The sequence below is a fragment of the Zeugodacus cucurbitae genome, chromosome 4, assembly GCF_028554725.1.
Source record: "Zeugodacus cucurbitae isolate PBARC_wt_2022May chromosome 4, idZeuCucr1.2, whole genome shotgun sequence".
Lineage (NCBI taxonomy): Eukaryota > Metazoa > Arthropoda > Insecta > Diptera > Tephritidae > Zeugodacus > Zeugodacus cucurbitae.
Genome location: NC_071669.1, coordinates 50,726,029 through 50,798,117, shown reverse-complemented (window position 1 = coordinate 50,798,117; position 72,089 = coordinate 50,726,029). Strand labels below are relative to the sequence as shown.

General features: G+C 35.9%; 2 protein-coding genes across 2 annotated transcripts; one reads left to right on the top strand and one right to left on the bottom strand.

The window, feature by feature from the left end:
* Window positions 1–28,813: 28,813 nt before the first annotated feature.
* Window positions 28,814–31,183, bottom strand: LOC128921787 (uncharacterized). Its single transcript, XM_054230104.1, has 2 exons — window positions 30,625–31,183; window positions 28,814–30,511 (listed from the first exon to the last, which is right to left on the bottom strand). Exon 2 carries the CDS (start codon window positions 29,968–29,970, stop codon window positions 29,218–29,220), a length of 753 nt encoding a protein of 250 aa, XP_054086079.1. The 5' UTR covers window positions 29,971–30,511; window positions 30,625–31,183; the 3' UTR covers window positions 28,814–29,217.
* Window positions 31,184–32,296: 1,113 nt separating this feature from the next.
* Window positions 32,297–33,691, top strand: LOC105210467 (succinate--CoA ligase [ADP/GDP-forming] subunit alpha, mitochondrial). The gene is made up of 2 exons (XM_054230103.1): window positions 32,297–33,506; window positions 33,564–33,691. Exon 1 carries the CDS (start codon window positions 32,421–32,423, stop codon window positions 33,420–33,422), a length of 1,002 nt encoding a protein of 333 aa, XP_054086078.1. The 5' UTR covers window positions 32,297–32,420; the 3' UTR covers window positions 33,423–33,506; window positions 33,564–33,691.
* Window positions 33,692–72,089: the final 38,398 nt, after the last annotated feature.

The window sequence follows — 72,089 nt, the reverse complement described above, 5'->3', positions numbered from 1 at the left end:
GGACATTTAAGGGTTAAAATATTCTACGAAAATTATTTTGCGGAAAATTTCAGTGGGGTTCACCAAAGACACCATTGTTGTAAATAAAACTCTTTACGATTGATAAAAAAATTATAATTTTGTTTTAATAGTGGTTTATTATAGTATGTACATATTTATTTTATTGCTTCAGCAGTAGTAGGACAATGGATTAAAGATTAAACTTAATATGCTTTCCTGTATTTAGCTTGACGTGAATGTTCCGATGTGTCAAGGTTTCTGTATGAGAGTGCAGAAATGCAGCTTTAGTGACATCTTAACGCCAATATTGTTAAAACCGATTAGCATGCAATCTTTTCTGCATTCAATATTTTCTGCATAGTTTTGTGCTTTTGAGTTTCCAAGGAATTCTGATATAACCAGCTGCATAAAGTCAAATGCTGTCTTTTGCATATCCGACAGATGACCATAAAATTCTTCATCTTGTAATAATTTTCTTTTATCGGGTTCAACGATCATTCCTAGAAAAGGTAGTTTACATTAAATGAAATAAATTATTTCTTAAAACCGTATTTAACCTTCTTTTAATTTTGCTGCAGATAATCTGGGGAATGTTTGAATGCGTTTGAAAGCATATCCTTGTGTATTTAAGCTTTTAATAAAATTTTTCACCACGCCCAACTTAATATGCAGCGGTGGAAGCATGACCTTATCTTTTGGGACAAGAGATTCATGGATTACATTTAAGTCACCAATAATATTTTCTTTACGTTCTTCGAAATATTTAATATGATAATGGTTGCTGGTAGCACGTGAATCCCATTTACAAAGAAAGCACATATATTTTGTGTATCCTGTTTGCATTCCAGTCAATATTGCAATCATTTTGAAGTCTGCGCATACTTCCCATTTATATTTACAGTAAAACTGCTTTTAAGCTGTGTTTTGAACTATTTATAAATAGTCGCCAAGCGGAAGAGTCCAGTGGAAGCTTTAGATATTTTAGAACCTCTTCAATACTGCAACAGTACACAAGTTCTTCCGATTTTTTAAAATAACTTTCCAAATCGGCGTCTCTTTTTCGTGACGATGTAACTCTTACATCGGCCTTTATCAAATTCCTGTTTTTCAATCTGGAACATAATATTTCATCTTTCTCTTTTGTTAATCCTAAATCTCTTACAAGATCTTCAAAATAAGCTTGGTCTATCAAATTAGGACATATGTTTAAACCACCAGGAGGCAAGTAACTTATATCTGATATGTTTTCAACCGCCGCTGTTATTTCTGTATTGGCGTATGTCATATTGGCCGAAAATGTATGTGTAGGCGGTTGAGGCACCGGAACACCTTCACAGCGCACTTCTGATAAAATGACATTATTTGTTGCTTCGTATGTCATTATCGCGTAGTGCCTTTGACGCAGAAAATGGCAGCGCCTTAGTACCGCCTTTGTACCAGGTCAAAATACCACTTTCGCAAGTAGTACATACAGTTTTTGGTATCCAAGCTTCACATAAAAATCGTATTCCAATGAAAAGAAAATATGGTTCTTCAATTGTAGGGAATATCTTTCTTCTGCTTTGAAGGTGCGTAAAATGTCCACAAATAAAATAAAACCAATCTCTTAATTTGCAAACAGAATCCGCCATGCTTATTTAAGCTTTAATTGTTCCTTTTTTATATTAATTTTAGTAAAAATCACACCCGATATGTACTGCTTAGTAAGTCAATTATGCTTAATTTTATCACACCCGATTTGTAAGTCACAGCTGACTAGACGCGAGAACTCAGTGTTTGGCCCGGCCGAACTTGACGACGTTTTCACCTACTTTGTATATGTTGGCGTGTAATTTTGCTAATTAATCGTAAAAAGTTTTATTTACAACAATGGTCTTTGGTGACCCCCACGGAAATTTTCCGCCAAACATTTTCGTAGAATATTTTAATCCTTAAATGTCCTTTTTTAAAGGATATTTTTTAATTTTCTCGAAAAAAGGGTCAAATTGACCCATAAAAAAACCAGTTAAAGGGTTAAGATCTTCCACAAAAATAATCCTCATACAATTTCACAATACAACTCTGACTATAAGAATTCTCTCAGACATTAACTTACAACATTTTTTTCATATAGTATAATGCTCCCTTCGACCAAAAAATGAAAACTTTGACCCACTGTAAAAAAAAACTCAGACGTGCTGGACCATAAGTCGGTTCTACAAAAATGATCTACTCAACATACCCTTTTAGAATTATAGGGTCGTTATTCTGTTCCATTCAAAAAGTCTTCATTTGTTGGACAGTGTTATTGATCAGTTGAGAAGGTTCGAACTGGTTCACCTTATCGTTTAATTTGATGTTTTCCAAAAATTTAGTTCATCTTGATGACTAAGAAAATTTTCATATAAAGTGTGTAGAAGGTAAATAATCAACATGACAATCCATTTTCTGTGTAACTGTAAATAACTAATATTGGAGAGAAAGTTGTTCAAAATAATACAAGATTTTTTCTTAAAAAAAAAAAATCAATAAAACACAAGATCTCTTCAACTGGCCAACCAACCCTTACAGAGTAACGAATCGTACAAGCAACTGATATACATCTGTAAATAAAAATACAGGCTAAATTAAAAAATATTATCAAGCGATCACTTTAATGATGGATCCACATACCCTCTTATATTTAATTCAATTAAGTAACTCTGTTGTTGTTTTCACATACATATGTACATATAAACTTTCTGATAAGAAAGCAGAACTCAAAAAGTACAGTGAGCAGGGAAGTTGCGAATTGAAGACGGCTATTGTCAAGTATATGTACGTTCATGATACAAAAAAGGCTACGCTTTTACAAAAATTTTGAATATTTTTTGGTTAAATGTAATGTATTGCACATATGTACATATGTATGTATGTATGTATACACCACAATTTTATTACTAAAAGTTGCTTATTAAATTGCTTGGGTGCGTCTGTTTATTATAAGGTCGTCGATAATTAAAAAATAATAATTACATTTTGTAATTGTTTCTGTGACTATTGTTGTGGTAATGCAAAAACTAAATTTTCTTGCACACATAGTACCTAAGTAGTATGTATGTATGTACAATATGTATAATTGCATTATAAATTTTATTTACACACACAGAAGATTGCGCCACTCAACATTTACGCGCCTATAATTCTTACTACACGAGCAGACAGCAACCACTACACGATGTCCTCAAATTTAATTGCAGCAAAATGCGTTACACCCACACACACACGTATATGCTTGTATATGTGAGTGTACTTGGACTGCCAATCCTTTTTACGCTGCCTACCCATTCCCATTCATCAATTGCTACGACAGCGCCATCGTGTGCGATTGCAGCTCCTTCGCGTGCGCCTGGTTGTTTGGCGCCTCCAACGGCGCGTAAATGCAAAACTACGCGCGAGTATATATTATGTATGTATGTATGTATGTATGTATGTACGTGTGTGTTTGTAAATAAATAATTTTATCGCTCGCATTCGTCTATGCGTTTTTTTAGCGCCCACTGCCACAATGCCAGAACAATTGTTGGCATCTTGCGCTCATCTTAATACCCAACTGGCTACTAAATATATACATAGATACATAGATACATACAAACATATACGTGTGTATGTTTGCCTGTGTGTGTTTAGTAGTTTTCCTTGTTTTCATTACATTTGCTTTGCTCTTTTTCTTCAACGTCTTCGCTGCAGTTTCCATCGACCCATTCTTCTGTGTTTCTGCTTTGCTATGGTGTTTCGCATTGTTGGCGCAGTGTCGCTGCTAGCATTTCAGTTTATATATATATACATACATACACACACAAGCGATTACAAAACAGCGCCAATAGCTAACAATTGCTGCTTGTTGTGAAATCGAAATTCCATTTTCCTAAAGTTTTGTGGCTTTTCCACCGCACCTCGTCAAGCAATCTGCTCTTTTCGTTATATTTTTTTGTTCAACCAACGCACACACACATTTTCTCGTCCACATATATATTACGCTGCCTTTCAAATTATTATTGTTTGTTATTCTTTTGTCTCGCTCGCACTAACTATAACTCACTGTATCACGCGCTCTTGCTCTCCCCTACATCCATTTTTTATTGTATATCAACAAAGTTTCGCACCGGATTTCATCATACCAAGCGCGCACTCACTAAATCAATTTTAGGCACACCATGGAGAGAGAAAGAGAGAGGGAGAGATAGCGCGCGCGCTCAATAGCATAAAATCGATTAAATGAGGGGAAATGCGCTGATGAATTGTGGATGCTAAGAGAGAGAGAGAGCGCGCGCTTGTTTCATTTTCATGCGTTTCGTGCCCTTTGTGTTGTTGTTGCTACCTTTCTTATTGTAGACTGCACGACCCATTCTCTTGCATTCTCCTGTTGGCAGCAGCAGCAACTTCTCTGCGCTTGGCTTTCCCACGTTATTTCAGTTTCTCTGTTTTTATGCCGCTTTGCCTTCCCACACTGCTTCATAACAAAGCCAAATAATAATAATAATGCCAAGGCGCATTGATGTTTGTTATGAACTGTTGTTGTTATTGTTGTTCTTGTTTGTGGCAGAAGCTGTCGCGCGCTGTTGTGTGCGCTTCGTTTACAACACTTTCCTATTGCGCAAGGCAACAAACTCGCAAACAAATTTTATAGCTTTTAACTGCAATGAAGTGGACCACTTGGAGAAGGTGGGGGACCAAAAGGGAAGCAGACCTGCAGACCTAAACTAACTTTTCAATAAAGCGCTCAACAAAGCGCGCTCTGCAGCTTGGCTCCCTCAAGTAAAAATGTTTAAATGTATAAAAAATACGACTCCAACTTCGCTGCCGACATCAGCAGCGACTGCATTCTGCTTCTCTCGACTTCGTGCTCAACTTCGTTTGCTGTTGCATACTTGTTTTTGTTTTGTTGCTGCCACGCCACGAAGGTTGTTGCTACAGTTGTGTGCTAATGCAACTAAATACTGTTGTTTTTGTTGCCTTTTAAACATCGCTTGGAATGCAATTTGCTTTGCGGAATGGGAGCGAACGAAGCGGCAACAAACACAACAAAATGCATGCACAGACACTCGTACATTTGTATGTATGTATGTAAAAATATATTTACCTGATATTTAGCGCGCTGGCGTAGACCAAGCGAACCAAGCCAGCAAAACAAAATAAAAGCAGCAAGTGACAGGGTTGCCAGTCAGCAGCTGTGAAAGGTGGCTTTTTGCGTTGCCGATATTGCTGGTTGTGACTGTTGTAATTGAAAGGTATGCAACACTGAAGTAATTAGTCACTACTAGGGTGCCAAAAATTAAGCGAATGACGTTGGAAATCTTTTGCTATTGAAGTTAATTATGAAATCATCACCAAAAAACTACTAGTAAATATAATATTTTGTTATATAGTCCCAAAAAAAATTAAAATTAAAAAAAAATACAGTTGGACTTCCATAACTCAAACTTCTATAACTCGAAGAACTCTATAACTCGAACTCTTGAATTGGCAATAGAAGTCAAATTGCATAGAAATTTTCTATCATAAATCGAATTTTTCGGCCAGGGCATAATACAAAAAATAAAATTTTACTATCGACGCCGAATTTTAAAAGAGTCCCTATATTCGTATGGAGGCGAACAAAAAATATGATGTTATACTTATGGATTTCATAAATCATGTAACAAAGGAATGGGATACAGACGTCAAGAGCCAAACAAAGCAAAGTACAACCAACAAAATTACGAATACATGATTTAACGTATTTGAATAATACTTTATGCGAAGTAAATAACTAAAACTGTGTATAAATCTATATTTAAAATCTTTTTATTTTTTTTTAATGAAAAATTCTATAACTCGAAGTTTTTTTGTGGATTATGGTGATTCGAGTTAGAGAAGTTCCACTGTATTATAATAGGGTCTATGAATATTGTTCAATTACACAGAAAAACATTATTTTTAACAGGACTCGAAAAACATTTGCCATCAAATTTTCGTAATCTCGTAATTGGAAAATCTGGTTAGAAAAACATTGAGTGTTTAGAGAGTAGAGAGTTTAATTCCTTTCAAATTTCTTAAGTGTAAGCTATTTAATAATAAAAAAAAACAATATTCATTTCAAAAACAGAGTGTTAATGAGCATTTCATAACCTATTAGCTATAAAATAAATGATAATGTTGTCTTAATGGATTATTTTTCTTATGTCTTTCTTTAAGGCAGTAGTCTGCTTTATAGGCTTCAAAAAATCGATTTTTTTGTTTTGTTTTAAATCTCTTCCAAAACTATCCAAGAATATGTCTTTAAAATTCCAGAGGCCAATTCGACATATTTTCGAAGCTAGAGCAGTTTTAGTGGCCTAGCGTCGAGCAGGTGCGAATGCTCAGGCAGACTTTAAAGCGTGTTTTCTCGAGTTTTCACAAAAGTGTTAGAAAACGGTGCCGGCGATAGCAAAAAGAATATATGTCCGATCGAAAAAAACCAAAGTGATCTAGCTTCAGTATTAAATTATCTTCTATTTTAACTAAAGTTGGACAAAAGTATTATTTAAACTACTTGTTTTGCAACTTAAAGTCAATTTTTTTTTTCTTAAAAAAGTTAATTTTTTTCAAACTTCGAAAAAATTTGGAATTTTGTAACTTCTTCGGTATTTTTTTAGTTCATAAAGAAAATAAACTATAAAAATTGAAAAAAAAATGTGGTTCGACTGCATCGCACGACCTCCATCACCGGCACCGATTTATAAGTGCAGACTCAGGTGCTCCAGAAAAATACTTACAACTTCGAAAAAATTTCAATAAGTTTTAATAATAAATATTGTTTTTAAGCCTTAAATATAGTACACTATCGTCTTAAAATTCCGTTTACCGCAATTATTTCCTTCCCTTTCAAATAAAATTGCTAAAAAACGCTCTTTTTCGGCTTCTAAAGCAGGCTACTGCCTTAACATACATAGTATATTTGAATCCGATTTTATTACATATTTGATAACAAAATATATCGATTTAATATTTTTAGCACCTTAAATTGCAATTTTTAATTAGGCAAGTAAAATTGTTTACATAATTTTTAAAAATATATTAATTTTTTTAGTTCTTTGTTATGTAATTTTTAAATAGTGTTGAACTAGTTTTCTAAAATCAAAGTCGCTATAAAACTATTATAACTGATAAAGATGTTTGGCGTATTTGCCCTCACCTTATCAGTCATGAATCTCCTATTCAACTAAAATATTTTTGCCGACTCGATTTGATATATTTTATGGAGCTTACGTTTTATTAATTTTAAATATTTTTTGAAAAAATTAAAAATTATTTAAAAAAAAAAACCTGTTTCGAAAAATAGTTAACTGCCAAATAAATTAAAATTATGTTTTCACATAAATTACTTTGGAAAAACCATAAAATAGTTCAAACTTTAGTACAGTTAATATATAAATTAGTTAAATTTTTATTAGTAATTAATTAATTTGTAGATATTACAATTACACGATGATAATTTATCAAATTTCATTTTATTAATTTGTGTGCTCTTCTTTTAAATATTATATATTTATTGTATATTATTGTAATAAAAAATAAAATTTATAAAAAAATATATAAATTTATGTAAAAATTAAATATTTTATGTTACTTTATAACATTTTATTGAAAATAATTAATGTGAAAGTAAACATACCAAATTTTTTTTTTAAATTCATATTATTAAAATTAAAAAAAAGCGGAATAAAACTCACCTTATTATTGAACCCGAAAAAATGCACTATGTGTTCCAATGTTCTCCTTTTATAATGTTCATACATATGTATATGATTAGAAATTTTACCATATTAACATCATTTGATTAAACCCTTGCTATAACATTTTCAAAAATATGATTTTTATAAACGCTTTACTAAATTAACAGACTATGAAAACTAACAACACTATCTAACTTTCTTCCAGCACCTTACATACATATGTATGTATGTAGCTTTACATTACTTTTACAGAACTTCCACTGCTTTACATCACTAGCGCACACACTTCCTACATCACTGATATTTAAGCCATTGGCTTTCTCACACGATTGCCGCTGCCCACACAGAGCAAGCACTTACTTGCATTTTTGCATTTTTCACACAACTTTTTCAACTTTTCACTTATTAAACATTTAGCTTGGACACAAAAGCCACTCAGACATAATATTTCACTAAATTTATTGCAAAATAACTGTTTTAAACAATTTAATTTAATATTTTACGAGGATCACTTAAGTTTTCTGCACAACACGACGGAACTCAAACCACGAACTGAAGTGACGAATTCGTGTGGGCGATGAACCGAAAGGGGCAATTGGCAAATTAACTGCTAATTAGATGCAAATGGCGGAAGTGGACGGTCTTTTTGTTGTGGCGATTAATATGCAAAAAAGGGGCGATCAGGTGATGATGCGAGTGGAGAGTATTTATTGACAGTTATAAATCTTAGTGGAAGTAATGGGAATGCTGATAGTGGTACATGGAGTGGATGCGTGCAACAGTGTGAATTGTATTAATGCAGTTCGAAAGTTTTCTTTGATTTTCGTTTTTTCAATATCATGGGAATATGGAATTAGTGGAATGAATGTATTTAGAATTGAATTTTTTCTATGGCACAAACATACGAATTTGGATTTATTGCTTTGATTGATAATTGATAAATCAAGACGAAGAGCACACTGAAAGCGAAGTTGGTGTGGGTGATGTTGTGAAAAGGGGTGCTATTTGTGATTCACCGACGGAAGTCATTGTTGTTGTTGTATATATTATTTGTTGTTTTAACAACTACTAAACTATAAAAAAAATTAATAAATTTTAAACGGTTGCCATAATTAGGAAATATTATTTTCTGATAACTCATTGCCACTGACTGCTTACGATACCTTCCTATAATCCATGTAATCAATAAAGCAATTAAAAATAACATTACATAAATTCTTTATATGAATAAACCATTTAATTTGCCAACTTTACGACAGTTTTCCTCACACTCTCGACAATGGTTTATTTGCTGTTGGGCGCACAGTAGACACACACTTATCTTCTTCCTGTCTGCGCTAAATTTAGGTCAAATCCAATGGCAACAACTAAACGCCACGGCAGACGATGCTAAAGGCCTACTATGTGGTGTAGAGAAGTTTCATTGTTTACTTCGGCTATGTACGAAGGTATGAAAGTATGAACCAAGTGGCTTGCGTGCGGGCGAACATGAAGGCAGGCAGCAGACAGCGAGTCATTCAGCCAGCCGGGGTGGACGTTGCGACGTTTCTAGTGGAGTCATTGAAGCGCAATTCGTGCGTGCCGCATTGCGTGTGCCACTCGCGGTAGTTTGTCGTGTGGTGGGTGTGCTGCTATCTTTGTTTATATGTATCTATAACTGTAATCAAACAACCGCACATCAAATTTGCTGACTGAGGAACAACGGCACGTTTTATTGTGAGGGAGAAAAATATTTGCAAAATTTTATATTTCTTCTATGCTGAAGTAATAATTTTCTTATTTAAATATAATATATTTACCTTTATACTTTATTTTAGGCTAGTCCTTGGTTGAATTCTCAATTAAAAATTAAAAAAAAAATCATAAAAAATTTTACCTTTAGGTAACATAAGGCTACCGATTGCACACGTACAAATCGCTACATAATATATATAACTATGTATATTCTAATGTGCCTGGCTACCAAAAAATAGTTTGTCAAATACACTGACAACTTTTACCAAGTACATATTCTTTCTGCTTTATAAATGCATACAATCAATCTCTCTTACTGCATAAATAGAATTCACACTGTTGCACGTATCCCCTCCATGTACCACTATCAGCATTCCTATTACTTCAACTAAGATTTATAACTGTCAATAAATACACTCCACATGCATCATCACCTGATCGCCCCTTTTTGCATATTAATCGCCACAACAAAAAGACTGTCCACTTCCGCCATTTGCATCTAATTAGCAGTTAATTTGCCAATTGCCCCTTTCGGTTCATCGCCCACACCAATTCGTCACTTCAGTTCGTCGTTTGAGTTCCGTCGTGTTGTGCAGAAAACTTAAGTGATCCTCGTAAAATATTAATTTAAATTGTTTAAAACAGTTATTTTGCAATAAATTTAGTGAAATATTATGTCTGAGTGGCTTTTGTGTCCAAGCTAAGTGTTTAATAAGTGAAAAGTTGTAAAAGTTATGAGAAAAGTGCATGCAAATGCCTGCTATGTGTGGGCAGCGACAATCGTGTGAGAAAGTGAACGGTTTAATATCAGTGATGTAGGAAGTGTGTGTGTTAGTGATGTAATGTAATGGATGTGCGCTAGTGAGGTGAAACAATGTAAGGTAAGGGAAGTAGTGATGTAAGAGTTTCGATAGTGATATATGATAGTATGTAGGCTAAGTTTTTAGGCACATTAACTATTCATGCTGTATACCTATGTATATATTAAAAGCAGTCCATAACTAAAATATTAAACCCTTATTTAAATTCATACAAAATTCCTATGTCGATATACCTAGATTTTACATTAAAGTTATTGTTTGCAATATTTTTACTAGACAAATCAATTAAATGATAAAAATAAAAAAAATTACATATAAAAAAATATCGTGGGCTTGAGCGTAACTAAAAACTATATGAAAATATTTATATTTTGTTGATATTAAGTATGAATATAAGTTTTTTTAGACATGTAGAGGAAATATAATGCATATAATTTTATGATATTGTAATATAAAGGATGTTTTTGTAGACATGTGGTTTTCAAAAATTGGACCTTATTATAAAGATAGGGGGTTGCCATCGAAGGTGATGTATTTCTTCACTTTGCTTGGATATTAAATTGTAAAATAGTATTCAATAAAAATTTCTTACATATACATATTTTTTGCTTTTTTTCAGTGCTGTGGTAAGTTTTTCTATTATATAATACTAAAATATATTTTTAAAGCAATTTATTTTTAATACTTTGAGCATTATTTTTGAAATATGGAACTTTAACACTTTTAATGGATATAATTCTGCCAATTTTTAAATTTCACAAATTTATTTTGTTTCTTCATTTTTATATTGAATATTTTATTTCTTTTTAAATTTTCTTTTTAATATTTTGTTTGGTTGTTCAGCAATTTTAAATCTTTTAAGGGGGTCATCTCATGTGTCTGACTGTTTTTTAGTGGTTTTTTAGAATTTTTTTCTACGACCAGTAAATAGATAGAGCTTTAAGTTTATTATAATTTATTAACAAATATATCGACAGTATAAATATAAATTTTAAGCTAAAAATATTATGTAGAATATGAATTACAACTTTCTGAACACCCCGTCTCGAAAAAAATGGACTCGCACTTCCTCCATGATTCGGGCTGATTGGCTTATCGGAAACAAAAAAATATGGACGTTTAAATCTGTAAGCTTAAATGCAGGAAACGCACTATGATCAAGTGAATATACCAAAAATTTGACTTTTGGTAGATATTTAAAAAATTACGAATTTTGCGTTTTTTTAGTTTTTTGCTATACAAAAATTGAGGTTTTTAGAATTTTTAATCAGCAATTATTAATTCCATGCGTTTACATATGCTTAGTGCATCTAACAAATTTCAAGTCATTTGGTCAAGCCATTTTGGAGATACGACGGAGGCAAGTTTGAAAAACACAGTTTTAAGAAAAACGCTTCAAAGTTTCCAGCTGCCTACTGAGCTCTTCGGACAGCTTCTTCTTACAAATTTTGTATCTTTAAAACGACTTCGAATTTCTAAACATCACTTTACCACCGTATTCTAGACATTTTAGAAAGCTATTTATGAAAAAAATATTATAATAATAATAATTTTTGAACCCATCACATGGGATGACCCCCTTAATATATTTTATAATTTTATTAAAACCCCCCAAAGTAATTGAATTTTTAAATAATAGAATTTAATTCTACATAGTCATTTGAAAAATTGTAATTTGTTGTTTTCAAAGCAATCTTTCTGCCGACGATGTATAAATATGTGAAATAAATGAATACATTAGTCACTAACAGCGTTGCCGTTTTGATACATTTGTATCTTTTTTGATACTTTTTTTTAAATTTTGTGATTTGATACTTTTTTGTTCACAAACGGCCTATTTTGATACTTTTCTGCTGATAGAATTTAATTTTTTTAAACTATGAGAATGTTAAACTAAAAACAAACCTATTGTATCTGGATAGTATTAAAAAGTTGTGGGAATGTAGGCCAATTAAAAAACCCACCCCAAAAACCAAACCCTTATAACTCTGTGGCTGCTGAACTGAATTTTTTTAGATTTAAGGGGAATTGTGAGTCGAAAATGAACTTCTTTTGAAAATTAGTTCTGAACTGAAAAGTCACCAATAAGGTTTCTATTATTTTTTTTTACAGTTTATTGTTAATCATAATACCGGAAAAATAAAAACTCATTTATTATGACTTTCAGTTTTCGTTCCATGAGCAAACTGTTGTGAAATAAATTTAAGCTATTTGCAAAAAAATACTTGAGTGTCTTAACTAAAATGTCTATATTTTTAATAAAAACAACCAGAAAAAACTGGTCTGAATTAGATACACAACTTTACTTATTATTTGTTTTTCAAAATTGAACAATCGTTTAAACTATTTTTGAATCAGTTAAAACAATAGCCGCAGAATTAGATTTAGAAATCAAAATTCCGCGTTTGGCGAAACGGCAAACTAATCGCGACAATTATGAAGGCGAACCGGAAGAATATTACCGCAGATCAATTTATATACCGTTTTTAGATAATTTTTTGGTCCAAATCAATGAACGATTTTTAAAACATCGAGAGCTGCTTTGAAAAATTGAAAACATTTTGCCAAATAAATACATAAATCTTGATGTTATTGAGATGCAGGAGACTGTTCGTGTTTTAGAAAAGCAATTGTCCGCTGATGTAGAAGATCCCGATGATTTCGTTGCTGAATTTAGAATGTGGAAAAGGTTAAAAATCTTTTCTTCAGATTATATTTTCTAACTAAAGTTTTGAATATATTTTCAGGAACTGGTTAAATCAAACAAAGAGATCCAAAACTTTTTTAGACGCGTTGAATTGTTGCGATGCAAAAATTTTCAAAACAGTGCATCGTTTTTTAAAGATTGGAGCAACAATTCCTACATCTGTCGCTTCAAGTGAACGCTCGTTTTCCTCACTTCGCAGGCTTAAAACATATTTAAGAAATAAAACTGGAGAAGCACGCCTGAACGGAATGGCTCTCTTGAATATCCATAGAGATATAGACGTACGGAGGAAGAGATTTTAAATGTTATGACCCAAAATAAAAGAAGATTAGACTTCAATTTGTGAATAAAATAATGAAACATTGTCTTTTTACCTAAAACCCCCCCAAATTTTTTTCCTGCGTTCGCCACTGATCACCTGTTTTGATTATTTCAAATAATATCATAAATTTAGTGAAATTTTACAATAGAACCATGAAACTAAATATGGTTAAAAAGCTTTCTACTAGACATAATTCTGAAATGAGTAATTAAAGTTTAATCAAATAAATTCATTACTACAATATATCCAGCAAATGAGATTGTATATAACTTCTTTTAAATAAAACAAAATCGTTTCAATTTATCACTTATTTTCAAACCTTTCTCCCTATCGCAAGGCATTTGAACCCTTTTTGGCAATACAATTTTTGTTTTGGTTACGTTTTTGTTTTAAATTTCTTACTTTTTCATTTTGTGTTGTTAAAAAAAATCAACGTAATAACTGTATCGCGTACGAAGGCTATGTGTATAACGGTGATTCAAAGTAAGCAAATCATGGTAATAGCGGTAAACACAAATGATGCATACATACATATATTTACACAAGTTTATTTATAATAAAACTTGTAAAAGCGAAACAACAATCACCACAAATCCATATAACAACAAAGTCAAATTATGACTTACACAGCTGACATTTGTGACGCACTGTTTTGTTTGTTGGTGCAACCAAGAGATTCTGCCAACTTTCCACATTTTACTTAACCGCATACTTACGCACCGACTTACATACAGACAGACATATTTACATATAGTGAAATAAATCTCTGCGCGCAAATTTACCTTTGTATGCAGATAACGCACTCTCCTATGTCTGTCTGCCATATTATAAATATGTAAATACAAACACACTGCCGCGGTGATCGTGGCACCCAGTCATCATAAATGTGAAATGTGAAAATATTTTCAAAGTTGTTTGTTTACAACACATTTACCATCGTTTATTTTGTGTAATTTTTCGTTTGTTTTGCTGCGCATTTCTCATTTGTCTCTGTTTATTTCTTTGGTTTATCATCAGTAACCATTACAGGTATTACTTATTATGTTCATAAATACATTTTTTGTACAGTGGCGGATCAGCGTACATGGAGGTTGATGTACATAGTTAGAAATGTATTTTTGGAGGTAAAAATGTTACTTGTTTGAAGTAAAAGCTCGGCATTCCCGATTCTTTTCAAGTCTTCTATTCTCATATGTACAAGTTAGGACAAACCGACTCGAATCGGTAGTCTCCTATAACGACCACTCTCAACTGAACCCAACTCCAAATTTGTTCGGGCCTCTACATACATATGTACATATATAATCAAGCCATAAGGCGCTCAGGCAGACATCATTTAATTCTCGAGTGTCTCCTCTATAATATGTAACAAATGTGTCTTCTTATTTGGTTATGAATAACCATTAACCTACAATATCAACTCCTTTACAGAATCCATCTAAACCCAAGTGAAGTCTACTTTCCTACTCCAAGGAATTATATCATACTTGTTTCTTTATAAAAGATTGGATGTAAAGGAAGGTATAGAGATTTATTATATAGTCTAAGAACTTTCTAAGATCCCTGTATACAAGGCCAGCTCAGGTCCAATATAGCTATCGTTGAATACTTTAATAAGAAAACCGTTCTCACTCTCATTAAAAGTATTATGTATGTAGTTAACCTTTTAACCCCAAGAAACACGTTTTGATAGAAGAGATAATTGTTGTTCGGTTCTTACTAGTTACTAGTGATAACATTGAATTAAATAGGTCTTAAGTTCAGAGTTTAAATCGCTTCATTTTAATTTATTAATCGTTGATCTTCATTCCCAAATTCTTTAGATTCAAATTCTCAGAGATCTCACCATTAAGAAGCAGTCCTTGTTCGCTCATTAACTGATACGATTTACAGTTAGATTAGATCTAAGTACATACTTTGAAAAGAAGGACTATAAATCGAAAAGAATTGTAAGAGGCATCGAGTAAGAAAGATCGAGAGAGTACCCTGAAAAAAAAACATTTATACTGAGTAAGCTTATTGGAAATCAGTTGGTATCTTCCAATTGTGCTTTAGGGCTGACTTTACAATTCTATGTATAGTGGATTAAAATATTTCACTCCGTCCTGTAAAAATTCGGGCCTCAAAGCTCATCTGACCGTTGTTGCCTCTTACTATTTCATCTAACACACCTATGCGAATTTTTTCTAATTCTACTGTTTATGCTGTCTGTGCGCCTGTCCAACAGCCAGACAGTTGTCTGTATGCCTGCTTTTTGGCACCGTTATATTTTCACAGGCATACCAGATATATTTGTATATGGAATTTGGTTACATGCAAACGACTACATATTTGGTGTTTTGCTTATTCGCTTGGCGGTTCAACTGAAAACTATATTGCACAGTTGTTTGTATCTTGCATTATCCACTGCTCCCCGTTACAGCAGTTTCAATCATACTAATGTGGAACCGCCCATTCAGTTGTGGTCCGGTTTCTTTTACACACTTTGCTTTCTTTGCAGCTTGTCAGCTTTGTTTTCGTACCAATTTTCTGCTTGAATTGTTTTGAGTGCAAAATTTTGCATTACATAAATATTATTACGCCATTTAAATGGTAATTAAATATTTTTCTATAAATGTATGACTATTTTTAGATCTATGAGAAATGAAGTGAAGTGTTTTAACTGTTGTATATGATATACAGCGCTAAAGCGAATTGTAGAGTGAGAGTGCAATTGACGGGTCAACGTGATTAATCACCAGTTTCTTCTCGGAAATCTATGAAACAAATTGTGGTTGGTCTCGTAAGATTATGGTTTGTTGATTGAATAAAGATAAAATGGATTATTTTCAATGCTTCAATATCCAGAAATATGGTTAATTTTAGAGATTTAATTCTCAACTTCCTGGAAGTCAAATATGAGATTGACTAAAGTCCGATTAAATATGAAAAATAGTTTTCCTGATATTGTTGGGAGCATATTTTTTGGAGTTCGACATCTCAGAGTAACAGCGACAAACTCTACCGAAAACCGGTTAATAAAGCTCCAAACTCATACACCAAGGTATAAAAATTCCCTCCACTTCCAATAACGCATTTCGTAGCATACATAACGGCCACATAACCTCCATATCTTTTCAAGCTTTAAGCTACAAGGAACGATTGTAAGCTTATAAAGCATATGTCAAGCATTTACAGCGCCATCTAGCGCTAGCTTCAGTGCCGCATATGCGCAAAACCCTGACCAACCTCAATTTACATTACGCCATCAGCGCAATTTATATGCATAAAGAAAAGTGAAAAACAACAACAAAGAAAGTGTAGATAACAGCTGTGCAATTATCCAAAGGCCGTTCGTTCGTTTGATAAAACGGAAAGTTGCGGTGGTTCGGTGAAGTGCAGTGCAGTGTATGAAGACAATTAAATGGAGTATCAGGTGGTTGGCCGATAAAAAGGCGGTTTTAAGGTCAAATAAAGTTGAAGTTCAAGGCTGCAAGTGATATTTTTGTGCAGAAAATATTTAGTGTGAGGGTGCGTCTCGTGTAACTGAGTAAAGTTAATGGAAAATGGGGAAAATATGTGTGTGTTCCTACAGAAAATTGCGATGAAATGCCATAAATTCAGTGTGTTTATTGAAGATTTAATGCAGATCAAAAGTAATCCAACATCTTCAAATAGTATCGATTTTAAAATATTTTTAATTTTTCATTGACTTGTTTGTGCCTTCGTGAGCGCTTCCATGGAATTCCCTGCCATTTTTAAATGCATACACTGAAAAAAATGTGGTCAAATTGGTGTTCATACGCTTCGATTTATTAAAAAATCATACACGTATATTTGTTGTTAAAAATTAAATTATAATTGGAAAAATTATAAAAAAAAAGTTGAAATAATAAATAAAAAAAATTTAAATCCAAAAATAAAAAGTAGTAGTTATATAAATTTAAATAATTTTAGTGCAAAAGCTCATAAAAAATAGTGAAAATTAATATAAGTATCTTACTCTATAGGCCAAATTTAGATGAACCGGTTACTTTTGTGTAACGGTTAATGTCTTTCGAGGTAAGTCACTTCCTCATTGCATGTTTTAAACTCTTCTTTAATATATCTCACAGCTCTTCACTTTACTTTCTTTACTTTCACTCACATAATATTCATAATTTATATACTCGCATATACCCTGTGTATATTCATACTGGTAGAGCTTTAAAAAATTGCATTACCTCTGCCTTCGTACTTAAACTTTTAATTATTCGCGACTCATAACACTTAAAGGGAAATTATTTTTAGTTAATATATATCTAATTAAATCAAATGTCTTAAGTTTCAAGTTTTCATTTTTATTTAGCTCTGGCAATGCCTCCCTATGACATGCGCAGTATCAAACCAGTGAGTGCCTACATTATATGAAGCGGTTTATTTCATTGTAAATTGTGCAAAATAAGTAAAGAGAAGCTTACACTCTTTCAAACCAAAGAGACAATTTCGAATATAGTTGGGAAAGTCTGGTTTGAACGTATCGGTCAGTTTCCGTACAGTTGAACTTCCATAACTCGAAGTTCTCCATAACTCGTACTCTTGAATTGTACTCTTGAATCGAAGACAAATTACAAATCTCTCTAATTCGAATTTTTTTGTGGACTATGGTGCTTCGAGTGAGGGAAGTTCAAGACGTTGTGTTTATATTCAATTAATATGCTCCCTAAAATAACATTAAAAATATTGCATTAAATTTATTGTTTTGCAGTCTATATTTCTCCCCAACGAATTTGTAGTAGACGCAAATTTCAATTTAATATGAATATTTTTTATAAGTGCAAATGTCACAATAAAATATTTACTTTAAATCGCCAGGTTCTTACATTCCAAAGTTTTCAAAGATCTGATTTACAAAATTCGGCTATATAAATTAATTTGTTATGCCGAAGTCTTGGCACAAGATGGTAATATTCTTACGAAGTGTTCAATTCTAGACAATATTAATATTACAACCAGTTTACAATCGATCATATTTTCAAATTAATGGCATTAGAAGAAAATGACTAATGTTGCAATGTCTCTTAAAATTATTTTTAAAGAAAAGTAATCATCTTTCTTGTCTCATTACACACAAAACTATGAACTGACAAACGTGGGCGACCCTAAAGAAATCCATTTCCGCATTAAAAGAATTTTTCGTCTTTTTGGGGTCTTTGGGGTGCTAATTGCTTAAAAACTTATAAGTTGTAAAAATGTGGCATGCTACATTTGAATAGGTTGCAACAGCTCTAAATATTGTGAGTGAAGAACAAGTATACCAGATTGTAGGTAGATATAAATATAGGGTGTTTTGTAGCAGTACAACTTTGATTACAAAAAAAATTACAAATTTGTCAATATTTCGGCTTTATTATTTCGTAATTTATATGAATTTTTGTTTTTGAACAGAATCTTGTGTAAATCGGACTCTATAAAGACCAACTTTTCGGTACAAATTTTCTAAAATTGGCCCTAATTTCAAATGGTCAGCCATATTAGATTTATCAACATTGAAAGGTAAAGGTAAGAGTGATAGTAATAAATTGCCATAAATGTAGTCTAACAGAATCGCCTAGATGGTCAATCAATAGACCTATTTTATCATATGATTTTGAGACCAGATGTTCATCACTTAATGATGGTTTAGACTTCTTCTGCTTTAGAATCCTTAACAATTGTAAACTAATCTTGTGGAACATCAAAACACTCTTCATTACAAATACAGATCGAGAGGCCCCGTTATAAAAACCCTGTATTTACATATACGAATAAGCCATATTAGCATGTTTTTCTAAACTATAGTAGATTACGTGTAGTGCGTTCTCTTCATCCATCATACATAATGTATGCAACGTCGGTTGCACGAAATTCTTTTGAAGAGGGAATTTTGAAATGACACTTCATATTTGTCAACATCATTTCATCTCTGCATACATATACTCGTATATACATACATATACATTTTTGTTATTTGTTTGTTTAAACTAAGCATTTCATTTAATTTTAGTCGAGCCACACAATGGCTTTCAAGTTTGCCGACAGACAAATGCGCAGTTTAAGTGAAATAGAATAAATTGAAAATCTTGGAACAACTAAATATATGTATATCCGTTTGTAGATTCATGTTTACTCTATGCTATATTTACAAATAATGTAAATATTAAAATATAAAAGATTTAAAATTAATTTTTCTTTTAATTGATTTCGTATCTTTAGATTTGAGTATTATTTCCTTCATAAATTAAGTGAAAATCCCGAAATTTCGAGATCTTCATACACAAATATATTTATATTATATGCTTGATATGAACAACTGTCTTTTATTCACCTTGATTAGTGGCGAATCGAACAAGTAACTGAATATAAACACAATGGACTAACTTATTCAAGTACAGATGTTTGTTTATATCTTAGTCCAAACAGACAGAAGAGGTAAGAAATTTGGAGTAGAGTTTAAAATTGGATCTGTATAATGGGTTCTTAATTGGCAATTTTCGTTTGTTAAAAACTCACACTTCCTTGCTTGTTCGTTAATTCAATACAATACTGTAACGATACCCCAGTCTCCATATAAGCCAGAATCGAGCTTGAGAAGTAGTTCCACGGTTGGAAGGATAATACAAAATAATAAGAATAGTACAAAGTATCGATTGGAGACTATTTTGAGACTAATGTAGACTAATGAATAACATTATTTTTCAAAACACGAAAATTACAGTCTTTGATATGAGTTTTATTCAACTACACAGTAGTTGATTCAAATATTAAGGTCGAATATGGTTGAGATTTCAAAAAATCTCAAACAATGTCCGACAAAGATCTTTCACTACGGTTGACATTCACTAATGGGCGATGTTTTTCTTAACATTTTTATAATTTTCAGATCTAAAGTTCAACTTTCTTTCGTTCTCTCTCTATATACATATAAAAGGTGATCTATTTCGAGGTTCCTTACCTCATTAAAGAAAAAACGCAGAAAATTCAAATTTAATGGGGAATATCGAAAGAACATTTTTTGCGTATATTTTTTAAAGATTGTATGTATGTATGTGATTGGCGTTCAACCGTTTAGCCGGTTATAGCCGAATCGATGAGAGCGCACCACTCCTCTCTTTCCTTCGCAGTTCGGCGCCAGTTGGAGATCCCAGGTGTAACCAAGTCGCTCTCCACCTGGTCCCTCCAACGGAGTGAAGGCCTTCCCCTTCCTCGGCTTCCTCCGGCGGGTACTGCATCGAACACTTACAGAGCTGGAGTGTTTTCGTCCATTCGGACAAAATGCCCTTGCCAGCGTAGCCGCTGTCTTTTTATTCGCTGAACTATGTCAATGAAGTCGTATAACTCGTACAGCTCATCGTTCCATCGTCTGCGGTATATGCCATTGCCAATGTTCTGAGGTCCATAAATCTTGCGCGAAATTTTCCTCTCGAAAACTCCTAGTGTCGTCTCATCTGATGTTGACATCGACCACGCTTCTGCACCATAAAGCAGGACGGGAATGATAAGCGACTTGTAGAGTTCGATTTTGGTTCGTCGAGAGAGGACTTTACTGTTCAATTACCTACTCAGTCCAAAGTAGCAACTGTTGGCAAGATTATTTCTTTCAAATATTGGCTGCGGCTCGTCTCACATGGTCCATTCGTTAAGTCCAATTTTCGTTAACGATGTTCGAGCATATCGACTGGTAACTGGTGTACGACATGCGTGATGTTTTGCTTCAAGACCTGAATCGAAGCGGGACTGTCCGGATAGACTTTAGACTCTACATATACTCATAAGAAAAAGTCTAACAGCGTGATATCACACGATCTTGAATTCATCAGCTCACCGAAGAATTATTTCAATAATTCCATTGATTGATGCGATGTGTAGGAAGTGGCGCCGTCTTGTTGAAACCAAATGTCGCCAAGATCACGAGTTTCAGAGAGAATGAGTACTATTAAGAGAGTTAGTGTTATGTTCTGTGGAAATATATATCTTTATTGACAATATTTGAGTTGTGCCCCTTTTGTATTTAGCGAGCAATATACTGTCGTATGAGGTATGAAAAATATTGTTTTCGATTTCAAAACCTCCATTGTTCAGTTAAATAGAAATAATTTAATAAAAAGCTAAATTTTAGGTAAACAAGTACAGTTTCAACGCGTAGCCTCTTTAACCCGAATGACATTTGGGAAAATTTGTGATTGGCTAATTAGTAATTTACATAGGAAAATATGCAGCTGATGACGCGTGTGTTGCATTGTGGCGTAACGGAATATTTGTACACGTGGAAAGCGCAAATTGTCTCAAGTTGTAAACAACTCTCGAACACTTACACGCACATACATATTTACAAACAGAGATTGGTTGTGCATATTACCGCATAGACGTTAATTTTTGCAAGCAATTGGAATGCATAAACAAAATAGAAAACACGTAATGAAAACAAAAACAACTATAGCAACAACACTAACAACTATCATAACATTCCAGCGTGCACGCGCACAAATATTGCGTATACGTTACGTCACACAGAACTTGACGGGTGGCCCGATCGCCTGAGCCTTTTGGTGTTACTACGCGTATATTCATACATATGCATGAGTACATTCGCACTCAACTGATGCGTGGCGGTCAATGTACATATGAATAATCGAATATTTCAGCGTTGCATCAGCAAGCAGCTTTTTGATTTATTCGGCATGTGCCGTGTGCGAAACTATAACATGTGTTCCATGCATACATACAAACATTTTTGCATGCGCATGTAATGTATGTATGTGCGCTTGAAATATTTTTGCAAAATATTTGCGAAATCGGAAGTTGCTAGAATCAATCATATGTTACTTGAAAAAAAAAAATGAATTTTCAGTACTCATTTTGTTCCTGCGTAAGCAGTTATAGTGAAGAATGAAGACTCTTCAAAACGTAATGATCCGATCAAATAAAATATACTCCTACAAATACCTTTTACTGTACTACTCTATATTAGTTAGTTAGTATACACTTTTGTGGGGTCTTGAGTTACGACTTAATTAGATGCTTCTTTAGTAGTGTCACTTTCGTTTTACTATCGGGTTAAGGGTAGTAAGCTTTAAATTATCAAGAAAGGTGGCTGCCATGTATCCTGTTATGATAAGGTTGAATTCACCTAGACAGACAACAACCAACAGCTATCCAAACGAAACTAATAACGGTAGCTGAGGAAGGCAGAGACGTTTTCTGTGTTGAGTATACTGAAAGGTCTTTTGTAAATGACAAGTGACTAATCTACTGTAGTTGGACATGATTGGATGGATATTGAGGGATTTAATACATAGTATCAGTCACAATGTTCAGAGAGACCGAAGTTGCTATTATCTGATTCATGATAACTGGTTTAAACCCCCAGGTTACATCAAATGCGGTCTACATTTGATCTTAGTGAATAACCCATTTGTTACTTTGTTTTTAATTAAAAGTTCATAACCTTTATATGTTGTCCAATACTTTACTTTTCAGCTAAGAAGAAATTTCGAAGCTCATTACCGTCTTATACAATTCTTAGCTAAATTACTGTGAGGTTGTGGATAATATCCAGTTTCATGGCTTCAAAGCATAGCCAATTTGTGATCTTGGCGTTGTTTACTATTGTATAACCGTTGTTATAGAATGTTGATATTTGGTAGGCTGTAGAAAAACCTACTTTGGACTGAGTAGGCAATTGAAAAGAAAAGTGCTCTCTGGACGAACAAAAACCAAACTCTACAATGGCCTCATCATTCCCGTCCTACTTTATGGTGCAGAAGCGTGGACGATGTCAACATCCGATGAGGCGACAGTGGGAGTTTTTGAGAGAAAGGTTTTGCGGAAGATTTTTGGTTCTCTAAACATTGGCAACGGCGAATACCGCAGACGATCGAACGACATAGTTCAGCGAATAAAAAGACAGCGGCTACGCTGGCTATGTCATGTTGTTCGAATGAACGAAAATGCTTCAGCTCTGGAAGTGTTCGATGCAGTACCTGCTGTTGGAAGTCGAGGAAGAGGAAGACTTGCACCTCGTTGGAAGTATGAAGTAGAGAAGGACCTGGCTTCACTTGCCATTACCAATTGGCGTCAAATTGCCTAGAATAAACGAATGACGCGCTGTTGTGGGCTCGGCTATAACCGCCTAAGCCTTGTCTACGCCAATCAAGAAGAATAAGAAAAATCTGCTTTATATATAAACCAACAGTGTGATATGGTCACGAAGTATGGAACCACTTAATATGTACGGATTTTAACGGTATGGACTTAAGTGATTTCTGGTTTCATTAGACTTGCATGCCATGACACACAACTTTTTATCAACCATTACGTCGGTTGGTCTTCTCGGAGCGGAGGTGCTTTGGCATCTAACAGTCCATTAACGATCCAGTGCCGTACAGATCAGCAAATCTGCTAACCTATGAGATAGCTCCGGAACCCTGAAAAGCTACATCGGATTTTGTGGGATTTCCCATGATTTTTGGTGAGCTTTGAGCTTATGATGAAGCTGAAGGCTTCCACTTTAAAATATTCATTAAACTGATTTTTTCAAATAAGAAGATCCTTCTTTTTAAACGTATTTAATTGACTCATACAACTTTGCCATACATTTGTCTGATCTTCTTCATCCATTTCTGTTTTTTTTTGGCTCCGAGATTATGATGGGTCTCTTGAGAAACGTTTTATGAAGGTTTAACAATACCGCAATATGTTTACCGAGGTACTATGGTAGACTTCAAAAAGACATACGTAAAAATATAAAATTTATCGCAGACTCTCTTCCGTACTATAATACGTCAGTCATGATACTAGGAAATTCGAAAGCTTTGTCAGCGTTTCTTGGCTAAAAGGATCAATGATTTACTTAAAAAAATATTTCAAAAATTCTATTATACTCTCATTAACAATAATATTACCTCAGTATACTTTAAATGCCGGTGTCATTGCCCACATAAAATAAATACTACGTCGACAGCAATAATCATATAAATTATTGTGTTTCTGTTATGAACGTCAAGAGCAGATAAACTACAAAATACAAAAACAAAAATAAATTGAACTTGAATTGTACGTAAATAAACAGGCAATAAAGCACATACAAACAACAAATACACACAAACAAATTCAAATAAACATTAGTAATGAGTAGGCCTATGCGCAGTGGACGCGAGCGAGCGACCGAATTGGAAATTACGTAGAAGAAAATCAGCAAATAAAAAGGTGAAAAACTGAAATTTCATAAGTTTACTAGAATTTTATGCGAAAAAAGAAAAAAATGAGAAATAGACACACAGTGTGCACTGTAATGTAATTGTCAAGAGACCAAGCCAGCAACCACTTAGCTGCCTAACCCCTAAACCCACACCTCCGCGACACCTTCGTCATAATTTGCGTGTATTCATCGGTGCGGTTGTTGTGATCGGGTTCGTTGGTACTTTGGTTAATATAAATATTTGTGTGTATGTATGTATGCGTGTAGTTTTTGTTGCCTTTAGTTGGCTAGTTGATGGTTACTTCGTTGTGTGGCCTTGGTTGGGTTTATTAACCTCATTACGTGTATGATAACAAAAACACAGCACCTTTTGTTTGGCCATAAAATGTTGTAGTGTTTTGACAACAACAGTCAAGTTGGTGGCGGCTTATTTAGTTGAGGCGGAAAAATTGACTTACCTATCTACGTAAATGTCGACAATTAAGCGTGTGTAATTGTTGGTTAAATTGTCAAGTTCATGAACTCATTGGCCACCCATGAGATTTGTTGTCTTGGGAAAATGGCAGGTGGGTGTGCTTTGATAATGATTGAATACGATTGCGTGCTATGTCTATATATAATATATATCTCCTAACCTACACTTTCAAGGTTACGTAATATAATTCGATACACCTTAACAGACGACAGGTTGTTCCAGGGTAGTACTTCTGTTTCTGGTGTCGGGAAGAAGTTTTCTTGTTTCCCAGTTTATACTTTGATTGATTTAGTTCGTATGAAACTAATTTAGATCCCCATGTCTATCGATGAAGTTAGTCATTCTGACATTTTTTAGCTTACCTACCTTAAATATAGACCTAATTATAGATTTAGATATGGACGGACCTTTCCGAGAGTTGTTGATAGTTTATTTGTCTTTAGAACCTAAATTTCGACAGGGAGATCCATTCTTCTACTGTTACAGTTACATTCCTTTATGAATGGGGTCGTCGATAATGATCTTGTCAATCTCCATCTTACTAATCTGAATGGTTAAAGTTACTGCCTTGGAGAGATGAAGAGATGTTTCACATGAACATGACCAAATTTTTTTGTATAAGGCCTTGGTGGACTCTATTGATTAATAGTTAAACATAAATGTTTTCGAATATTCCGTATAATATTTCACTCTTTCTGTTGAAAGAATGTGCTTCTTTCTACTAGCCAAGCTAGTTTGAGCTCTTATTTATGCTTCAACTTTCAATTAGCAAAATTTTTATTTGCGTCATTCATTATTGGTGCTTTGCGAATTGGAAGCGGTTTTTTCACCTTTTCTAGATCTGGTTGTAGTTTGCATAAAGTCATTTATCACGCGCCGTTGTCGAAGATTGTAAGCGTATATTCATTGAAGAATAGCCAGCCGGTTTGGCGCTAGCATTTGTTTTGCCCTTTTAGAAATACAATGTGAATATATTAAATCCTAAGCGAAGCCTTTTAAATAATTTCAAGTTTGTTTATGTCGCCATCAGGCAATCCATCAACCGCTGATCAGAAGTAATTAAACTAACTAATTGATCGTTAGATGTCTTACAGCATGGACATAAGTAGGCATAAATTACAGTGTTTAACCTCTTCTCAATCTTTTACGCGTCATCTTTAAGTCTATCGCAGGAGTTTTTGAAATAAGCAACCCTCTCGGCGACAGACATCCGGCCTTGAAGAAACACGGAGTACATATTATTAATGAATTTCAACACAGAGTTCATATTCACCCTAAATGGTTTTTTAGGAAAATAATTATTTTTAATGAAATATCCTGAAGCTATTTGTAGAAAAGCGTGTCTTAATGGTTTTTGAAAACATTACAAGAATGTCAAAATGTACTCGGATGTTCATTGGAATCTGAGTTTCAGTCAAATATATGGACGATACTTTGAGGGTATTTCTCTTGCTCACAGTTGAAAGTTGGGGTATTATTGTGAGTAAGCAGAAGGCTTTTTGAAGAAATCCGTCAAATTTTGTTTCGATATCTATAATTTATATTTGAATATAGTAGGCAAAAGTCCCTCTCGACGAACAGAAACATAACTCTACAAGTCGCTCATTGTCCTCGTCATGATTTATGTTGAAGAAGTTGAAGAAGGACGAAGAGAAGGCGCTTGGAGTAATTGAGAGAAAGATTTTGTGGAAGATTTATGGTCCTCAGAACATTGGCAACGGCGAATACCGCGTACTAGGAAACGATGAGCTGTATAAGCTATACGACGACATTGACATAGTTCAGCGAATAAAAAGACAGTGGTTACGCAGGGTAGGTCATGTTCTCCGAATGGAAGAGATCACTCCAGCTTTGAATGTGTTTAATGCAGTACCAGCCGGTGGAAGCACAGGAACAGGAAGATCTCCACTCCGTCGGAAACATAGCGACCTGGCTTCGCTTGATATTTCCAATTGGCAAAAATTGCTAGAGTAGTTTTAACGGTCAAACGGTTGAGAACTCAAAGGTTTCGTAATTAACAACCAGCAACTCTCGCTGGATTTTTTAAATTTTAAATAAAGTTCCCAAGTGTTATACTTACCGGATCTGAGTGCTTCGATGCTCCGAACGACATCGGTCGATTGTTGTAATTCTTTATGCCAGCACTATGGTTCGTAAGCTACGAGGAAGAAGAGTAAAAAACAATTATAAATGAGTAATACATGTTGACCATGTCATATGTGTGGTCAAGCACGTCTAAATGCGGTCGCACTTGCAAACACTTCAAGCGATTTCATCAGCCACGAATTGTGGCCGAAAGCAAATATTGGCCGTAGTAAGACAAGAATCGTAAAAACAGCTTCATTGTTAAATATTATATCTGTATACAACTCACACAAAAGAGACAACAAAGCGCAGAGCAAAAATAAAATATAAAATAATTTTCGCAAGGCTTCCAAGAGGCCAAAAACAGAAGAACAAGCAGCGCGCACAAAAAAAAGGGTTGAATGAAACTTTTCAAAATATTATCGTTTTTTGGTGGCACAAAAAGTAATTTTTTGTTGCTGTATTTTTTTATTTGCGCTTTTGTTATGTGATTTTTTAAATTTTTATTTAATTTTAATTTTATTTTTATTTTTTGTTTTCAACATTTTTGTGGTTTCTTTTCTCAGCATTTTATTATTCACCTTGCCTTGTTTGCAAATATTTCATACGAACGCTGAGATTGCTTCTTAACCGAAACTGGTTGCACAATTTTTTTCGGTTCAATATTATTGTTTTGCGCTTTTTACTTTGTTTTCATTCTAATCTCATTTTGTTGTTGGTGTTGCGCTCGTATTTCGGTTGTAGTACGTTAAGTGTGTTGCGGTTGGAGGCGCGGGTTGTTGTTAGCGAGTTTTGAGGTTATTGTCTCGCTGAAACGCGCATTCATGCTTAGCGCGCTTTTAAGACGACGTAGTAGCCTCGTTTACGACGCGCAACACGTGAACCTCAAGAGTGTTTTGTGTCAAAGTCCGTCAAGTCAGAAATTGGCGCGTTTTGTGCTGTACTCGTACGATATGTATCGTGAAGTTCTACGACTTGTGCGTAATCTTTTTTGTAAGCCTCCATTTAGCTGCAGGCTTGTAGTTGTGGTGTGTACGCAGGCCATCAAGTGTTTTAGAAAGGTATCGCTTTGTACGCTTTGTCCAGTACGAGTGCACGCGCACTTACTGTGAACTGCTTGAAGTCTATGCGCGCTTGGTCGCAAACGTCCATGTGCGAGTCTGCGTAGGTTCTTAGCCTCTAATATCGTGTTTAGTTTGTGTTTTTTTGTTCCACTGCGGGGTGATTGCTCGTGGTCTTTCTTACAAGTTCCTTGTATTCTAATTATTTATTGACGAAGCTTGAGCTTTGTTTTTGCGCTTTCATTTTCGCGTTGCAAATAAAACACGGCTTTAGTTGGAAAGGCAAGTCTATTTTTAGCTGATTTGTTTTGGTATTTTTAATCTATTAACTGTCTGTCACGAGTCAGCTAGTCAGCAAAGTTGGTTTAACTTAAGAAAAGTTTGTAACGTTGGCTCTTCCGTAGTCTAAGAGCTGCATACGCTATTCGCTTTTTCACACAAAAATGTATGTATTGCAACAAAATTACTAAACTTTTTTGGTTGCGCCCAATAGATTCTGGTTTTAAAGCGCCGATACAGCTTTTCGAGAATACCGGCATTTAATGAGTAAACTACTAATTGAAGTAGGTGCTGCAAGCAAGAATTAAAGCTAGAAATCTTCAAACAAAGTCTTAAAGTCCAAACCCAGTCTTAAAGTCCAAAGAAACTATGAAGGTGTAGTTGAGATCTACTCAAAAGAAGTTTATTGCCTATGGATTTCTCAGAAAGCAGAATAAATACAGTTTTATATAACATCCTGCCTGGAGATTTTATAAGCCCATATATTACTTAGTCATTATCGACGGATTTCTCTTAGTCCCAATTTTAGAGTTCTATATTTTTTTCCCGGCCTTTTTATTTAACCTGAATCGACAAACTTTTGACTAAAACAACTAGCAAACCACATTTATTACCACAGAACTAAAAAATGAAGAATTTATTACGATTTTGTCAAAGATCGAGGCCAGTTACTAGGCAATTGAATTCAAACAAACCTTTTTTGGTCTCGACCTTTTTGTTTGAAGTGTTGATCGAATAGATTTTTAAATATAGTATATTAGATTAGATTATATAGTGAGGATTGCACCGCGACCTTAAGTCTATTGGGCCCTCTGCAGTTATCACAGCACCCCCTCCAACCCCGTCACGTTAAGAAATCTTAACAGTGTTGCAGGGCTGATGCATGCGATACTTCCTCTTTGGGGATAAAGTGCCCCAATTGTCTGTCCCCTTTCCTTCGCGATCGCCGGGCAGTCAAGGAGTAAGTGCTCTGGTGTCTCCGCCTCCGAATCGGCAGACAGAATCGGCAAAGATCCGACGAGTGGATTCCCATTTTGTGCAGATGACACCGTAGTCTGCAGTGGCCGGTATATAATGCGATTCCTGCTTGCTGCCTCCTCCTCTTTCAGGCGGGTTATAAGAACGTGCCGACCAACCGCGATAAAGGGCTCTGGCCCAATTGGACTGGTGGCCGTGGTCTTCCTTGCTAGTTGGTCCGCGAGTTCGTTTCCCTGTATTTCTTTATGTCCTGAAACCCAAGTTAGGGTTATGCTGTTATTGCTGCAAATACTATTCAAAGTATCTACGCGATCCATGACCAGCCCCGAGTCCACCTCGAAGGATGATAATGCCTGGAGAGCTGCTTGGCTATCGCTGATAATGGCTATGCGCTCATTATGGTAGCCCCTGTCTAATATTACCTCTGCACACTTGGTAATGGCATAGACTTCAGCTTGGAAGATGCCCATGGATAAAGACAGCTTCAGTCGTGGCCCCGTTATCCCGGCGCCTATACCAACTGCTGTCTTTGTCCGTCTGTGTACCATTGTTGTGAGCTTCTGCGTATGAGTTCCTTGAGAGTTGAGTCCTCCCATTCCCTTTTATTGGACATAACCGTTTTAAATCGTCTCACAAGATGAACCCTTTTAATGATATCGTCCCTCGGGAGGAGAGTCGTTGGAAGCTTCCTTCCGATGATATCCAATTGCCGGGCGCTTAACATCCTGCTGTTTCTTTAACCTGCCCTTGTTAGGGCCAGTAAGGTCTTATTGGCCATAGTGCCAACCACCAAATGAAGTGGTGTGAGGTTCAGGATTGCCTGCAAAGCTGCAGCTGCACACGTGCGCATAGCACCAGTGATGTAAATGTGACTAGCTGTTTTTCAGCTGTGGCCAGAGAGAATATAGTATTTTACCTTGAAATACAAGAACTATTATATCCACTAATGAGACTAGCTACGAAGTCGTTTCATAAAAAAAACTGTAAATATGTACTTTCTTTACTGAGAAATTTATATTGTGTGAACCGAGGTCTTGAGGTTAGCGATACAAGTTTGATATCATCACAGGTTATCCGTGTCTTATGATATGGACCACCAGGGCTGAACCCGCTGTAAGGACTGAAGATTCGGAACCCCTAAATAAAAGAAAACACGGAAATATTGTCAGAACAAAATCTCATACAGCAGTCAGTCAAAGATTAGAGCCGTTGGAAGAACAGTATTATAAATATCTTCTCATTGAACGTACATTTGAACTTGCCTAACTCAGATGAGCATAATCCTAAAACACTTCGAGTCAGAAATACTTCCGAGGGGTTCTATCCGTACTCTTCAAAATAGGGATGAAGTCGCTCTTTGCTCTCCTCACTTAAAGCTCAACCAACTACTTATTAGTATACTAAACCATAACAAAGAATTCTAAAATACGATTCTTATAAGCGTACCGAAATAAGAAATCCAACCACTTGTTGCTGTTGGCGTCGCTGACTGTTTTCCGCCCTTACTCCTCACCTACACATGTAACCACGTCGTCTATAAGCATTCTCCAATTTCATTGACGTCTTTTTCTTGTATTTCACTTGTACGCCGAAGTGCGCCAAAACTGGTAAAAGACGCTGACGCTTCTCTAAGTAGCCGTCGCACCGCCGCACGGTCTAACACACCAACACCCGCTGCGGACTGTTCAACTCATTCGCGCTACGCTGCCTGCTTTTACTACGTTCGCGTGTGTTGTGCGACTCATGGTGTCAATAACCTGTGGAATTTTTCGAATTTTTTGCGGATTTTCGTTACTCTTCGCCGCTGATCGCATTTGTTTTTGCTGGGGTTTTGTTTTGATTGTCGGTTATTTGGTATATATGTCTGTGTGTGCGGCCTTTTCTTCCGCGCTTGCAGTTTTCTGGGAGCGCATAAATTTCTCTCGAGCGCTGTTCCCTTTACTCCCGACGGCGCTGTTCCTTTTTACAAACATTCATCATTTTTGGCTTTGCGCGGTTTGTTTTGATTTCGAGCGCTGCCGCGGCACTTCTGGGTAACTGTAAATATGTTATTGACTCAGTTCTCGATTCCCATATGTTTATGCGACGTGCGCCTACGTCCCACTTCTGCACTTGTAGCTTCGCAACGCCACATTCCCTGCACTTGTGGATCTAGAGGGGGAGCGCCGCAAATCGCGCTGTGCCGTTGCATGGCGTTCTTATGGCTAAGCGCACGCGAATCGCCCATCCAGCCGTTGAACCACTTATCCAGTCGCTAAATTTACTGCGCAATTCCGCAATAATCGCCAACTTTCATTGGCGTTCATCGTCGAAGGCGGGCGCCGCGGTGTCACTGAACCTGCGCGCCGTCAACTAAATCAGCGCGCGCCCAAAAATAATGTTTACAAGTTGTAATGCAATGACCGGCTAGTTGGACGGATCGGCCGACCATCGTTTCAATGGAATTGTACCGAAAAATGTCATTGCGCCTTCAGTTCTGTGCACTGACGGAACGTTGCGGTTGAGTTGACATCAGCGCTTTGGTGGGAGTGATGGAATTTATGCGAGCATTATGCTGAGTAGGCTTCTTGTGTGGGCAGAATTGTATGGGTCTTCCAATTTATGAACATCGTAACTTGATACGAAATAATAGTGTCGAGGTATCGGAATAATGTCATATCGTTAAAAAATTAAGCGAAAAAGCTAAATTTATTATAAGTAAGGTTAGGTCTGGTATATAGTTCTATAAGTAAGTCACTGTGGAATCAAAAAGTTCGGATTTACTGCTATCAGTACAAAAGACGGCTTTATCGGTTCTAAGATTATAAATATTTTTTGGATATCTTTGATCGAACCTAGTCAGGTTCTTCTTAAATAGTCGAAACTAGAGCCCTTGTGTACCGACTTTAATAAAAAAATACTTTTTTATAAACACTTGTTCCCCGAAACATCCCTCACATTCGATTTTGAAAAGTCAAAACATTTCTATTTTTATTTACAAAATATTTTTTTGCTTCAAACAAATAAGAAATCTTAAAAATTTCAATAACTTTTGAGTTTTCTCAAAATGTGCCTAGTTCCCTCAGTGCTCCGCAGTGCATTATTAACAAGTCGTAGAAGTATACTACTCAGTGCAATATGTAAGATGGCGGACTATACAAAGACGAGAGTGAATCTCAAGCTAACGGCCGAATCGACGCTGATATGTCAGGGTTTCACTGGCAAACAGGCGACATTTCACTGTCAGGAGGCGCTGAAATATGGCACGAAATTACTAGGTGGCGTTTCGCCGAAGAAGGGTGGCACCAAACATCTCGACAAACCCGTCTTTGCCACCGTCGAAGAGGCTAAAAAAGCCGTCAATCCGCACGCGACAGTGCTCTACGTGCCTGCACCAGGTGCCTTCAAGGCAGTTGAGGAGGCTCTTAAAGCAGAAATACCGCTCATCGTGATCATCACCGAGGGCATACCACAGCATGATATGGTGCGTGTGAAAGATGCGCTAATGCAGCAGGAGAAGAGTCGCATAGTTGGTCCTAACTGTCCGGGCATTATAGCGCCGGAGTGGTGCAAGATCGGCATTATGCCGGGTAATATACACAAACGCGGTTGTGTGGGTGTTGTTTCGCGTTCGGGCACACTCACATACGAAGCCGTCAATCAGACGACCAAACATGGGCTCGGTCAAACGCTGTGCGTTGGTATAGGTGGTGATCCATTTAATGGCACCAATTTCATAGATTGCATCGACATTTTTCTAAAGGATCCCGAAACAAAAGCTATTGTGATGATTGGCGAAATCGGCGGCAATGCCGAGGAAGATGCGGCCGAGTATTTGAAACAACACAACTCGGGTGATAAGGCCAAACCGGTTGCCGCCTTCATCGCTGGCAGAACCGCGCCACCCGGCAGGCGTATGGGTCATGCGGGCGCTATCATATCCGGTGGCAAGGGTATGGCCATCGACAAGGTGAAGGCGTTGGAGAAGGCAGATGTTCTGGTAACGTCTAATCCGACTTTGATGGGCAAGATGCTGGCGGATGAGATGAAGTGTCGTAAATTGATTTGAAGTCGCCGCTGAAGCTGTATTGTTTTGAGATAATTGCAACTGTTATTTGTGCTGTTGTAGAATTGAAGAAACCAGTAAATATATGTATATTTTTGTAATAAAGAAATTTTTTCCTTGTAATTGACTCCACGCTTATTGCAGATCTCCGTATGACATCTCCGTGACATAATATTTACATTTTTTTTAAAGGAAATTATTATAAAATTATCCCCTAATTTGTTAATGGGGGAAATTTTGATAGAAATTAAAATTTATTGAAAATTATAAAACCCCTATTGCGGAAATTTTTATAAATTAAAAGGGAAATATTCACAAAAAGGGACATTTTTATCGAAATTGAAAATTAATTTAAAATAAAAAAACCCTGTTAGGGAAATTTTTATAAATGAAAAGGGATATATTCATAAAAAGGGAAATTTTAGAAATATGTCATCAACATTCTTGGAAAATTTGTTATTGATAAATTAAATAGAAAAGGTACAAATTTTCAAAAGGGAAATTTTTCGAATTTGAAAAATTTTACGAAAGGAATAGTTTGAAATCACAAAATTTTTAACATATTGGCTCGGATAAACCAAGATAAGATATAAGTTTTGTTAAAAAAGAACATTCGGAAGGGAAATTATCGAAAGAATGGAGATTTAAATAATCGTGAAGGGGAATTTTTTATTAATATGGTTTAGGTGTGTTTACTTTAGGAAATTTTTGCTGTACGGGTATTTTCTTTAATTTTTTTCTATTTCTTTTCTTGACGATTTCTCCAAAATAAAGTTTCACGCCTTGTTTACAAAACTCAAGTGGGAACGCTTTGCTTGCGTCAATTGTTGTTTGGTCTTCCTATGTAACGCTACAAAAACAATTTTATTAATAACCAAGTGTGAATTACATAAATATGTAAAATATGTAGCAATCAATAGTTGAAAACAACAATATTGTTTACTTCAATCGCGGTTACTTAGCGCTCCAGTTGGGCGTGAAGGTGTTAATATGAAGTTGTTGCAAGTAGACAACAATATTCGATTACAACAGCAAAGTTAAAAGTACAGTTGTGCTGTTTATTATGTGTATGGTACAGTAAGAAATTGAATATGGATGCGGTTTTATGTCAACTGGTAGAGATCAGATCGGGCTTTCATATCTCCTAGGTTGAGGTCTTGTTTCGAAGTCCTTACTTCTATAGAGAAGATGACGGTTATGGTTTATCTCAAAAAAGTATTCCCGTTTGTTACCACTATTTTTACTCGAGGTATGTACATAAGCAAGCTGTTTCGAAGAGATATCCTTCATAAAATCAGTACAATATAAGAATTGCAAAACGGATCTTACATCAAAAACTCCATTAGTCTTGTATTGGACAATGTGCCGAAAACCATAGTTAAGAAGAGCGAAAGAGACTAGAATAGAATTTAAGACACAAAATAAATTAAGAATTCTTGGATTCCGAAAAAACATAAAAAAAAACATATTTTTTTTTTTTGAAAATTAAACAAAAATATTGCAACATATTGTCACATGACCAAAACTAAAATTTTGGGATCCCGAAAATTGAAATCCTTTATAAAGGCTATTTAAACACTTTTCTTTATCATTAAATTGCAAAATATTATCATAACGATGCTATATAAATGAGTCTAATAAAATATTGAAGATTATTTTTGCCAAGAACATGATATTCGGGATCCCGAAACTGTTTTCGAAATTTCACGTATTTTGAAAATCAAAAACTTTACTTGACTAGCACACTTTCTGCGATACATTTTACGCTTTTTTATATTTGACCCACTTTTTACTCTAGAATATGTGAGTGTTGCTGAGAATAACGGCAGGTGATGGAATGACAATTCTCTTTCTCGCCTACAAGCAATATTCTTTGACTACGCAGCCCTTAATAAACAGGTATATATATGTCGAGCGCAATCTCCCCTATTTGCATTGCAACACAACAATCAACAGGTGATGGCTCAAGCCCCTGTAAGCCAATAGCCGCGTCTGTGAGTATGCTTACCTGGTGCATGCATCTTTGCTGCGCGTAATTAATGCTCGGTTGCAACAGATGTTTCCCTCACAAATGCATTTACTCGCTGCAGTTTGTTTACAAACTTGTACGTCCGTCTTTGCTTACTTTGCAGTGAGGATTAAGTAACTGCGCAGTTTATACGCTCGCAGTAAATGCTTTGTCATATCAAGGTGTCCTTTGAAAGGGATACTCGGAGACAAAAGGTACGAAGGAGTCCTAAGTCGTTGCAGAAACGAAGCAGGTGGCATGATTAGCAGCAGCAACAGCACGCGTGCAACAAGTAATTTGAAATTACCTTCAAGGCGTCACACAAACGTCCTGGCAGATGTTTAACCGTTTGTTGTTGTTTTTACGCTTCTTTGACATTAAGGCAATAGCGGCAGCGGCAGTAGAGAATGCCAAACTCCAGCTGCATTTGTACCATTTGTGTACCTCCAACTCGTGGCAAGTAGACGGAGTTTAAATGGATTGCAGCTGCTTTGCTTTGTTTTTGTATTGGTTGTTTTAGCGATTGAGATGATAATGTGTTGACTGTACTTAAAGGATCATTGACTGCAAGAAGAATATCTTGACAGCAAAATAACATTGGAAAACTTTGCAAATATCTCACGAAATCTAATTGGAACTAAGATTTAAGCTAGTGCTTCGAACTTTGTATTTTGATTTGAGATAGATCATGCGATCAAATTGAATGAAATAAGTAAATAAGTTCTTATTATTTAAAATGCCTCCGAATAGCTAAAGAATTTCTATGTATTACTCAGTCCACAAATTGTACTGGGTTCTTGCAGTGCTTACTGAGGTATTAGTAGTATTGATTGGAGCATTAGTAGGTCTCCAAAGAGAAGAAACCCTTATGGCTTCAAATTTAACAATTATTCTTAACAAGGGAACACCTTGGGTTCAACATCTATGGTCCACAAGCATTTCTATCTGTACCATATGGGTTTCTTAAATGTAAACAACGATTGTTATGAACCTTTTTTGCCGTTAATATCTCGAATTTACGTCACATACTCTCATGACTCAATCGAGTTCTGATTTCTAATCTCTAATCGTTGGTTCGTCAGATACCTACTTTTGGACCTTTGAGGGGTTCGTGGTTGACTGGTATCTTTACTTACTTGAGAACAAAATCATTTTGACAGTAGTTAAGTTAGGTTAGGTTAGGTAAGGTTACCCCTTTCTTTCCGAAACACTTTGTGACACCCAAATACTCTTGATACTCGACAAAGCACTTGGACTCAATTAGAACTTTATAATAATTAATTAAGTCGGCTAATGTCGATTATAGTCACTTCCATGTGCACTCGAAGTTAGTGTATCCAGAGCTCTAGCGCACCTCTACCGGAAAGACGCTGCAATGGCCTGGCAGCCGAAAACTGGAGTTAATTGAAAGCTTCCGAAAAGAAGACTTCCCCTTTCACCTTCCACCTAAGCTTCGAGCCACCCGTGAAAAAGCTCAATGCGTCACTTCTCTATAGGCTTCTCCCCTTCCACATAGCTCTTGTGAATGCTGGTAGATGATTCTGCGGTGCAGTGGTCTAGATCAGGGACGCACGCTAATTGCCGGAGGATTTCAGTGTGCTCCTGTTTCGCACCCTTCATGTACCCATCTTCTCTGAGTCTAATGGCGCGATGCACAGGCCTGTCACATCCACGGGTGCCTTTGTTTAAAATGGCATTTAGAGCTGTGTTTGGTATTGTCCTTAGCGGAGCACTAAGTTCAAATGAGAGCCGCTCTCTGGTCACGCCCCAGCTGCTTATCGATTGCGACCTTTCCGAGCGCCGTACATGTCAACATTATGGACAATAGTTAATCAGATGCTGACCTACATACATACATATGTCCGTGTCGGTCACTTATATCCGAATTTCTTGGAATCTGCTCTACACTGGTCGAATTCATTCTTCAAGATACTAACTAGTGAAGAGTTCCAAAACGTTTTATCCGATATACCGTACGATTTTCGAAGGAGGGAAAAGGACGATTTTATATATCAGACATTTTAGGGTTCCCACCTGTTCAGTGAGATTCATAATATAATTATTAATTTAGTACATATTTTTAGTATGGGGTCAAACTAAAGAAATTCTAAGGTTTCTTACAGTTGAAAATAATTTAGACAAGGGTTGCCACCTGTTTAAAATATTTTATTCGACAATTTTGATTATATAAATGAAAAGCCAATCTGAGTTCTTTATGTCTTTACAGTTATACTACAAAAATGAAAAAAAAAAAAACAAAAACAACAACAAAAAGTGAGGTATACCTTTCATACATATTTATTATATGTAGAAGTATGTTTGTATGCATACCTAGCTATAAAAATCCATGTTTGTGCGCAAACAGTATCTTCTTCCTTGCTGTCTCTTTAAAAGCATGAAATTGCCGTCCATCAAATACGTTGGCTTGCGAAACGGAATTAACCGTGTGTGTGTAGAAAGAAAGAAACTGAGAGAAAGCAAACAAAATATTTTCACAAACTCGTGACGCACATGCAGATAAATACATACATACATACATGCATATAACGGGTATTTAAGCATGTGGCAGAAGCTAACACAATACAATTCACAACAATAATATGATTAACAACAACAACGACAACAACAACTAAAATGTAAGAAACAAAAGTGACAAGACAACAAATTCCATATATATTCGCTTCCGCATTCCTAATTAATAACTCATGCCGCACCACAATGCCACAAGGCGCGTGCAACCAAGTGACGTGCACATGGAAATGTGTGTTTATGACTTACCGTGTGTGTATGAGTGTGTGTTTGTCTGCAAGTGGCACGAAACTAGCAAAATAACGTAAACAAACTAGCCAACTGGCTGTGGTGTGACTGTGCTGAAGGGGGAGGAGCACATGCTAGTTGGCGTTGCATAGTCAGCGTTTCGTTGATATGTTGCAAGTTGCAAATATTTCACAGCTTTGCGTCATAAATTACAACAGATGAATTATTTCGTACTGAGCCAGAAATATCTCTCGGAAACATTTTTCGCACTAAAATACATCTGCTTTAATTTTGGATTCGCTCTCTCTGAGAATGAATAAAGATTTAAGTTTTTTTCGGCAACTGTCCTACTTTTCAAGCTCCCGATGATCGAACTAGATAACAAAAAATGTTTAATCCATTCTATAAAATATCGGATAGGTGGCAACCCCTGTCATCTTGGATATGATTTTTGACCACTGAGATACATATTGTATTCGCTCAGTTGAGAAATATGTTGTAAAGTTTAACGGTAATGCTGCACAAATTGCGGTGTGAGTCCACATTTCTCCACAGTCTTTATAGTTTAATATTGTTGTTGTATTTGAGTTTTGGATATCTTTTGAACTCATTCTAAGTTTCAATTTATGAGCCAACGTCCTTGTCTCTACAAACACTGAAATGGATAATTGTTGGGGACCATTCCTGACGTCTTGGTCCAAGGTCTGAATCGATGCTCCCACTGCATTCCATGTTATAAATCCAACTCAACCATGAAAGCAGACAACAAATGGAATACGCTAGGCTTCAATAAAAAAAACATCAGTTAGAAGCATTAGGTATTTGGAGAGGTTGTTCTATGAATGATTGATATAATATAATAGATCTAGAACTCTACTCTGAGTGCTTCAAAATTTGTGCTCGACACATTGCTTTGGTTTACTCTGAATCCCTCGAATTTCAAACAGAAACTGGAATTAGACTTCGGATTATACTTTTCTCAGGCAAAACTCCAGCGAACTCTACTTAGCCGGTTCTGTTGATCTCCATCTTAGAACTTTTTGAATAAATAACTCAAATATCCAAAAAATACCGATCCAATAACTTAGAAGAAAGGGTTAGATGAAACGGTTTATATCCGCAAGTTCGAGAGATTAATTATTAATTATAAATTTAAGTATATTCCTGAAGAGGAAGGTATAGCTGTTTGACATAAAACTGAGACTAATTCATTCTAAGTCCAAAGAAATACACTTTCGCACTGCCAAACTCATTCTCTATTCTAGCTATGTTAAGATAATCAATTCTGAGATCTTCCAAGATCTTGATTTTGATTAGTAAAGGCATAATTTATCATAAAATTTTTAGAACTAGACCGAAGTCTTATAAGAAACAGTCAGAAGGAATATATAACCTCCTAGATTCTTTTAACTTAAAACTGGATCTAACGCAAGCTTTAAATTTCTCGACTAAACAAGTTGGAAACCATACACTGCGTCAATTCTGTTATTAAGCCACAGATTGAATCGAATACGAACGGTGAACTGGTTCAGAAATATTTTAGAAACCGACTAGTTCCCATTCAGGATCGTATCAGCATCCAGATGTTTCTTAAATATTCAGCAAAAATTATATTTCTCAGAAAAAATAAAATTCTAAAACTAAACTCATTGAAATTTTAATGCTTCCTCTCGTTCATTGATGGTCACGTTATCGTTTGGTCTAAATTTAACAATTCGAAATCATTAAAAATACCGGCATATTCTTGAAAGACATGTTGCTGAAGGCAACAAACGTACAACAAAATTCATAATAATGAAAGCAAAAGTTGAGTCAGCCGCCACAACAACAATGCCAACAATCACTGCGTGGGATTATACGCTTTCATAGATTAGAAAGAAATGCCGAAAAACAATTCCGGAAGATTTCTTCATTTTCATCATTCGCTTGCATGTCGATATGAGAATTCATTTGTCTTGTTTTTTAATTTCTTGGCTTTCTTTAATTTGTATAAATAAATGAATGAACTGTTGTTTATGACACCACAAATCAGCCAAAGTCGCGCACAAAAACAAAAATGATGTCAAATTGTTGGCGTTCGAACGAAAACAACTTTCCTTCGACAAAACGATTCACACATTATAACTGTATACATGTGTTGTGTGTGTGCACTTTGCTAATTGTTTTTCTTTCAACACCTAACCCAGCAGGTAAATACTCGTTGGAATTTGTGAAAATAAAATTTTTATTTAGATATCTTCAGAATTATTTTTACTTTTTTAAAAGAGGAAATATTTATATACATATTAAATATTTATTCAACAGATGGTGAGGGCTAAAAATATTTTTAAAACATTAAAAAAATACTATTATATTTTACATAATATACCTATATATTTTTTAAAACAAAAATGAAACTAAGTAAATTAAAGCAGTTTCAATGACAATAAATGTTTAATATGAAGGACTCTCCGACCTTCAAAAGCGTCCTACACAACTTCATCAGACGATGCTTGGCCATTAATCTGGGTAAGGCTAAACTGGTTCTATTCACAGGTTTCCCGGAGGTTTATCTCCTCTAGGAGGCATTCAACTCGAGCCTGGCCAAATATTTGACAGCTTTTACGAAGGTCAAAAATAGAAAGCAGAGTGAAGAATATATCGGTGCACAATGCTGTGGAGTTTAGTAAAAGATGGGGCGTTTTTTAACTTGCTAACCTATAGGCATTAATAGCCTTGAGCTCATTGATCTTACTTCTTTGAGATTGATTAAGGGATGATTCCTCATTATCAATTACTTCGAGCTACTCCATCCAGGTTCAAGAAAATGTTTGCCATTAGCTCTTTAGTTTCAGGGTTTCATGTGGTGAGGTTAAACACCTTTTCGGACGCTAACTGTAAAGGTTGATTAGAAGTTGTAGAAGTCCCTCATATTTTTGTTAGCACCCATACAAACTACCTGAAATCAAAACCAATCATCTAAGCGATTTCTTATAGATCTAAGATGTTCACTAAGTAGCTTTTAGTATCACAGCGAACTTGTCTCCAACTATTTAAGAGTTCACGCGAACCTTTGAATGTAAAACTAGAATACTTAGTGTTATGACTGCCCACAGGAAAGGCTTCCTGAAACTATTTTGGTTGCAAAAGTCCGAATGAAATACGAAATTTGATGATGTTGATGTCTTAACTTGTCCATCACTAGTCTCGAATGGTATATAAGAGCTCCAAAATGTGGTGGTTGGATATACTCCTAGCCTATAATTTGGACAGAGAGATCTTTGCGAGCTCAGCGTTGTAGTAGTAAGACTGGTTTCGATGGATCTCGTTAGACTTGAAGTACAGAAATTTAAAATCAATAAGAGAGGGCTCATTACTTGTGTATTGGTCTGAGTAAACTACGCCTGAGTTCATAAGAACCTATTACTGTTTTGAGGTAATATGGGACCTATTAAAATTGTATGACGGATCTTTTTAAGTAAATTTAATAACTGGTCAGTGAATGTGAGTTTGAAGTAGAGCGAGATAGAGCAGCATTGCAGCAAATTAATCTATCGCATGATAGTACTATTTCCCAAAATCTAAAGAAACGATTTGTGGATTCTTTACAAAGAAAACAATATCTTATCTACCAATTATACTGACTTATCCGTGCACCCTCATGTTTGGATAAATTTATTTACGAAATCTCCATGTATTTAATGCTTAGCTAATTTGTATTTCGTAATTATCGTTTATGATTATGACTTTTCGGTGAGCTCACCTAATCTATGTACATACTTATATGAATATAGTATGCTCTTTATTTATTTTCCGGTGCGGTGAGTGCTGATTGATTAGTGCATTGCGTAATTGTTGACCTAGTTATTGGTAGATACATATGTATGCTTATTTTTAGTGACAATTATTTCACGCTGCGCCAACATTGTGTTTTCTCCCTTTGTTGTGGGGCATGAGGAAAAATATCTCTCAATTCTTCAGGCAACAATCACGAGTGTTTTGTATTGCGTCGTCTCATTATTATTCTTTAGATTTTCAAAAATTTCATAAAATTGTCGAAATTCAGTCGCAAGTTTAGAAAACTGGCTACATCATCAGCGAATTCTGTTCGACCGTTAGAGGCAGGCCTATCCCTTTTTCTACAAATTATAATTGTAAGTCCTCCGACTACTCTGGCTACTTCTGAATGTAGTTCTAATATCGCACAATTTGGATTTTTTCCTGCTGAGGCGCTCTTTGAAACATTAGTTTCACTTTAAAATCTCAAACGAACTGTATTGAAGACTTCATTCAAGTGGATCTAAAATTTATTTGGATAATCTCGAACAGATATTGATAATTACTTATAGAATTTATAAATAGTTAGAAAATTATTTTTAATTCCCAGAAGAAGCCTTAAAAAGCTTTGGGATAGCCAAATAACCTTTTCGGGTTAAAAGCTTCAAGGCATAACTTGAAGAAATCATTATATTCTTAAATTGGCAGCAAAAGTACAAAAGTGGAGCTTTAACTAAGGGAAGACTCAAAGCTTTTTTGGTTCCATACCCGGCAGCCGGAAAATATATGACTTCAAAAAGTAAATTCTATGAGATTTATATGCGACACTTCGTGGCTCACTTGGCCCCTATACAAAATCCGAAATAAGTATTTAAACTTTCTGGCAGCTTTTCGTCTTTTGCGATTTGGATTTAGAGATAGAGAGAACGCACTAAATATGTAAATCTCCAGCAGCGCGCTTCCTCCGGTGATTTCGTTTCAAGAGAAAATTTGTCCAGCTGCTCGTACGTATTCATCAGGTTGTCAGCAATTAATTGTAAGTGAAAGCTACGACGCGGTGACTGGTGGGAGGGTGACAGCACACCACAGCATGCTATTCACCTAGCTATGTAGTAAGAGGGTATGGACGGATAAGACATATACTTAAGTTGCATTAGCACGCATTTGTCAAGCTGTGGGGGATTTCGGTAGACGCGTCATTTCTTTTTGCAGACACTTTGATATTTTAATAATGCATGCTGGTGTGGGTGTGAGGGTGCGGAAATGCGGAGGTGGCGTTGTTAAGCGGCAACAACAAAATAAGGTCACGCAACACTAAGGTGCTTAATATGATTTATTTCTGGTCACATGGCGGGAATAATTTATTGTAAGGGAATATACTTATTTATAGTTTTGTTATGTTGCAGTCAGGGAGTAGCGAGGCTACAAACAAAGCAAGAAATGGGGGAGTGATTGGCGTTTAACCTCATCAAAGAAGAAAATCACGTAGCGATTTTTGTCTGCCACCACCGTCTTACTTACTTATGCTGACACCACAGCTTTATACGATACAGTTAGTTACGACAGCTGACCGAATGCGACTCTGCGCTGTCCGGAATACGAAAGTTTAGTAGGAGGGGTGCGAAATCCGAACATTTAATGAAATCAAGTTGAACTTAAATATAATTTACTTGATGAAACTAAGCAATGCTGATACTTGATACCCCTCTGTGTTGTTCTTTAGGAGGAATGAGGGTAGATATCGCGGTTTTTGAAGTAAAACTTGTGTTCTAAATTTAGTTATGGGAGCTTAATAAAATAGTTTTACTTCAACAGCTGCATACGAAATAGCATAAGTATGGCGTTTCTTTAGAAAAATGGTTCATCCAAAAATAAGAAAGCTTTCAGTCTTCGGTAGATACTTGAGTTAATGCTTACTGAGGATTGGACCCTTAATTAGACTTATTTCTACAAAGGTCTTAGAAGTCATTCCGGACATTTGGCCAAGCAGCAATCTGCATTAGGTTAGGTTGTAAGGCTGTTTCCCAAAGGGAAAAACACGTAGACTTTAAAATATAGTCCTTTGTGAAGCCTGCACCCCCCCAGAATTAACAATTAGGAGCGCCCTGAACCTACTACAAATCTGCAGAGATTTTTAACTTATATATTTCTTATTTCGCGAGCCTGCTCTAAAAAGTGAGATCCAAGAAATCTCTATCTTGATCTCGCAAAGGCGGCACATTCCAGCTCCTCCATGCAGCTGGCGTCCGGTAAGTTTTTTAACCTTACAGTGTGGATCCCGATGGGGCAATGGCAGTAAGAACCCCTACGACTAAGGAGAGGTAAGGTTTACTGAGGGCGAAAAGTTCGGTAGACCTACCGCGGTTTACCTTAGGCCAAAAGGATCTAGCGACTACGCATTTGTTGGTAACTGACCAGCGCCTACCCAGCTCAGCCGAGGCCCATCTGTCCATTAGCAAACCGCAATAGGACAACGGTGCTCCTACATGCTTCCATGCTTCTAATAGTGAGTCCGTCATTTCTGACCTCGCAAGCTCATCAGCCTTACAATTCTACGCGATTCCGCAGTGGCCATGAACCCAGACTAGAATCTGCATTAAAAGTATGATGTTTTGAAATTCTAGACAACTAGGTTCGATCTCCAAATCACTTTACGATTTCGCGGACCGGAGAAGTAATCAACAAAAAAGACAATGACCAGCTATAAGACGATATCTTCGTCTTATTCATTCACAAGATTGAAGTCTACCCAGATTTTTGTATTTGGATATATATATTATATCAATAGCGCCGCAGAAGACTGGCTAGTTGTTAAAGATTGCCCACACAGTCTTCAAAACTTAAGGCGTTCTCAAAGCATTTTCAAATATCTTCTCGAGACTATTAGGATAGGTTAGGTCGAGGGGTAGCTTTTCACGACTACATGAGATTCCATTGAAGCTCACTTAGACAGCTTCATGTTTTCTTTCAATGAGTTGTTCTTTCGATGAGTTGTTTTTCAAGAAACTAAAATGTTTGGTAAGAGGACAATAGCTGTTCAAATGGAAAATCATTCAAAAACTATTAACCTACTTTTCAAGTTAAAAATTAACCACATCATATATAATTTTGGACCTTGGAGGGCTGATTGATAAGTCAGTGAAGGTTAGTTTATCTGTCTATAAGAAAAGAACAAAAGCTTAAGGAGACAATATGCGAAGAAGCAATTTCACTTCAGAGCGTTGGAACGCCTTTCTCTCTTCAAAACTTGAAAATGTTGCTCGGAACTCATAATTTGAATTTTTTTTCCTTGAAAAATGGGGATCTCACTTGAAAGCCAAGAAAAAGAAAACAAAAATTATAATTTTTTCACCGATTTATCGAACAACCCTCGTTTCAATTGCATTACAATAATAGTTTATGGAAAATTTATCTTATTCATATCTATTTGGTAGTAAAATATTTTATAGCACAACTGATTTTTATAGCAAACACAAATCTATATGCCCCTAAAAAACATCAACCAATAGCGTGATTTTAGAAAAAGAAAAAAATTAAAACAACAAAATAATTCGAAAACTTAGGCCACCACTACTTTGTCACATCTATTTTGGTTGCTCTTACATGTATTTTATGTATTTGTTTATCCGCCATTGCAGCTGGCCCTTGATCGTCGATGCCAGACGATACGTCACGCTTCTGCTAAAGATTGATGGGCGACATGTGTGACGGTGTATTTAGCCATCGGAATACCGGACGAGACACTTACGAATTTAGATGAAACAGATTCTTTTTGGGGTTCTAAATTTAAAAGTACACAACTCATTTGGCGTGGTGTCGGTAGGAAAATTTTGGGGAGAAGATCACTTTATATTTGGGCTAAAGTCTGCGGTAACTGGTTGCCACAGCTGTTGTAATTCGTAACAATACTGTATGTGATCTGTTCAGATCATTTGATCAATAAATGACAAAATACAGTTATATTAGTTTTCTTAGATAAGTCATGAAACACAGATCATAATACGAATCTGTGGTCCATTTTAAATGAGAATTTTTAGATTCTTCAAAGATTATAATTTTTCTGTGTCTTCATAAAGACACTTGATCCAGTTAACCAGTTTTCAACATTAGATCTAGACTAAATCTGGGTTGAGGTTTATAAGATAACATTTACTCACTATTTCCTTTTCGTGATTGATTCTTCGAGGTTTTAACTTTTTTGGGAGTCCATCTCGATTAGATATGCTTCAGAAGAGTCAAATAGTTTTTGTAATTTAAAAGTTGTACTTCATATAATAATATTTAGCTCTATCACAACTTAGCAACAACTTCATCTTCGCACTATGTTGCCTACATCTAGGCGCAATGGTAATTTTAGCAAAGTCAATTACCTTAAATCTTAATGATATGTATGTATGTGATTGGCGTGGAAACTGTTTAGCCGGTTATAGCCACTCCTCTCTTTCTCTCGCATTTCGGCGCCAGTTGAAGATTCCAAATGTAACCAGGTCGATTTCCACCTGGTCCCTACAACATAATGGAGGCCTTCCCCTTCCTCGGCTTCCTCCGGCGTGTACAGCATCGAACACTTTCAGAGCTGGAGTGTTTTCGTCCATTCGGACAACATGAACCAGTCAGCGTAGCCGCTGTCTTTTTATTCGCTGAAATATGTCAATATTGTTGTATAACTCGTACAGCTCATCGTTCCATCGTCTGCGGTATTCGCCGTTGCCAATGTTCTGAGAACCATAAATCTTACGCAAAATTTTCCTCTCGAAAACTCCTAGTGTCGTCTCATCTGATGTTGACATCGTCCAAGCTTCTGCACCGTAAAGCAAGACGGGAATGATAAGCGACTTGTAGAGCTTGATTTTGGTTCGTCGAGAGAGGACTTAACTTTTCAATTGCCTACTCAGTCCAAAGTATCATCTGCTGGCAAGAGTGCTTCTGCGCTGGATTTCGAGGCAGACATTGTTGGTGTAGTTAATACTGGTTCCCAAGTGGGCGAAATTATCAACGACTTCAAAGTTACGCCTGCCAACAGTGACGTGGGAGCCAAGCCGCTAAAGCGCTGACTGTTTGTTTGATGACGGGAAATATTTCGTCTTGTCCTCGTTCACCACCAGACTCATTCGCTTCGTTTCCTTATCCAGTCGGGAAAAAGCAGAACTAACGCTGATTTTTCGTTGGTACTTTGTTTATATGTGGTGGGTCCCAAACCCCAACCGGGTTCGCCTTCTCACTTTAGCTCGCCTCCAAACTGCTGTTTGTTGGCTACCCAGAGGATACTTGGTCTAAAACCCGAAGTCGTGAGCGGCTTGAACCATGTGGAAAAGAAACGTTTCTGGTCAAAAACTTTCTATGATGATGAACTTCTACACATGATCCATCCTCCCTATATGATAACAGGCGATAATTAAAAATAGAATTTAAAAAGAAATTTTGCAATTTCTAAAGTTACTGTTATAAACATTATCTATAAATAAAACACTACTCTAGTTAACTTAATTATTTTCGTGCTAACTGAGTGGTTTTGAGGCATTTTTTGAATTGAAAAGCTAAAAATAAAATCACAGCTTTTTATTATAATGTATTTTTAGTCAAAAATTTTATTATAAATTTTGCTATTATTTTCGCCTTTCATAAAAAGACACTTAGCACATTTAATGCTTGCTGCTCTACGCTCTACTGGGCACATTTGAAATTCATTTGTGCGTAGCATTTAGTGCGTATGCGTAACATAAATTTGGATAATCCCCAAACAAGTTATAAATAAACGAAATTTCAAAGCTGATAAAGTGGCTAAGAGCGAACGCAAGAAGCGGCTATTAATGTTGAATTCCACAATTTACGACATTTAAATGAGCAATTACGCTAATCGAGTTGAAGCGTAAATAACTGTACAAACAGGCATAGTTCTATAGAAATATTTATTCAAAAGTGATTTCTAACGAATTGAAGTTTCATAATTCAAATAAAAACTGGAAAAATATTTTTTTTTATTTTTTTTTGTTTTTTTTCTTTTTTTCTGTAGCGTGCGCATTTAATCATGCCCTAATCATAACTAGAAATATCTGCACACAAATAAATAATTTTAGCTTAATTACTCCGCTACTAACAGTTTGCTTTCCCTGCAATTTAGCAAAAATAAAGGAAAAAAACTTCAAACAAAAAATTTATAATTTTCAATAAACACAAAACGACCGCAAGGCTTTCAGTTATATTAAATATTGCCATTAAATCTAAAAATAAACAGCGTAGCTATGCAAGTAATTTCCTATAAAATTGTTTTTATTCATTCATAATGGATTTTTTAAGCCATAATGAGCGGCTTTGCTTAATTCTATTGCATTCACTGAGTTGCCACAAACACTAAAAAAAATCTCAAATAAATTAAACAGCCAACTTACTATATGTGCACTTAGTATTTAGTGAATGGAAAACCGCTCAAAACAAAAATTCATTAACAATTCGCCTTCATGCAACACTGCTTAAAGAAACGCTGGCCACTTTGATTGCCGTAGTGCCAGTTTGAACAGTGTTACCGCATTAAAGGTAATTAATTGTTTTCAGTTCACTTGTTACACTTAAATTATTTATATTATATAACGGAACTTTAGCGATTACGAATAATTGTTAAATGAATTATCACTTTTCAAATAACAAAAAAGCTTTTAGAATAATTAAATTTATATAAATTAAATAAATGAAAGGTAATGTAGGGGCCTAACACTATATTAGTTGATATAACCAATTATAAATATTTAAAAAAATTCGAAATGTATCGAGAATTTTTTAAATATTTTTGTAAAAAATGTCGCGCCTCAAAAATCAACGTAGGTAGGTAGGTAAAGTGAATGTCGTACGTCGCAATTATGGATTTATGAGGCCCATTTTGACTTGATTGATAAAGTTCTTCAAGCCAACAAATTTAATAAGTGCACTTCGGAAACATCGTTAAGAATCTCCTGACCGAGCATTGTCTTTCTTTTCCTGTGTAAAGTCTTGTATCCACATAGAAGATGGAAGATGTTCTACTGTCTCTCTGGGCAGTTTCTGCAATATTATGGTGTCCTCAATTTACTGGTATGCTTATCAATCAGACAATGACCTGTCTTACTAGAGTTCTTAGTCGTCCTTATTCCATTCAGGTCACATCTGTCTGCTTCTTGAGTAGGTCAGGGATTGTTTTCACCAAGATATAGCCGAGTCTTTGACATATTTATCGATAAAATCTCTAATCTATAAGTGGCCAATGACAAGTATAGTCTCTCTTTATCGGAATTTATTTGTAAAGTAGTACCTAGTCTGGCTAGTACATCCGCTTCACAGTTTCCTGGAATGTCACTATGTACTGGAACCCATTGCAGATTTATCGTGAAATAGTTAGATTGTCTCATTAATAGCTCAAGACATTCTTTGACTAACTTCGAAGAGATTCTAAGGGCCTGGCTGTCTGTAAAAATAAATATATTAGTTGTTGTTAGCACTCTCTTTGTAAAATAGAGTAGTCCTTCTTTGATTGTAGTAATCTCTGCTTGAATGACACTGCAGTGATCTGGGAGTAAGAAGGTAGATTTTGATGTCTCCCACTCGATCCGCTAGTTCGGATCCATCTTGATATCGGAAGGCTATTTTGATGTTTAATTTTTCTAAAAAGACACCACTCGTATATATGCATATCCCTGCCTCGTCTCAATCCCACTTCACTATAACGGGAAAGACAGTATTGAGGGACAAATTTAGATTTATTTTTGATGGATTAGTTAACTAGTGTTATTGAGTAGGAATTTAATTTAGTAGGTATATTAGAGGGTCTTTTATTATATGTAGGTCCAAGCGGAGAGACTGAAATCAGTTTATATATTATAAAAGAACCCAAGAAAGATGTGAATCGATGATGAAGTGTAATCTTTTTTCACTTTTCCTCTGATCACCTTAAGATATTAGGTTGGAAAATATTTCCCTTCCGTTTTTTTTTGCTCTTTATTCAATGTTTTATAAAAACTGTTACAGTGATCGGTTTCGTTCGATAATCTGTTTCCATCTAGACGGTAACTTCATAATACCCCCTCGTAGAATCCCCCCTCCTTATTTGCGAAAAACATGGACAGCCACTTTTCACAAACATCTTTAGAGTTCAAATTTACACCACCAAGGACGTACGCCATGGACAGGAACAGGTGGTAATCACTTGGCGCTATGTCAGGGCTATATGGTGGATGCGATAAAACATCCCATTCGAGCTCACGTAACTTTTGACGAGTCATCAACGAAGTGGGTGGTCTGGCGTTGTCCTGATGGAACACTACACCCTTTCTGTTGGCCAATTCTGGACGCTTCTGGTCGATCGCTTACTTCAAGCCATCCAGTTGTTCGCAGTAGATGGTAGAATTAAGCGTCTGGTCATATGGGAGTAGCTCATAGTGGACGATTCCCTTCCAATTCCACCAACCACACAGCAAAACCTTTCTGGGTTGTTCGCAGTAGATGGTAGAATTAAGCGTCTGGTCATATGGGAGTAGCTCATAGTGGACGATTCCCTTCCAATTCCACCAACCACACAGCAAAACCTTTCTGGGTCGAGTTCGTTCCGTTTCAGCAGCATATCGCAGGCGTTGATTCGGCCCAGAAGGTTTTTTTGCGTCAAATCATGCGGCACCAATCTCCTGGGCGATGTCACGAGAATTGTAGGTTATGTCAAGGCCTTTCAAAGATGTGTATTATTAGATACGAGCTCAGTAGCGCTTTATACATAGCAGCGAAATTCAAATTGCCAACATAATATTTTACATACTGAAGCTATATAAACTCTATCGGTGGGTCTATAATATAAAATAAATCTAATTGTTTATTTCAGAAAATTCCTATACTAAGCTCCATCGCAGTGTCATTGATAAGTAAATCATTTATCTTTTTCATGTAAAAAATTATAACCATATGGCAACCCCATTTGCCACTCGTTCGTTTGTTTTATGCAGCGCTCGCACCTCGCTCTCTTTCTCTCTCTCTCTCTCTTTGTGCACAATTCTCCAAAGCATCGCTAATAAATTGGCTTCACCGCATTCCAAGCAAGGCTTTTCCATAGCTGCAATGTCCGTTGTTGCAACAACAGCGCGCTGCCACAAACACACAAACACCACCGCAGCTATAATTGCTGTATTGTTGCAATTGCAATGAATTTTCAATTGGCAGGTTTTTTGTTTTCAATTTTTCTTTTCAAATGCTTTTGATTTGCCATTTACTCAAGTCTATTTATGTACAATGTGTGAGAGTGTGTGTGTTAGCGTTACTCACCCGTTTGCCTTTGTGTGTTTTGGTGCTTTTATGATTGCTGCTGATCGCTGATTGTGTTTGCAATGTTTCAGCAATCAAAATTACATATTTGTCATTGACACAAATAACTTTCAAATTGCATAGTTTTCCTCGTCTCTTTTGCTCTTGCGAATGCCGCACTGCGAAGTTGGAGATTGCGTTCGACTCTTTTTTATTTTTCCAAACACACTCAATGGGGAATTTTATAGACGCTTAATAACAAACACATATGTATACATACATAACAATTTCATATACATATATACAGACTTTTCGAAGATACTGTTTGCTTGAGTATTGAAGTTATTCAATTGTTAAGGCTTTTTGAAATTCCAATTGAGATTTTTATGAAATTGTTTTAAAATTGGCTTTTAACATTCTTCAGAACACATAACCTTTTTAATTAAACTGGTGGGGTCAAAAGGTCACTTCTTCGGACTTAAGATAATAATACTTCGGAACATACATATTCGATCTCGATGGGTAAGAAAGCAGAGTGTACAGAGAGATCGATTAAAGCAGAGCGGAACTTAATAATATTGTTAACTTGAATTTTGTCAAACCAAAAACTGTGCTCTCATTGGTCCAAAACTATCGAAGACAGATCACTGATAATAAAGGCATACATTTAGGGTTAGTTAGTTCTCTATAAGAGACTCATCCATCATAATATGAAAACATTTATTGAAACCACTGACAGAAGGGAGTTATTCTCTGAAGATCAAGCAGTAACTACTGGTTTTAAAAGCACGGTAATGAATCAATCTATGACTTCATCTCAAGACAAACCAAGATCTGTTTGTGTTTTTCGGTCACGATGTATAATTTCATTATCATCCATCGATCTTTAAGCGATTCCGTGTGAAACCTTACAATACTGTGGTAATATTATAATGCGCATCATCCTTGAAACTATGTCACACTCTTACACAGATTGTTCCAGAATTATATTCGTTTCTTGGGTCCAATTTTCTACCTTATCCAATATGAGCGACCATTTATCATGAAGGAAACATTCATATCCCAAAACTTTTTAAGTGAGCTTTGTCCCACGCAAGAAAGACGATGGACAGAAAAGAGCGAGATGCACCTAGACTAAACGTTAAGGAATCGACTATCGATTTTTCTATAAATGGATGTCAAGTCATTTCGTGCCGAGTAAGAAAGTTTTTCGATAAATAATACTGAACAAGGTTTAATGGACAGTAATAACATTTAATGAGGCTCTTTGAGTGATCTTATGGTAAATTCCGTTCGGGCTACATAGACCTAGCTGTCTTTATAATTGAAATAATGATATGTGCGAACTTTCTGACAAAATCCATTCGGTGCTTTGGATGCAGAGTCTACGCGTCGAAAGTATTTAATACGGTGCAAACTGGTGTCACCAGAAGAGGAGAAAGGCCTCTCCGTGATGAATAATTTGAATTTAGAATTTATTCTTTTATGTGAAGCAACTTGCTTTAGAAGAGATTGCAGCTCTCTTAGCCAGAAATTCTTTTGAAATATCAGCTGGATTTTAGTTGCAGATCTGGAAAGTTCAACATGAAATTGATACGATAACATGGCGAATCTAACCCAATAGAACGTCCAGAGAATAGTTACGGAAAATGAAGAAGTTCAGAAAGACATGTACGTATTTCATGGGGAAACTTCTCAACTCGCCGTCATAAAGGTCTTATTAGATTGATCTGGTCTGTGCTCTCCTTAGTAAAGACAATATTACTACCATTAGTAGAGAGTTTAACTCATTTCACTTCCTAACTTACCGTTCCTAATCCAAGTTGAGCCCAAACGAAGGTAGAAGGCGGATATGAAGATAAGTAAAATATTCGCACTAAATTCTGCTTTATGAAATGTATATTGCATAGAGATTCAAACCCAACATTGTTGTAATTCTCACCTAGGTTATTGAAAAATCAGTATGGGTTTATGTAACCGAATTATCGGTTTTCAACGACAGTCTACCATACCGCCCTCTGAGTTGAGCTTCAGATTTAATCAGTTTCAATTCATTACTTCCAACTGGATTTACATCTGATAGATAGAACGCAGCAACTCATCTCCAACTTCTTCACTTCTGACTCGTCGGCATTGCACTGACAACGTCATCTTTACCTCTACATATATACGATTGTTGCTGCCGGTTGTGTTGTTATTGTCGATGCCATCATTACTATTATTGACTTTATTTTCTTATCTATCGTCATTCGGCACTTTACTCGCAGTGATTCATACATAAATACTACTTACAACGACTGTAGTATGCCCGAATGTACGCGACCGTTCGTTTACACACTCGTACGCTGATGGTTCAGCTAGCGTTCGTGTCGTCGACGGTGCGACGACGCGTCACATTCGCTTACAATGACCCACATTCACGTTGGATGTAAACAAAGATGACCTGGAAAAGCTTTGTTTGTAAACAACGATTTTCGTGTGAAACAACGACGCTGTCACCGGCCCCGCTGCGTTGTCATCGCTTGCGCCCGCGGCTGGCGGCCGGGTTGCCTAGCTGACGGCTCACAGCTTTGGTGTTGTGTGGCGTGGAATGTCGTTGCCGCTGCTAATGGAAGACGGCACGCAGCGCGGTGGCGGCCAATTCAATTTTAGCTTATGCGCTTAATTAAGGTGCAACACTGAGGTGAGGCGTTGAACGGCGTTCGGTCGATAAACCCCTCTCTCACTCTCTTGCGTGCTTTTGTGGCGGGTTTTCCAACGTCGTTAATGCGTCGTTTTTCATGTTTTTCGATGGCTGAGTGCACTTAGCGGCATTGTCTGTCATAGATGCATGCGTAGATAGCGGCATTGCATAGTATGTGTTGCGTGTGTGTGTGTGTGTGTGTGTGTTTTCAGATAAATACAGCCATCATCGACTTGCAATTTTCCAACGCATCGCCGTAAAAACATTGAAAACAATGAATTGCTGAAAAATTGCGTTTGTAATTGCGGCGAAAACGTCATTCCAACAATTAGCTGACAATAACAAGGTGCTTACAGTCGGCGATGAAAGTTTGAAGACACAAAATTTAAATTTTTTGTTTAATTAAATAAAATGAGGGTTACCCTGTAGTTTCGGTTTTTGGCGAGAAATTTAGAAGGAATAGATATTGAATGCGGTTAAATCTTTTGGAATTTGAGTTGCTGAAGTTAATAAAACACATTTATCAAAAACGGGGAGTTTTTTTGTGAAGCTTGTATATTTTTTGCAAGAGTTGCCCCCTTTCCGAAAAACAAAAATTACTTCAATATGTAAATAAAGCCTGAAATATGTTGATTTGATGAAGATATTTAAGATAGTTTGTTTAAAAAAATAATTACCAGAGTTGCCACCTTTTTAAAAATAAAAATGAAGCTTAAAATTTATTCAAATACGCTGCCAAGCAGAATATATTGGGAACAGATTTGATTCAGAAGTTTTGGAACAAAATTTCTTTACTTAAAAAAATAAAATGATGTAATTTAGGGATACCAGATGATAATGAATAATGTGAGAATTGTATACATCAATTTCATAAATCTAAGAAATATAAATCAATTGCACTTTTTTGTTGGGATAATGCCAGATTATGATAAATCTCTTCAAACTAAAGCTTTAAATCTTAATGTTTTCACATGGTTGGAACTGCCTTGAGGTCGTCTATTAAAAAGTATTAAATTTATGAAATTTTCTGTAATTTTACTGATTTTCGCAAAGATTTGAGATTTCTGAAAAGGACTGAAGGTAATAAAGCTGGTCTCTTTGCGAGCTGTATCGACTGACATGCATTTTGGGAAGATTGCGGAATAAAAATGGATAGATAGTCCCAAAAAAAGGCAAAGAGATGAATCTGATATCATTATTTAAACCAAATATAAAACCAATAGAACTGGACAGGCAATTTTCCCTCCCCTTAACCCTCGTTTGGATTGAATTGATAAACTTCCGAAACATCTCGAATATCTAAACCTTCCAGTGACTTGTGATCTAACTCAAGAATCCACCAAATCGTTTACAAACTATCTCACTTTCGCTAAAATTTGGAGAGTGGTGAATCGAACAAATAACTGTTGTAAATCACATAAACTGAAACTGAAAATCAAATAGATATAGAATTTTCAGGGTTATACCATTATACAAATATAAAACTGCAGAACTTTAAGACTTTTTGATATATCTAATATTTTTTATGAGGAGCTTTTTCAAGGCTCAAATGCAGTCGGAGCTTTGAGAGGCAGAGATCTAATTCATGTGCTGCCCATTTACCTCATCATAAAATTTAAAACAATATTTATAAATTTTTTAATAAATTTCCAATACCTCACTACATCAGAAACGTAACGGCCATTACTCTAATGGAGTCCTTAAAAAAGGCAAATATTGAGCGTGTCGAATTTGTAATTCCTTAAGCGCTAATTCTTACTGTGTCAAGGTGTACCAACAATTCGATTTCTGTTTATTGACTTTGCCATTCGACTGCCATTATGTGGCATATACTCGCATACATACTTGTATATATATGTAAGTATTTTATATACTTATCTAGTGCTTAAAGCGGCCATGAGTTGAGGTATTTGTGGCAATGCATGGCCTCTCGATTTTTCGCCATTTATTTTTAGCTTTTTACATTTGCGATTTACATCAATTTAATACATTTAATGTGATTTTTACGCCGTTTTGTTGTGATATGTATTTATAGTGTGTGATTTTCGGTTTGCAAATTTATTTGCTACAATATCTTTATAGATAGACGTTAGGGTGGGGACTACATGCCTAGTTTATTAAAGCAATATAGGAAACAATTAGGAAATTAAAAATTGGAAAAGTAATTAATTTTAAATTGATTAAATATTCACATTAATCGAGTTATGTAAAAAAATATTTTATTTAAAATGTGGCAACCCTGACGAAATACTTTCTTATATAATTTTTTTTTTTATAAAAATTGTTTAATTTAGCTAATTTATTGTCTTGAAATATAATTTTAGTTTATTAAATATATTTAAAAATTGGTTAACAGGTTGCCACTTTAAAAATAAAAGTTTCAAATATTTTTTTTTGTATAAATGTGCGGTCAGTTCTCAGTAAATCTCTTACACAAAATATATTTTCAAACCAACAAAAACTTATAAATTTATGGAAAATTGAAATATTTTTGGATAGATAAATATTAATGGATAAATAAAATTTATCAATAACTAAAATCTATCCTTTTCAATAAAGTATTTTAAAATCGATAACTGACATTTTGAATATTTTTAGAATTTCAAAATTTTAAAATACTTATAGATATATGTACATATTTATCGATAACTCAAATATGTATATTTATAAATATTTATCGATAACCAAATTAATCGATTTCCGAAAATTTATCTTTACAAATAAATGAAAAATTCCGTAGGTTTTTGAGTATTTGTACGTGTTTGCTGATAGTAAAATTTATCGATAACTGAAATCTATAATTTTTATGACATTTTAATTTTTTTTATTTATAAACTTTATAGATTAACAAATTTATCGATAATAAAAAACTTGCTTTTTAAATAAAATATTTTACAAATCGATAACTGACATAATATAATTATAAATTACATTTTTAATAATTTTTATAATTTCACAATTTTTAAATACTTTACTTTTATATGTATGCATGTACAAATCGATAATTGAGCTCATAACTTTCTAATTTTCTATTTTAAAATATTTATCGATATTCAGATTTATCGATAACTGTGACTAATTTTTTTTTAATTAAGATATGAAAAAATAATTTTCAGGTGAATTAAAAATTTCACTTTGGTGGTACCACCCTCTCGCATGCAAATATTTACTAATAAGCAGGCAATTTCCGCCGCAGCTTTTGGCGTCTATTTAGTTAATGTTTTTTTATTGTTGTTATTGCCATGAAAGCCAAATTGTGAATTGACTGACATACTTTAGCGCACTTCCACGTTATAAACACACGCACACATACACACGTATTGCCACCTACTTTTGTTTTGCAGTTGTTGTTGGTTACTGTTATTATTGTTGTTGTTGCCGTTATTATGATTGTTTTGCCGCCGCCGCCGCTTCTATTTGCTGTAACTATTATATTTAATGTTTTGCCCCTCCAATTTCGTGCCATTCATAGATGGCTGAAGCACTCGCAAAAATATAGTACAACTATACAATAACAATAGCAACAGCAGCAATATAAACAACGTAAACAACGAAATTAGCAACAACAATGCGAAATTTGTCAATATATTTGCAACATGCAAAGTGGCAAATTCGGTACATTCGCTCACTAGCTCGCTCGCTCCCTCATTCGCCTGTTTTCGGCTGCCTTGACTCGCCCATTACCACCACCACCACCAGCCACCGCATTCACCACTGCACACCTCGCGCCATTCACCACCGATTCGACACTGCGTAGTTATGTGACCCAAATTTAATTGTTTTCATGTCTTTGAACTGCTTTTGCGATACATTTTCGTTACAACGTAGTTGTCGTTGTTCTCTGTTTGCCTGTTGTCTGTATGTTTGTATGTGTGTCGGTTTGGTGTTTTTGGTGAATTGGTGTTATTGCGGTGTAAATTTCTGTATTTCTGAGTAATGCTGACAGCGCACAGATAAACGAACGTACAACCGACCGCATAACAACAACATATGGCCAATTGTTGCCGCTGCCGCCATCAAGTTTGTTGCCAAATTTGGTTGGCGATTTTGTTTGGTATTTTTCAGTTGTTTTGCTATTGTTGTTGTTGTTGTTGATTTTTTGAGCGCAAACGACCGGCTGGCGGATTTTTAAAGATTTCACACGTGACTCACCCACCTGAAATGACACACAGCCGTGGCGAAATGCACAATTTGTAAGCGCAGAAAATAATCAAATGAAAACTAAATGAGTTAGTGAGGGTAGGCATACTGTTGCAATATGTTTAAATTTATATGTGTGACTACAGATCAGTACGTACTTAATTCTGTTGGTAAACAAAGTCATGAATAATGACGACGAAAACAAATTATAATTCACCGAATAGCGCCTCTTCTTCTTCAGCCTTCGCACGAGTATTCCGAGTCCACAATAGCGCTGTAGTTGTTATTTCTTCATTGTAGATCTCTCATACAACCCAGTGTTGCTTCACATGCCATGCCTCTTCCCCATATACTATGATGATCCTCCTAAAATCTTTATTTAATCTCGAAGTCAGAGTACTTTAGCGACCAATTGCAACCATAGCTTAGTTCCGAAGAAATGGATTAGTTTTGAAGATATTTTGCTTAGAGTTGTTGAATACTCTTTTGGAAGAGAACCGTGCATTTATTTTCGGGTTAGACCTCTTTTTGTAATTAAATTTTCTTTTTGGTTTGAGTTGTGTTTTCTTCGCAAACCATTTTGGATGCTTCACATTCGATATATGTACTTTAGGGTTACTAAGAACTTTGCCTTATTGGAGGGTTGTTTCAACAACAGGCGATTTTCTGAGGACTTTTATTCAGCCATGGTCGGTCCCTCTTCCTCGGCTTTCATCAACGGGTACTGCATCGAGCGGGTACTTTCAGAGCTGGGGCACTTTTGTCCATTCGAACAACATGATCTAGTCTTTTTATTCGCTGAACTATGTCTATGTCGTCGAACAACACATACAGCTCATCGTTCCATCGTCTGCGGTATTCGCCGTTGCCAATGTTTAAGGGACCATAAATCTTCCGCAAAACCTTTCTCTCGAAAACTCCTAGTGCCGTCTCATCGGATGTTGACATCGTCCACGCTTCTGCACCATAAAGTAGGACGGGAATGATGAGGCACTTGTAGAGTTTGGTTTTTGTTCGTCGAGATGTGACTTTACGTTTCAATTGCCTACTCAGTCCAATGTAGCACCTGTTGGCAAGAGTGATTATGCGTTGGATTTCCGGGCTGACATTGTTATTGCTGTTAATGCTGGTTCCCAGATAAACGAAATTATCTACAACTTCAAAGTTATGACTGTCAACAGTAAACAATCGCAGTCGTGGGGATCGTTCAGAGGCTAATTGTTCGTGAAGTGTTCAATGAATGTTTCGCAAAAGAGTGAGAAAAAATCAAATTCCCCTATTCATTTAAAAAGTCAAAATTTCTGTGAAAGCTCTTCGCTAAATTGTAATTGTGAAAGCTCCATTGAATTTTAAAAGCTTTCCAGTTACTCTCATGCCCGGTTTCACAGTTCGTACTTAAGTTGTGCCCAAATAAAATCTTAGCTAAGTATTGTTGTTGACTGAGTAGTCATTTGCGTTTCACAGTCGATGCTTATTTTCTATAAAATTCTATTATGATATATGGCAGCACAATGAAAAACATTTGTTTACAAATACCATCTGACAAATTGAAATAATTGTTGATAAAAAATAACTTTGCGACGAATAAATTTAGAATCTGGGAAATGGATGGAAACAATAAAAGGACACCGAATTTCACCGCAAGCGAGTGGGGGCACCTATTGCAACTCGCAGGAAAGCATATAACCGACATTGAATGCAAGAAATTCCAAAAATTTTTTCAGCAAATAATTTTTATTTTATTTTTTTGACAAATAAGTCAATATTCAAAACAAAAATCAGCTGTTACTTAAGCACTACTTAAGTCTCCCATTTTCAGTACTTAAGCAGAACTTAAGTATGAACTGTAAAACGCAATATTTCTGTTTTATCTTAAGCACAACCTAAGCACTGACTGTGAAACCGGGCATCAATTTTATAATAAATGCTAATGTTAAGAATAGACAAATTCAAAATGCTCTTCAAAAATACATCCGAATTTGAAAGCTTTTATGAAACAATATACCAAAAACTCAAAACCTCAGCCATCATTAATGTACTCAATATACGAAATTATCTACAACTTCAAAGTTATGACTGTCAACAGTGACATGGGAGCCAAGACGCGAGTGCGCTGACTGTTTGTTTGATGACAGAAGATATTTCGTCTTGTCCTCGTTCACCACCCTACCCGTTATTATCAGTGAGAATATTCACAGATTCTTCCTCTAAAGTTTGGTAAATAGGACGTCAGTGTACATACAGGTCTTCATATGCCCTTTCAATGGTAGATTTCTTCTTATTCAAGGTATGTCTACTACTATATAATCCCTCATATAAAGTAGTCAAGGCCCTAATTGATAGTTAACTCCTGTTTGTTTAAACATCCCAATATGATTTCGGATGCCAAATTCAATTTAATGACTCTACTATCATTGCAGAAATTGGGAAAACTGTCCTTCACTTAAAGTCTAGTCGTCGGGGTTATTTTCAACCGACCATAGTTTGCTTGGTCTAAACTAACAGATCGTAATAAAAACATTGGCCTAGAACACTTAAATGGGTCGTTTATCCAATTTTATAAAACAATAGGAGGTTGTTCACATTTTGAAAGCAAAACACAAATAAAAGTAATGGAAAGATAACTTTTTATAGATCAGTTTGAAATATTAGGTCTACAACCGGCCGTCTTCCGCCGGTTTTTTTTTGTAAATGTATGGCTTTTTTCACTTAGCCTCACAGCCTCACCGTACGTATCCGAAAGCATTCGATGAGCCTCAGCCGCACTTTTCTTGGAATTAAAAAAGGAAAGCAAAATTTCCCGCAAATGTCGAGAATTCGGCTCAAAAAGTGACATTTTCAGTTGAGAATAAGTTTGGGATGCAAACAGATCTCTACAATTTTTTTTGTTGGGTTAATGTTGACACAAATGTCCAAGATCGATTTAAAAAAAATCGATTTAACCGACCAGTGCTTGAGACATCTATTGGGAAACGGCGGAATATATCAAAAAGCTTCGAAACTCGATGAGGCTGAGGTATCTAGTTTTTATAGAATATTGAAAATATCAGCAGTTCATCTTAGTCGTATGTGGCTGCTCTACTAAAAACCATGACATATGGCTGAACCCATGCACAGGTTACTACCAAATATCGATTATCAATTATTATATCCTTGTCCGAATTTTAGTCTTGTGAAAGTTTTTTTAAATTGAGTACTCACAGATGACATTAATCGGCTCAGATACTATGTATACCTAATGTCCAAAAGATATTGAGCTTAGGATACTCAAATTGGAAAGATCATGATCACAACTCCACTTAAACAGACAATTTATAGGTCACTCTTAATTTTACACTCCTCAATTTGGCACGGCGCCATTTACATTTGATTTCTATCACCGATTTCTAAACTACAAGGCGAAATTTCCAAATAGTTATGTATGTATATACAACTCAATAACAACATATTATTAGTTACCTCTCAATTTCACTATCGACTCGGTTATTTGCATATTTTATTATTATTATTTGGCATATTTTACAAGCAATCTAAAGTCGCCAACACCAACACCAACATCAATAACACAGCACGACACATGCAACGGTGCATCCATATGAGCAGTGTAAACCCACACAGTGGCATATCTTTTTTGTGCCTGAACGCCAGAGGCGCGAATGAACCCGAAAAACTTTGTTGGATAATAAAATTTTATTTGATTTTTCGATTGGCCAAACAACGTTGATCGCTTCCTCCATGCATTGTTGATAACTTATTGAACCCTCGAGTGGAGTGGCATAGAGTTGTGTTGCACTTTGTTGCAAGCCGCAGCAAGAGTTTTGGCGCAACAATGTTGCAACAACTGTGTGATACAATAGATATTGTTGCAAATGAGTTCGTATTGTTGTAGCAGCCTTAGCTGTAGCAGCAGCATTGGTGGCACTTTTTCCACAGGCCCAATTGTCGTTGGTTGGTTAGCCGTCAGAGATCGTGGAGAATGGTTGGGTTGTATGGTGGCGTTGATTTAGAGGGGAGCGAGAGGGGTACGCTGAGCTTATAAACAATCGCAGTCGTGGGGATCGTTCAGAGGCTAATTGTTCGTGGAGTGTTCAATGAATGTTTCGCAAAAGAGTGAGAAAACATTAAGTTTTCCTTTTCCTTTAAAAATTCTAAATTTCAATGAAAGCTCTTCGCAAAATTGTAATTGTGAAAGCTCCATTGAATTTTAAAAGCTTTCCAGTTACTCTCAATTTTATAATAAATGGTAATGTTAAGAATAGACAAATTCAAAATGCTCTTCAAAAATACATCCGAATTTGAAAGCTTTTATGAAACAATATACCAAAAACTCAAAACCTCACCCAATCATTAATGTTATCAATATACGCCTGATAAATAGAATAAGATTTCGACATACTCGTTGGTCAAAGATGCTGGCAGCTTTGAAAGCTCTACTTTTAGATATTTTGCTTTAGTTGTAACACTTTCTCGGCAGGTGAAAATTGGTTGTAGATATGATCTCTAAGTAATTTCTTCAAAATTCTTCCTAAGCTTTCAAAGCTTTTTTGTTAATTACAACAGATGGAACTTCATTTTGAAAGCTAAATATTAAAAAAACTTTTTGCTACGAGTACTACATATTGGTCTTTTAAAAGCTCTGTTAGAACTGACAATAGAGAAAGCTTTTTTACTCTCCCTGTTACAATTGTCTGGCATATTGACAATATTCTGCATACCTTAATTTTTGTAATTTCCTAATTTTGAAAAGCTTACCGATTCCTGAAAAGCTTTCTAACTGAGTTCAAATTATGTGTTAAGCTTAAAACTGCAATTAGTTGCGTTATTTACATACTTAATGATTTTCGATCTTCCATTTTACTATTGGTAAGCTTGGAGAGCTTTTGACAGCTTTCTAACTGAGTTCAAATTATCTGTTAAACTTTGTAATAAATTCCAAGAAATTTTGTTTTCTTTATACATTCTGATTGTAAACATTCATATTAATATTGGTTTTGACAGTTGTTTCTATGTGAATAATATAATTATAATTATAATATCTGTTTTCTGATAAATGGTATTACTTAATTATGTCATTTATAAACTTAGGGAGCTTTTGAAAGCTTTCAAGTTAAAGGTATATTATCGGTTATGCTTAAAATGGCCTGATATAAAACAAATAGTTTCGTTTTTGTTCATATATTTATAAAACAAAATGAGCTTTCGAAAGCTCTCTAAAACAGTTTTGCTAATTTTTTTATTATTTGCTTAATTAATGACTTAATTAAACATGAAATTTGAAAATTACACATTTTCACCCACCACCGAAATTTTTTCATTTACCAACATTTTTGCACACCGTGTGTCAAGCCCGCGCCACATTCATTATGTGGTATTTAATAATATTTCCCCCCTCGCACACTCCCCCGTTAACACGCGTTACAATGTCGCAAAAAGCTAAGGTATTTTCTCATTTAAGTACGGAAATATTTTACGGTCGTTGGCTTGCTGTCGTCCACCCCCCGCACACATGCCGCAGCCGCGAACTTTTAGACGCGCTCCAAAGCCATCTGCATTCTGCGGGCAATTAAATTTTAATGGGTCGAAATATTAAAGGAATTTCAAGTCTGCTCACAAATCGTTTGATGGCAGCGCTGCGGCAGCGAAAAGTTGATAGGTGACGTTTTAGTGCGCTGCCACCCCATGAGCGCTCATCAGCCACGCAAAGCGATGTGGTGCGGCGAGTTGCGGTGCAGCGGCATGCAGCTTGGCATGTGAATTGGCGAAAGTTGCAAATTTAATTTCGCAGAAAATATGGTTTTAGCAACGTTCGCGACGGATGGCGTGCAATTTTATTGCTTTACATACATATTTTGGTCTTGTTATTGTTGCTTTTATTGTTCTTTTTATCTAAGGTTATTAACAAGCTACATTTATGGAAATCACTTACAAACTATGCATCATTCAGGCACACACACAGCCACTCATACATGCATTTGGACTTTATGTCTGTAAATGTCATTCATCTTTGCTTGCTTTTCAGTCTCGGTATGTCTGTATGTATATTAATGCCTTTGTACTTAAACAAGCTTAAGTGGCGTAAGAAAAACGTATCAGACTCATTCACAAAAACCATTGAGGAAATCATAATAAGTGTTGCCCAACTGGTGAAAGTTGTACAATTAAAGTGTAGTCGTCGAGTTAGAGTAGTTAAATTAGCGGCAATGCAAATAATTAACAATGCGATTACAATGTTTGTGGGGGCATACTATCTTACATATTTGAAAAAATTTTCAGAAGTTTTATACATACTTGCTAAAAATATGCTTATACAAAATTAGAAAAATACATTTTATATACTGCAGCAACATGTTGCACAGAGTAAAAATGGGCAATAGGCGTGGCATCGCACCCTTTTTTGGATAAAATATTATAAAACAGCCTTGACAGATTATATTCTAATCTATACGATTAGAGTTTTAAAATGGGCAAAATCGGTCTACAACCACATCCACTTACGATTCCTTATACCCCATTCTGCGTTTCTTCATTTGGCAGTACTTAAATCAAACACCAATATAGATACCGTAATAACGCTATTCACAAATAGTGAATGTGATAAGTGTATACTCTCATTTAAAAGATTTACGAAATCGGATTCTAACTTTTCAATCCCCCGGGTACGAATATGAATGATCTCAATGTCGTCGTATAACTCGTACAGCTCATCGTTCCATCGTCTGCGATATTCGCCGTTGCCAATGTTCTGAGAATCATAAATCCTGCGCAAAATTTTCCTTTTGAAAACTTCTAGTGTTGTCTCATCTGATGTTGACATCGTCCAAGCTGCTGCACCATGATAAGCGACTTGTAGAGTTTGATTTTGGTTCGCCGAGAGAGGACTTTACTTTTCAATTACCTAATCAGTCCAAAGTAGCACCTGTTGACAAGAGTGATTCTGCGCTGGATTTCGAGGCTGATATTGTTGGAGTTGTTGATACTGGTTCCAAGGTATACAAAATTATCTACGACTTCGAAGTTATGACTGTTAACAGGGACGTGGGACGTGGCAGCCAAGACGCGAATGCGCTGACTGCTTGCTTGATGACAGGAGATATTTCGTCTTGTCCTCATTCACCTCCAGACCCATTCGCTTCGCTTCCTTATCCATGCTGGAAAAAGCAGAACAAACGGCGCGATTGTAGCTTCCGTTGTGTTGATATCAATATCATCGGCGTACGCTAGCAGCTGTACACTCTTATAGAAGATTGTACCTTCTCTATTTAGCTCTGCAGCTCGTATTATTTTTTCCAGCAATAGATTGAAGAAGTCGCACGATAGTGAGTCACTCTGTATGAAACCTCGTTTGGTATCGAACGGCTCGGAGAAGTCCTTCCCAATCATGACGGAGCTTTTTGTGTTGTTCAACGTCAACTTACATAGCCGTATTAGTTTTGCGGGGATACCAAATTCAGACATCGCGGCGTAAAGGCAGCTCCTTTTCGTGCTGTCGAAAGCAGCTTTAAAATCGACGAAAAGGTGGTGTGTGTCGATCCTCTTTTCACGGGTCTTCTCCAAGATTTGGCGCATGGGAATATCTGGTCAGTTGTGGATTTTCCAGGTCTAAAGCCACACTGATAAGGTCCAATCAGGTTGTTGACGGTGGGCTTTAGTCTTTCATTTCTGCGAGATATCTTCATGAAGTCAGATAAAAATATGCTCTGGTGTCAAAAATATATCAAATCGGTTCAACACTTCACCAAGGCTCCAATTTCTGGTTGTCTTTGTACCGTATATAACGAAGAATATCTAAAAAATCTCCACATAATGAAGTAATTATATATTTTTTCTTAAATATAATGTTGGTACCAAAAATGGGCGAAATCAATTCATGAATTACTTAAGCTCTCTTATACTAGGTATAATGATCGCCGTTATTCAATTGGATTTTATGCTGAATATGTCGTTCAATATGTGAGTTATTTTAATCAAATTGTGTGAAAATATATTTTCAAGCATAGTTTTGTTTAATTCGAACCGCTCGAGGCTTTTTCCAATCTGTAGAATTTCTATTGTGACTCAAAATTCATCCGCAGCATCAACGATGAAATATACTCCTCGCAGCATCTTGATATGCGCTTAAACTTCTAAGAACTCTCCATTCAGTCTTTTCCGTTATTGATTCTTATTTAAATATTCTCTTTCGAAGCATCTCTAACCTTAATTCTTGTAGCTAGCTCTAGTCTTTTTATAATATTTTCAGTTTTGGTTTATTTAATCTGTATGTAGTTTATTTCATCCCACAACTGTCCGTATAGGTCGGATCTGCTTGGAACTTTTCAAGAGCCCATAGTGGAAAGCGATGCCACCAGGGAAGGTCGAGGCACTTCAGTTATTGCACAAGCTGTATTTTGTACGCTTTCATTTTAAGATCTCGACGTAAAATGTCTTTCCATACCATAGTCCGAGTTGCTGCGAACGGAGCCCAATCGACTATCCGGTGTCTTCTCGCTTCCATTCTGAGTTATGGCTGCTATATTTTCTTCATTGCGTGCTGGATGCGCTCTTGAAAAGTTCTAAGAAGATCCGAACGAATATTATTCAATAATAAATGCTGGATTTCGAGATGGGTGACCATAAGTTTTTTTAAGTCTTTTTCTTCCTTCCGTTTTAACCTTAATATCCAAAAATAAACCAGCCGAGAATTTCAAGAACTCATTGACTCACTCGAATGAAATAATACTTAAAATGTTTGCTAATAAATACAAACCACCTTTACTTACTAGCTAGCTTCTTCATTATTTCGCTCTGCCTACACCACTGTTTTTAGGCGTTTTGTTGTGCCACCATCTTTTCAAATTGCAATTTTTCGGTTGACTGCAATTATAAAACCAAAATTACTATATTTCCTCTTGCCGCATGCGGCAAGCAACAAACCACAGCAATTGTCGATTTACCAGAACAAAAAACCCAGTTTTTTTGGTATCACGGGCGCTGCAGCCCACACTTACTTCGTCAGAAGTCTCCGACTTCCCACTGAGCGACTTGCAGGGCCGATGTACAACCATCAGCGATCTCCACGGCACGAGCGGCAACGTCATTAATGACTGAAACTGACTGAACTCTACTTTTGTACCTCTCGGTGTTCTTTTTTACCTTTTACCACTCAAGCAGATCGTGGTGACTAAGTTATTGGCAGAAAACAACAGTTTGGTTATCGCATAGCATTTGTTTGTACAAATGTGCTATCAACAACATGTCAGTCATTTGCAACAATGTTGCAAGCTTGGTTTCAACGGGTTCGCAAGTGGAGCGAAGTAACCTTTGCATATACTCTTACTGCGGTGCATGCGGCGGTGTTATTCATGGAACGTCATTGCGCAGATAAGTGAGCCAATGGACAAATTGGCTTTTGACGGGGGAGGACGAAGCTACACGTGGCGTTCAAAATATGTGGAGCTGGCGGGTACTTTGGGTGCTTTATTGACTACTGAAGGCTTTCTGGCGTAAATGCGGCAACGTGCTGATTTAGGCGACGGTCGTCCCCCGAGCCAATGGTATGTAATTCATTCTTCTGGTCTGTTAACCGATCGGAGCGTTGGTTGCCGCCGGTCCAAGTGGAGCTCAGCTCAGCTCAGCGCCAGTAAATCGTCACGGAATAACCGCCAACAAATTACACGTCATACAAACGTAGTTACATATATACATAAATATATATGTATAAATGTTCTTTGCCTTCGGTTTGACCGTTGTCTCGAGCTTGTGCTTGCTGTGCGCATGCGTGCGACAAGCCGAGTTATGGCGTGCAAGTAATTACGACAAAGTCAAGTTTAAATATGGGCATTTCAAATGAGATTTTTACATTTCCGTTATTATTTTTAATGTCTTTCAGTAGTGGCGGCCAGCGACTTGTATGCCGGTGTAAAGTGAACTCGGTTCTGTGTACTTGTGTCAAAGTATTGGCAGTGAGTTGTGGAGTGTTGGGCCATTTAGTGGTTCTGATATATGCAAATCTTTGTTATCTTCTTCTTCTTCAAGTCACATAAAATTCATGTAGGAGGTAAAAACTTGAGTAATAATCGTTTGACCATTTGGATGACATGCTGACAGCCCACGTTTACAATTTGGAGTTTCATTATCGGAAGTCTGCAATGTCTAACGGTTTCTGTACTAAATTTTAATTCTTATTAAGTAATTATATTGTTAACTGATGCCCACATTTCAATATCCTTGTTAGTCCGTAGTAGTAATTAACAAAAATCTGCTGTAGTGTTAGATGTCTAGATTGGAATTTTCTGTGGAATGACACTGTCCATTTTTGGGCCAAATCCCATATCTCAGGAACTATTACACCTATTTCAATCAAATCTTTTGCCTAAAACATCCTGATGTTACATATATTCGATTTACTCGTAAAGGCGAAATCGATTCAAAACCACTCTTACCTTAAGTATTGTCGAAATCACCTAAGAATAATCGAAATTGGGCTATAACTTTTCAAGGCCACATATTCCGATTAGGACGTCGAGACTAATGACCGACAATATCTGTAAAGCGACGAAATATCGTATTGAAATTCCGAGAGTATATTTTCAAAACTAATTCTTAATAAGAGAAAGTTCAAATTCCCTATTAGTTTTATGCCGAATATATATGTATGTAAGTATGTACCTTAAATAGCGTTCATTATTTGAGATATTAAAAAATTACGTAAACTTATTCCCTTATATATAGTTTGATGGTCAAAAAGGATCAATTCCGTTCACGAACTATCTGCACTGATTTGACAGAACTCACATTCTCAAAATGTAAACACAAATTTGGCTAGGTCAATGACTTTTGGTAAGTTCATTTACATTTACATTTAGAACGGACACGCGAGTTCGGGTTTGCTTACATTTTTAGGGGTCACGTGGGGCTATGTTTGTTGTCTTGAAGAGGTCCTGTAAAGTTTGTTTATATAGTCAAGGCAGATTTGTTTACATTTTAGGCGATAACGCCCGTAAGTTTTTTTTGTAATTCTTAGGTGTGGACAGGCTGGAAGTCACGTAAAGTTAAGTGATGGGTCACATTAGATCCAGTTGACTTGCATTTTGGATAAAGTGCTGTTTCACGTGAAGTCGAGTCAAGTGCGAAGTCAAGGGAGTTGAAAATATTAGCTAAAGACAGGAACGGAATTGGGGGTCATGTCAAACAAGTGTGAAGTTGGGGTAAATCGGTTGATGAATTACTCCAGCTCCATATACTAAGCATATTATTTCGTGGTTCCTATGCAACACCGATCTCGAAGCTTGACTAAATTGACCTTATTTTAAGAGAAAGCCTGATTTAGGTTTTAATTTTTCTAATTAATATTCATAAAGGAAATATGGAAAGATGTTCCATTTAAATTATTCGAGAGGTGTGTTTGATATTTGTAATTCCTATGAAGTGGGCGTGGCACCTCTTTATCAAAATTTGATCTTCTTCGATTTTTGTTTATTGTAACATACAGATATATATATATATATATATATTTGGCGAAGGATTCGCAATTATAGCCGAATCCACCAGAGCGCGCCATTCATCTCTCCGTTTAGCAATTTTGCGCCATTAGGAAATTACAAAAAATTCCAAGTGTGGTCAGGTCACTTTCCACTTTGTCTTTCCAATGGAGTGGAGGTCGCCCTCTTCCGCCGGTACTGCATCGAACACTTTCAGAGCTGGAGTGTTTACATCCATTCGGACAACATGACTCAGTCAGCGTAGCCCTGTCTTTTTATTCGCTGAACTATGCCAATGTCGTCGTATAACTCGTACAGCTCATCGTTCTATCGTCTGCGGTATTCGACGATGCCAATGTTCTGAGGACAATAAATCTTGCGCAAAATTTTTCTCTCGAAAACTCCTAGTGTCGTCTCATCTGATGTTAACATCGTCCACGCTTCTGCGCCTTATATCAAGACGGGAATAATGACTTGTAGAGTTTGATTTTTGTTCGTCGAGAGAGTACTTTACTTTTCAATTTCCTAATCAGTCCAAAGTAGAACCTGTTGGTAAGAGTGATTCTACGTTGGATTTCGAGGCTTCAAAGTTATGACTATCAACAGTGACGTGGGAGCCAAGACGCGAATGCGCTGACGGTTTGTTTGATGACAGGAGATATTTCGTCTTGTCCTCATTCTATAGTATCGGAAACGAACTTGTGTTAAAACGTTATTACTAAGGTAATGTCACTCACGCAACTATCAGAAAAATACCGTTATATGTTAAAAGTGGGAGTGGTTTTGGAAGCAAACAAGAATTATATTTGTCATCAAATATGGAATGGAATTCATTCGTCATTCCGATTATTTTTTTATTTCAAAGACTCTTCAATATCTTAAAGCAATTGCCGTTATGTTATTTTTAAATATTTTTTAATAATTTTTCATTATAAAACAGATTTATAATTTCTTTGAAAATTTTAATAAACAAATTACTCAGTGATTAATCATACACCAGTGTGTTTTGTTGTTGTTACAGAAGAGTCGAGTGCAGCGACAATAAGCTAATAAACAGACAGTGAAAACAACAACACTAATGACCTAGAATCCATTGAGACAGCTCATCGATGACTTAATCAATGCGCACAGACAGACATACAAGCTTATATTTATATATATAGATATAACGTACATATATGTATTTATATATATATACAGATATATATGTATGTATGTATGTATATCGAAGCTGAACGGCAGCTTGCAACAGCTGTGGGACATTTTCAGAAAATATTAATTAAAAGCTAGTTGAAAACAAGCATGAATGGGCTTGCAACAGCTGTGGGACATTTTCAGAAAATATTAATTAAAAGCTAGTTGAAAACAAGCATGAATGGGCAGTTTACAGACACACACACACACCCATACAGTTATGCTGACTTTACTATTTTTGTCGTTTACAACAAAATGCCATTTTGTATTATAAATGTTTTTTATGCTTTTTGTTGTTATTTTCGTTTGTGGCAAATTGCCTGTTGGCGTCATAACAAACCATTCGGACGGACGGACATATTTACAAGTATGTAGTATGTCCATATATAGTTAAAATGCATTTATTTAAGCCTGCTTAATGCATGTCATACCCGGCAAACACACACACACACAAACACATACATACATCAGCATATGTTTATCTGCTATCTATGCTGCGCGTTGGGCGTGCGGCAGCGTTCGTGTTGCGTGGGCGTTTGTGGTGTGGGTGCACTAACTACGCGTCCGCTTAGTTGGCACCAATAAAATATACACGAAATTTTACAAAACTCATAAGCCTGTATGTATGCATGTGTGTGTGTGTGCGCTCACGTTGATCGTATCTCGTGCGCCAAATCGTTCAATGACAGGAAATGAAGTTGTTGCATCCGTCGCATGCAATTTATTTTTGTAAGTCAAATAGTGGGTGTCAACAACGAAGACATGTTACTCATGTATTTATAATTTATAAATTACGTATATATGTACTGTGTTTGCATAGATAGTTAAGCAATAAATAATTGACTTGTCAAAAGAAAATTTATTTATATGATTAACGGTTTTATTAATTTACTATGGGGAATGTCTCGCTTGTAAGATTAGGTTAGCTCTCAGAGATCCCGGGAAATGTAGCACCAGAATCGGTTTTATGATGCCAAAAAAATTAACTCTGCATCAAAATACCCTCACATATCGACGAAATCACTCTAGTAATTTTCAAAAGATTTTGATTCGTCCCTAATATCGATTACAACAAATTCGCCTGATTCGCCGAAGGTATGATATTCATCTGATTTTTTCCACTTTTTTGAAGACATAACATTCAAGTTGTAGTAGCTCCAATATATCGAAATTTGAACAGCAGGAAGCCTGGTCGTCTATTTCTAAAGCGAAAGAAGATAGCTGTGATGTAAAGACTCCTATTAACAAAAGTCATGCTACAGAAATCTTATAACACCATCATAGCTATTCTTCGTAAGCTAAACTGCAAAGCAGCATAGACATTCGTGAAAGAAAGCAAGATCTCTCTTAGTCTCAAAGCCTTCGTAAAACTTGTGATACGAGTATTAGGAAGCGATCAAATCTTCCACTGAACATAA

Coding starts and splice junctions, on each gene's coding strand:
- LOC128921787 (XM_054230104.1), bottom strand. CDS start 29,970: ATGGGAGGACTCAACTCTCAAGGAACTCATACGCAGAAGCTCACAACA.
- LOC105210467 (XM_054230103.1), top strand. CDS start 32,421: ATGTGCCTAGTTCCCTCAGTGCTCCGCAGTGCATTATTAACAAGTCGT.